The sequence below is a fragment of the Phyllobates terribilis genome, unplaced genomic scaffold (genome assembly GCF_046119375.1).
Source record: "Phyllobates terribilis strain yellow unplaced genomic scaffold, ASM4611937v1 Scaffold_3__8_contigs__length_932513732, whole genome shotgun sequence".
NCBI classification, from domain to species: domain Eukaryota; kingdom Metazoa; phylum Chordata; class Amphibia; order Anura; family Dendrobatidae; genus Phyllobates; species Phyllobates terribilis.
Genome location: NW_027362763.1, coordinates 208,559,882 through 208,631,970, shown reverse-complemented (window position 1 = coordinate 208,631,970; position 72,089 = coordinate 208,559,882).

Below are 72,089 nucleotides of genomic sequence, written 5' to 3'. Positions count from 1 at the left end.
GTTCCACGGGTCAAATCGCTGTACTATCCAGTTTTGGGCCTTTGGTATCTAAAAAAAAAAGCAGTTTGAGTGTGTCGCTCACTGTTCAGCCGCAAATATCTCTATTTAAAAAAGTGTGGTATACCCCAGTAAACAATAACTGTGGTTTTGCCATCCTACGGTAAAAAATCTCTATTATTCAGCTTTTGGTAGTTTTTTCCGTAAAGAAAAACAGTAGTGTCTCCTGACTGTTGTGACACAAAAATATATCTGTTAAAAATAGTCTTGTGTAGGCCCGACATCCCAGTGTGGTTTCGCAGTTCCACGGGTCAAATCGCTGTACTATCCAGTTTTGGGCCTTTGGTATCTAAAAAAAAATCAGTTTGAGTGTGTTGCTCACTGTTCAGCCGCAAATATCTCTATTTAAAAAAGTATGGTATACCCCAGTAAACAATAACTGTGGTTTTGCCATCCCACGGTAAAAAATCTCTATTATTCAGCTTTTGGTAGTTTTTTCCGTAAAGAAAAACAGTAGTGTCTCCTGACTGTTGTGACACAACAATATATCTGTTGAAAATAGTCTTGTGTAGGCCCGACATCCCAGTGTGGTTTCGCAGTTCCACGGGTCAAATCGCTGTACTATCCAGTTTTGGGCCTTTGGTATCTAAAAAAAAAGCAGTTTGAGTGTGTCACTCACTGTTCAGCCGCAAATATCTCTATTTAAAAAAGTGTGGTTTAGCCCAGTAAACAATAACTGTGGTTTTGCCATCCCACGGTAAAAAATCTCTATTATTCAGCTTTTGGTAGTTTTTTCCGCAAAGAAAAACGGTAGTGTCTCCTGACTGTTGTGACACAACAATATATCTGTTGAAAATAGTCTTGTGTAGGCCCGACATCCCTGTGTGGTTTCGCAGTTCCACGGGTCAAATCGCTGTACTATCCAGTTTTGGGCCTTTGGTATCTAAAAAAAAATCAGTTTGAGTGTGTCGCTCACTGTTCAGCCGCAAATATCTCTATTTAAAAAAGCGTGGTATACCCCAGTAAACAATAACTGTGGTTTTGCCATCCCACGGTAAAGAATCTCTATTATTCAGGTTTTGGTAGTTTTTTCCGTAAAGAAAAACAGTAGTGTCTCCTGACTGCTGTGACACAAAAATATATCTGTTGAAAATAGTCTTGTGTAGGCGCGACATCCCAGTGTGGTTTCGCAGTTCCACGGGTCAAATCGCTGTACTATCCAGTTTTGGGCCTTTGGTATCTAAAAAAAAAGCAGTTTGAGTGTGTCGCTCACTGTTCAGCCGCAAATATCTCTATTTAAAAAAGTGTGGTATACCCCAGTAAACAATAACTGTGGTTTTGCCATCCTACGGTAAAAAATCTCTATTATTCAGCTTTTGGTAGTTTTTTCTGTAAAGAAAAACAGTAGTGTCTCCTGACTGTTGTGACACAAAAATATATCTGTTAAAAATAGTCTTGTGTAGGCCCGACATCCCAGTGTGGTTTCGCAGTTCCACGGGTCAAATCGCTGTACTATTCAGTTTTGGGCCTTTGGTATCTAAAATAAAAGCAGTTTGAGTGTGTCGCTCACTGTTCAGCCGCAAATATCTCTATTTAAAAAAGTGTGGTATACCCCAGTAAACAATAACTGTGGTTTTGCCATCCTACGGTAAAAAATCTCTATTATTCAGCTTTTGGTAGTTTTTTCCGTAAAGAAAAACAGTAGTGTCTTCTGACTGCTGTGACACAAAAATATATCTGTTGAAAATAGTCTTGTGTAGGCCCGACATCCCAGTGTAGTTTCGCAGTTCCACGGGTCAAATCGCTGTACTATCCAGTTTTGGGCCTTTGGTATCTAAAAAAAAAAGCAGTTTGAGTGTGGCGCTCACTGTTCAGCCGCAAATATCTCTATTTAAAAAAGTGTGGTATACCCCAGTAAACAATAACTGTGGTTTTGCCATCCTACGGTAAAAAATCTCTATTATTCAGCTTTTGGTAGTTTTTTCTGTAAAGAAAAACAGTAGTGTCTCCTGACTGTTGTGACACAACAATATATCTGTTGAAAATAGTCTTGTGTAGGCCCGACATCCCTGTGTGGTTTCGCAGTTCCACGGGTCAAATCGCTGTACTATCCAGTTTTGGGCCTTTGGTATCTAAAAAAAAATCAGTTTGAGTGTGTCGCTCACTGTTCAGCCGCAAATATCTCTATTTAAAAAAGCGTGGTATACCCCAGTAAACAATAACTGTGGTTTTGCCATCCCACGGTAAAGAATCTCTATTATTCAGGTTTTGGTAGTTTTTTCCGTAAAGAAAAACAGTAGTGTCTCCTGACTGCTGTGACACAAAAATATATCTGTTGAAAATAGTCTTGTGTAGGCGCGACATCCCAGTGTGGTTTCGCAGTTCCACGGGTCAAATCGCTGTACTATCCAGTTTTGGGCCTTTGGTATCTAAAAAAAAAGCAGTTTGAGTGTGTCGCTCACTGTTCAGCCGCAAATATCTCTATTTAAAAAAGTGTGGTATACCCCAGTAAACAATAACTGTGGTTTTGCCATCCTACGGTAAAAAATCTCTATTATTCAGCTTTTGGTAGTTTTTTCTGTAAAGAAAAACAGTAGTGTCTCCTGACTGTTGTGACACAAAAATATATCTGTTAAAAATAGTCTTGTGTAGGCCCGACATCCCAGTGTGGTTTCGCAGTTCCACGGGTCAAATCGCTGTACTATTCAGTTTTGGGCCTTTGGTATCTAAAATAAAAGCAGTTTGAGTGTGTCGCTCACTGTTCAGCCGCAAATATCTCTATTTAAAAAAGTGTGGTATACCCCAGTAAACAATAACTGTGGTTTTGCCATCCTACGGTAAAAAATCTCTATTATTCAGCTTTTGGTAGTTTTTTCCGTAAAGAAAAACAGTAGTGTCTTCTGACTGCTGTGACACAAAAATATATCTGTTGAAAATAGTCTTGTGTAGGCCCGACATCCCAGTGTAGTTTCGCAGTTCCACCGGTCAAATCGCTGTACTATCCAGTTTTGGGCCTTTGGTATCTAAAAAAAAAAGCAGTTTGAGTGTGGCGCTCACTGTTCAGCCGCAAATATCTCGATTTAAAAAAGTGTGGTATACCCCAGTAAACAATAACTGTGGTTTTGCCATCCTACGGTAAAAAATCTCTATTATTCAGCTTTTGGTAGTTTTTTCTGTAAAGAAAAACAGTAGTGTCTCCTGACTGTTGTGACACAAAAATATATCTGTTAAAAATAGTCTTGTGTAGGCCCGACATCCCAGTGTGGTTTCGCAGTTCCACGGGTCAAATCGCTGTACTATCCAGTTTTGGGCCTTTGGTATCTAAAAAAAAAGCAGTTTGAGTGTGTTGCTCACTGTTCAGCCGCAAATATCTCTATTTAAAAAAGTGTGGTATACCCCAGTAAACAATAACTGTGGTTTTGCCATCCCACGGTAAAAAATCTCTATTATTCAGCTTTTGGTAGTTTTTTCCGTAAAGAAAAACAGTAGTGTCTCCTGACTGTTGTGACACAACAATATATCTGTTGAAAATAGTCTTGTGTAGGCCCGACATCCCAGTGTGGTTTCGCAGTTCCACGGGTCAAATCGCTATACTATCCAGTTTTGGGCCTTTGGTATCTAAAAAAAAAGCAGTTTGAGTGTGTCGTTCACTGTTCAGCCGCAAATATCTCTATTTAAAAAAGTGTGGTTTACCCCAGTAAACAATAACTGTGGTTTTGCCATCCCACGGTAAAAAATCTCTATTATTCAGCTTTTGGTAGTTTTTTCCGCAAAGAAAAACAGTAGTGTCTCCTGACTGTTGTGACACAACAATATATCTGTTGAAAATAGTCTTGTGTAGGCCCGACATCCCAGTGTGGTTTCGCAGTTCCACGGGTCAAATCGCTGTACTATCTAGTTTTGGGCCTTTGGTATCTAAAAAAAAAGCAGTTTGAGTGTGTCGCTCACTGTTCAGCCGCAAATATCTCTATTTAAAAAAGTGTGGTATACCCCAGTAAACAATAACTGTGGTTTTGCCATCCCACGGTAAAGAATCTCTATTATTCAGGTTTTGGTAGTTTTTTCCGTAAAGAAAAACAGTAGTGTCTCCTGACTGCTGTGACACAAAAATATATCTGTTGAAAATAGTCTTGTGTAGGCCCGACATCCCAGTGTGGTTTCGCAGTTCCACGGGTCAAATCGCTGTACTATCCAGTTTTAGGCCTTTGGTATCTAAAAAAAAAGCAGTTTGAGTGTGTTGCTCACTGTTCAGCCGCAAATATCTCTATTTAAAAAAGTGTGGTATACCCCAGTAAACAATAACTGTGGTTTTGCCATCCCATGGTAAAAATCTCTATTATTCAGCTTTTGGTAGTTTTTTCCGTAAAGAAAAACAGTAGTGTCTCCTGACTGTTGTGACACAAAAATATATCTGTTAAAAATAGTCTTGTGTAGGCCCGACATCCCAGTGTGGTTTCTCAGTTCCACGGGTCAAATCGCTGTACTATTCAGTTTTGGGCCTTTCGTATCTAAAATAAAAGCAGTTTGAGTGTGTCGCTCACTGTTCAGCCGAAAATATCTCTATTTAAAAAAGTGTGGTATACCCCAGTAAACAATAACTGTGGTTTTGCCATCCCACGGTAAAAAATCTCTATTATTCAGCTTTTGGTAGTTTTTTCCGTAAAGAAAAACAGTAGTGTCTCCTGACTGTTGTGACACAACAATATATCTGTTGAAAATAGTCTTGTGTAGGCCCGACATCCCAGTGTGGTTTCGCAGTTCCACGGGTCAAATCGCTGTACTATCCAGTTTTGGGCCTTTGGTATCTAAAAAAAAAGCAGTTTGAGTGTGTTGCTCACTGTTCAGCCGCAAATATCTCTATTTAAAAAAGTGTGGTATACCCCAGTAAACAATAACTGTGGTTTTCCTCTTCCACGGTTCTAATCTACTCTTTATTACCCTTTTTCCATTGATAGTGCAAGTGTAAGCTATTTTACTTCATTTACAATGGGCAAGGCGCGTGGCAAGGGACGTGGAAGTTGACGTTCTGGTGATGGTTCGTGCAGAGGACGGGGCCGTGGCCAAGGTGAAAATGTGCCACAACCAACAGCCACATCTTGTCGCTCCCACTTCTTGACTGAATTACTAGGGAAGCACAGAACAACACCAGTATTGAGAACTGATCAGTGTGAACAGGTTATTAATTGGATAGCAGATAATACTTCCAGTTACCTGGGCACCACCACCTACGGTCTGTCTTCCACACGGTCAACTGTTAGTAGCCGTGAGTCTCGACCGCATACTCCTCCTCACCCTGATGCTCCTTCCTCCCACCATGCCGAGTGTCGTCAGACAGCAAGTGATCCCACACTTGGACACTCTGAAGAACTGTTCACTGGTCCATTTCCATATTTGGGCCCCTCGCCTGATACGCTTGAAGTGGTGGAAGAGGAGATCCCATGTTGCGATGCCCAAATATTTGAACAGCCACGGCCACAGGAAGTCGACGTTGGCAATCTGTCACAAGAGGTGGACGATGACGAGACACAATTGCCAGGAAGTGAGGAGGAGGATCGTGGTGCGCAAGTTGAAGAGGAGGAGGTGGTGGATGATCTAGTAACTGACCCAACGTGGAAGGAGGACATTCAGAGTGAGGCCAGCAGCACACAGGGGGAGGGAGGCAGAGTACCCCAACAGGCAGGAAGAAGCAGTGTGGTGGCCGCAGACAGAAGGCAGGCAACCGTTCCCCGTAACACCAACACGAGGGACGTTGCCAGTACAAGCGGTAGGTCTTCCAGAGTCTGGAATTTTTTTAAAGACTCTGCTGATAACCCCAAAAAGGCCATATGTTCCACCTGCCATGCCAGCATCAGCAGGGTTGACAAAACTACCAGCCTGACCACCACCAGCATGATCAGGCACATGGCAGCAAAGCATCCGACTTTGTGGGGTGAAACCCAGGGTCCACGACCAGTGTCAGCGGGTGTCACCACTGCTTCTTCCACTGTTGTGCGTGCAATAGAACCCCCTGTTGTGTGTGCAAGGCAATCCCCTGTCTATACTGCATGTAAAGATGCCCCCTCCTCTCAGTCTTCACTTGTTATGGCAGTTTCTCAAGAAACAACATCAACGTCCACGTCCACGTCCCACCGCAGCGGTCAATTGTCCATATCCCAGACCTTTGAACGAAAGCGGAAATTCGCAGCTAACGCCCCTCAGGCCACAGTCCTAAATTCGCACATTTCACGACTGCTTGCATTGGAAATGCTGCCCTTTAGGCTGGTGGAGACGGAATCCTTCCGCAATCTTATGGCGGTGGCCGTCCCTTGGTACTCGGTCCCCAGCCAACACTATTTTGCCCGGTGTGCCATCCCCGCACTACACAAGCACGTGTCCCAAAGCATCTGCCGTGCCCTCAACAACGCAGTTACTGGGAGAGTCCACCTGACAACGGACACCTGGACAAGTGCTTGTGGCCAGGGACGGTACATCTCTCTGACGGCACACTGGGTAAACATAGTGGAAGCCGGGACCCAGTCGGACCTTGGGACGGAGCACATCCTCCCCACACCGAGGATTGCGGGCCCTATGTCAGTCAGAGTTGCCCCCACAGTGTACAGCTCCTGCGCATCCTCCTCCTCCTCCTCATGTTCAGCCTCCATCTCAGATATCACCACATCAGTTACAAGCTGGAAGCATTGCAGTACTGCCTCCGCCAAGCGGCAACAGGCTGTGCTGAAACTCATAAGCTTAGGTGATAAACCTCACACTGCTTGTGAGTTGTGGACTGCTGTGAAAGAGCAGGCAGATCTGTGGCTGAGACCGCTGAACCTACATCCCGGCATGGTCATGTGTGACAATGGCCGTAACCTGGTGGCGGGTCTGAGGCGAGGTGAGATCACACACGTACCATGCCTGGCTCATGTGCTTAAACTCGTGGTTCAGCGGTTTCTTAAATCGTACCCCGAGTTGCCAGATCTGCTCGTGAAAGTACGCCGCCTGTCAGCTCATTTTCGCAAGTCGGCTACAGCTTCCGCCGCCCTTGCTGTGTTGCAGCAGCGTTTGCAGCTTCCGGCACACCGACTGGTGTGTGGTGTCCCTACACATTGGAACTCTACCCTCCACATGTTGCAAAGGATTTGTGAGCAGAAGAGAGCAGTTGTGGAGTACCAGCTGCAACAAGGCCGTCGATATTCAGGTCAGACTCCACACATAAGACCTCAGGAGTGGACCTGGATGTCTGACATATGTACCATCCTGACAAACTTTGAGGAGGCCACCAAGATGGTGAGTGGCGATGACGCCATCAATAGTGTCAGCATCCCACTTGTCTGTCTTTTGCAACGCTCTCTGCAGAGAATTAAAGAGGAGGCATTGCAGCCAGAGTATGATGAGATGGATCAAGAAGCCGTAGCGGGCGATTACACACTGCCCAGCCTCATCTCATCCCAACGTGCATTGGGGGACAATGAGGGAGAGGAGGAGGAGGAGGAGAAGGAGGATGAACAGGAGCTGCTATCATGCGTTGTAGACGGTAGTACCTGTACAAGTGTCATACCATCGGTTCAGCGTGGGTGGCCTGAGGACAGGAGAGGAGGAAGAGGAGGAGGAGGAGGAGAGCATGGTCAGTCGTCATCTTGGTGAGGACAAGGAAATCTTGCCCGTTACCAGTCTGGCATGCATGGCTGACTTTATGTTACGCTGCCTTAACCGTGACCCTCGCGTTGTCAAAATGTTGGGTGACAGTCATTACTGGTTGGTGACACTTGTAGACCCCCGCTACAAGGAGAACTTTCACTCTCTTATTCCTGAGGTGGAGAGGTCTACAAAAATGGGGCAATACCAGAAGGCCCTTGCTGCAGAACTCTTAAAAAAATTCCCATCTGAACACGCTTGCGGCAGAGGTCACAGTTCGTTGCCCAAACAAGGCGTACAGGCGAGAGAGATGCAACTCCAATCCAGCAGAGGCAGGGGAACACTGTCAACGTTCTGGGACAGTTTTCTGACACCCGCCCAGCTTACAGGCGCTGAGGCGCGGGGTACTCTCACAAGGAGTGGAAAGTTTCAAAAGATGGTGAGGGAGTACCTTGCCAACCGTACCAGCGTCCTCCGTGATTCCTCTGTGCCTTTTAATTATTGGGTATCCAAGCTGGACACTTGGAATGAACTCGCTCTGTACGCCTTGGAGGTCCTGGCCTGCCCTGCCGCTAGCGTGTTATCGGAGCGTGTTTTTAGTGCCGCTGGGGGAATTATAACTGATAAGCGCACTCGCCTGTCAACTGACAATGCTGACATGCTGACCCTTATCAAAATGAACAAGGGCTGGATTGGGCCAGACTTCTCATCACCACCAAATGACAGCAGAGTAACATAAAATCAAATCCACTGTGTTATTTCGGGAGGTGTATTCACATGCACCGCTTCACACCCACACATGGGTATACGCTTCCTCGTTTCGGCTGTTTAATCTTCTTCTCCTTATCCTCAGCCTCCACCACCACTATACCACCAGGGTGCCAGCATTGCAAGTTCCTCCGTCCTTATTTTTGGCAGCTTTTGCTTGCAAGGCATAAGCAAATACTATGGGACACCCACTCCCCAATAATGGGACTTATGTTTGTAATATGCTGTACTGCATGGCTCTTGTAAGGGGCATTGCAAGTTGCTCCGTCCTAATTTTTGGCAGCTTTTGCTGGGAAAGCATAAGCAAATACCATGGGACACCCACTCCCCAATAATGGGACTTATGTTTGTAATATGCTGTACTGCATGGCTCTTGTAAGGGGCATTGCAAGTTGCTCCGTCCTAATTTTTGGCAGCTTTTGCTGGGAAAGCATAAGCAAATACCATGGGACACCCACTCCCCAATAATGGGACTTATGTTTGTAATATGCTGTTCTGCATGGCTCTTGTAAGGGGCATTGCAAGTTGCTCCGTCCTAATTTTTGGCAGCTTTTGCTGGGAAAGCATAAGCAAATACCATGGGACACCCATTCCCCAATAATGGGACTTATGTTTGTAATATGCTGTACTGCATGGCTCTTGTAAGGGGCATTGCAAGTTGCTCCGTCCTAATTTTTGGCAGCTTTTGCTGGGAAAGCATAAGCAAATACTATGGGACACCCACTCCCCAATAATGGGACTTATGTTTGTAATATGCTGTACTGCATGGCTCTTGTAAGGGGCATTGCAAGTTGCTCCGTCCTAATTTTTGGCAGCTTTTGCTGGGAAAGCATAAGCAAATACTATGGGACACCCACTCCCCAATAATGGGACTTATGTTTGTAATATGCTGTACTGCATGTGACGCTCCCCCTGGGCCGTGTGTACACGTGTGTGGGATACCCGGTGCGGGGTCTCTGGGGTCTGTAGTCTCCGTGGCGGTGACCCGGTCCCGTGGCTCAGGCTGGTCAAACCAGTGGCAGTCTTTCTTAGGTTTTGAGGTTAATTGTCCGACTGCGCCACCCGTGGATTGCGGTCAGAGAGTACCACCGCTGCGAGGCAGACCGCTGAGGCTGGTGTTGTGTGCACAGCATAGAATGGGATAACTCCCCTCGGGAGGAGTATAGCCTCAGGGCAGTGAGTGTGGATGATGGGGGTGATGGTGCACGAGCGCAGCAGGAATGACTCAGAGTCTTTGCAGTGCAGTTCAGGGTCTTTACTGATGATTATAAGGTAGACCCTCCCGGGAGTACTGGCTAGCATAAGAGGCCTGGTCAGTCTGTGAGCAAGCAGGAGTTCCCCTGGCCAGGTGGAGTTGTAGGCCTCCCCATCTGTCTGCACTCTTCCTGGCTACCTTGCTGTAAGCGGGTAGAAGTAGCCCACATCCCTGAGTGTACCGTGTAGTGCTCACCCGTATGGCTGGTGACTTGGGGCCTTCTGTTAGCCTCCGCTCCACGACGGCGGTGCTGGTCCCTTGCTTGTGACTGAGCCTCCAGGCTTCTATGGCCAGAGGACCTGAAATCCCCTGCCGGCTGGTTTCTGCTGCTGGATATATAAGTCCTCACAGCTTCGGACTCCTGTGTCCGGTTCCTATTGTCTTCTGCCAGGTCGAGCTCTGCTCAGCTTCCAGCCCCTGGTCTTTAGCTCCTAGCTCCTACAGAGCTCCTTGCTGTTACTTTTCCTTGCTCTCACTCTGACTCTGACTGTTCTCTGACTCACTCAACCCCGCCCCAGATCCAGTTTATAAGGGCAGAATTCTCCCCTCCCAGGATTGGGGCAGGAGGATGTTGCATGTTTAAGGGATCCTGACCAGGAAACCTCCCACTTGCTCTCCGACGTAATATCTCTATTATGTGGTGACCAGACCCCTGGGGTGCCACACATGGCTCTTGTAAGGGGCATTGCAGTTCCTTATAATTTTTGGAAAGCCTTCCATTCACTGCTTAGACCAACAGTGCACGGGAGACCCAGTTGCTATAAATGGAAAAAAAGGTTTAGTTAACGCCATCTGACCTCCATGTCATTTCCAAGGGGCAATGGAGTGGCTCGAAATTTTTGGTAGGCATTGCACTCACTGTATGCCCTATAACTGTGTAGCCGAACCGCTCCTTTTGTTACAGAAACATATCCTACAAGACATATCTGGTTGACTGGCCTGATATTGATGTGAATGGTCCCTGTTCCTCCTGCTCTTTCTCCTTTGCCACTACCTCATCCATCATTTATCACCTGAAGCTTTGTTTTAACGGGAGTCATAGAACTTGGATAGTAGCAGGAAAACATCCAGCAATCCTCGGAGGAGGTAGGATATGCGCCAAAACGCTGACCACCTCAGGCCTAGCCGCTACTAGATACATGCGCTTGCATTACAACAAAACAAAGCAGATGCTAACTTCTATCATCCTCATCATGCTCCTCACCTTGGCTCTCTCAACTCCCCTGATGGAGAAGCCAGGGCCCACCGGAGGAGTCTGATAGTCCGGTGGGCTCGGCCAATGCTGCCCTAAAGCAGGCCAGGCTAAGAAAAGTGTGGGAAAGGTTACCGGGACAAATAGGGGTGGCTGGGGACCGAGTATGGACACCCGGCCACCCCCTGGAGGCTGGGGAGCAAGCGGGGACACCTGGCCACCAGGCGGCTGGGGACTGAGTATGGATACCAGGCCGCCGACACAGCTATGGCGTGGTGGCCAGATTCCGCCTCCACATGCCTAAAAGGCCCAATTTAAAGTGCAAGCAAGCAAGCAGTATGGTATTGCAGCCTGGGGGTGGGTGGGTGGCAGGCTGCATACTTGCGCTTGCATTGCAAGGAATGGGAGAGGTACAATTGAACACTGCCCTGGGACAAGGACTTGAATGGGGATAGTTGCAAGTCTGCAACGACAGGTGCAAGGTGGGAGGCATCTTCGCATGTACCATGAACAGGGGTTTGGCATGCACACACTACAGCGGAATAGGCTCTCCTTCCCACTAAATGCACTGGGGAGGGCACAGGTAATGTTTTGGTATACGCGCTTAATCTTATATATAAGGCACACCAGGACAAATATGGGCGGGTGGGAACTGAGTATGGATACCTCGCTGCCGAAGCAGCCATGAGGTAGTGGCCAGCTTCGGCCTCCTCCAAACTAAAAGGCCCCATTTCAAGTGCAAGCTAGCAGTATGGAATTGCAGTCTGGGGGTGGGTGGGTGGCAGGCTGCATACTTGAGCTTGTATTGCAAGGAATGGGGGAGGTACAATTGAACACTGCCCTGGGACTAGAACTTGCATAGGGATAGTTGCAAGTCTGCATCTTCTGATGCGGTAAGGATCACTTATGATGGGCACACTTTTAGACAGTGACCTGGGAGTCAGAGATGCTTCCAGGGGTCTTCCTCATGCTGTTCCCTTGTCTTTTCAGCACTTTATGCATGTGTCACACAGCACATGGCCAGATAAGGTTGTAAAATGTTAAAATGACATTTCACGGTGAATGCATTTGTCATAGTTGAAAGCAATACAAAAGTGCAAAAACACATAAAAAATGCTACTTGTGAACATAGCCGAAGGTGTGGAGGAGTATTTTTGTTTTTGGTCATTTATTTTAACTTATACACAAGTCTTTACCCTGTAACGGATGTTCCTTAACATATTTCACAGGAAAAAAGTTTCTCTTTCGTTTTTGAACGTTTTATTGTGAGCCTGTAAAAGTGGCTTAATACCTCTGACCACGTTGTTGACAGCAGTGACCTGGGGGTCAGAAATGCTTCCTGGGGTGATCCCCATGCTGTTCCCATGTCATTTGAGCACTGTCACTATCGTTTTGGCCACTTGTTAGGCTTTTAAAAGACTGCCGGGTGTGCCACCGCAAAAATGCTCGAGTCTCCCATAGACTAACATTGGGCTCGTTGCTCGGGTCGAGCACCCGAGTATCACGGCGAGCTCGGCCCGAGCTTCGAGCACCCGAGCATTTTAGTGCTCGCTCAACACTAGTAATAACTGTTGGACACAGTAATGTTTCTGCCTTGAAATGAGGTTTATTGTACTAACAGAAAATGTGCAATCTGCATTCAAACAAAATTTGTCAGGTGCATAAGTATAGGCACCCTTATCATTTTCTTGTTTTAAATACTCCTACCTACTTTTTACTGACTTACTAAAGCACTTTTTTTGGTTTTGTAACCTCATTGAGCTTTGAACTTCATAGACAGGTGTATGCAATCATGAGAAAAGCTACTTAAAATGGCGACTTGCAAGTTGTTCTCCTGTTTGAATCTCCTCTGAAGAGTGGCATCATGGGCTCCTCAAAACAACTGTCAAATGATCTGAAAACAAAGATTATTCAACATAGTTGTTCAGGGGAAGGATACAAAAAGCTGTCTCAGAGATTTAACCTGTCAGTTTCCACTGTGAGGAACATAGTAATGAAATGGAAGAACACAGGGACAGTTCTTGTTAAGGCCAGAAGTGGCAGGCCAAAAAAAACATCAGAAAGGCAGAGAAGAAGAATGGTGAGATCAGTCAAGGACAGTCCTCAGACCACCTCTAGAGAGCTGCAGCATCAACTTGCTGCAGATGGTGTCACTGTGCATCGGTCAACTATACAACGCACTTTGCACAAGGAGAAGCTGTATGGGAGAGTGATGCGAAAGAAGTCCTGTGGACTGATGAAACCAAGACTGAGTTGTTTGGTCATACAAAAAGGCGTTATGCATGGCGGCAAAAAAACACAGCATTCCATGAAAAACACTTGCTACCCACAGTAAAATTTGGTGGAGGTTCCATCATGCTTTGGGGCTGTGTGGCCAATGCCGGCACCGGGAATCTTGTTAAAGTTGAGGGACGCATGGATTCCACTCAGTATCAGCAGATTCTTGACAATAATGTTCAAGAATCAGTGATAAAGTTGAAGTTACGCAGGGGATGGATCTTTCAGCAAGACAATGATCCAAAACACCGCTCCAAATCTACTCAGGCATTCACGCAGAGGAACAATTACAATGTTCTGGAATGGTCATCCCAGTCCCCAGACCTGAATATCATTGAACATCTGTGGGATCATTTGAAGAGGGCTGTCCATGCTCGGCGACCATCAAACTTAACTGAACTGGAATTGTTTTGTAAAGAGGAATGGTCAAAAATACCTTCATCCAGGATCCAGGAACTCATTAAAAGCTACAGGAAGCGACTAGAGGCTGTTATTTTTGCAAAAGGAGGATCTACTAAATATTAATGTCACTTTTCTGGTGAGGTGCCCATACTTATGCACCTGTCAAATTTTGTTTGAATGCAGATTGCACATTTTCTGTTAGTACAATAAACCTCATTTCAAGGCAGAAACATTACTGTGTCCAACAGTTATTACATATATCAAACTGAAATAGCTGTTGCAAAAACACCAATTTTTATAAAACATTAAGCTTAAGATTAATAGGGGTGCCCAAACTTTTTCATATAACTGTATGTGGCTGTACAGCATTGCTCAGCCGCACAACGAGACTCGGGAGGGAAGAAACGCTATTTGACTCTTGGAGAACATATACAACCCCTGACAAAAATTATGGAATCACCGGGCTCGTAGGATGTTCATTCAGTTGTTTAATGCTGTTGAAAAAAAGCAGATCACAGACATGGCACAAAACTAAAGTCATTTCAAATGGCAACTTTATTGCTTTAAGAAACACTAAAAGAAATCAAGATAAAAAATGTGGTACTCAGTAAGGGTAATTTTTTTCAGACCAAGCAGAGGGAAAAAATTGTGGAATCACTCAATTCTGAGGAAAACATTATGGAATCATGAAAAACAAACACACAAAAGAACACTCCAATATATCACTAGTATTTTGTTGCACCACCTCTGGCTTTAATAACAGCTTGCAGTCTCTGAGGCATGGACTTAATGAGTGACAAACAGTACTCTTCATCAATCTGGCTCCAACTTTCTCTGATTGCTGTTGCCTGATCAGCTTTGCAGGTTGGAGCCTTGTCATGGACCATTTTCTTCAACTTCCACCAAAGATTTTCAATTGAATTGAGATCCGGACTATTTGCAGGCCATGACATTGACCTTATGTGTCTTCATTCAAGGAATGTTTTCACAGTTTTTGCTCTATGGCAGGATGCATTATTACCTTGAAAAATGATGTCATCATCCCCAAGCATCCTTTCAATTGATGTGATAAGAAAACTGTCCAAAATATCAATGTAAACTTGGCTGTCATTACATCTTCAATAAATGCCAATTTCCCCAGTGCCTTTACCTGACATGCAGCCCCATATCATCAATGACTGTGGAAATTTGCATGTTCTCTTCATGCAGTCATCTTTATAAATCTCATTGGAACGGCACCAAACAAAAGTTCCAGCATCATCACCTTGCCCAATGCAGATTTGCGATTCATCACTGAATATGACTTTCATCCAGTCATCCACAGTCCACGATTGCTTTTCCTTAGCCCATTGTAACCTTGTTTTTTTCTGTTTAGGTGTTAATGATGGCTTATGTTTATCTTTTCTGTATGTAAATCCCATTTCCTTTAGGCAGTTTCTTACAGTTCGGTCACAGACATTGACTCCAGTTTCCTCCCATTCGTTCCTCATTTGTTTTGTTGTGCATTTCCTGTTTTGGAGACATATTGCTTTAAGTTTCCGGTCTTGACGCTTTGATGTCTTCCTTGGTCTACCAGTATGTTTGCCTTTAACAACCTTCCCATGTTGTTTGTATTTGGTCCAGATTTTAGACACAGCTGACTGTGAACAACCAACATCTTTTGCAACATTGCGTGATGATTTACCTTCTTTTAAGAGTTTGATAATCCTCTCCTTTGTTTCAATTGACATCTCTCGTGTTGGAGCCATGATTCATGTCAGTCCACTTGGTGCAACAGTTCTGCAAGGTGTGATCACTCTTTTTTAGATGCAGACTAACGAGCAGATCTAATTTGATGCAGGTGTTAGTTTTGGAAATGAAAATTTACAGAGTGATTCCTTAATTTTTTCCTCAGAATTGAGTGATTCCATTATTTTTTCCCTCCGCTTCGTCTGAAAATAATTACCCTTACTGAGTACCACATTTTTAATCTTGATTTCTTTTAGTGTTTCTTAAAGCCCTAAAGTTGCCATTTGAAATGACTTTAGTATTGTGCCATGTCTGTGATCTGCTTTTTTTCAACAACATTAAACAAATGAAAGAACATCCTACGAGCCCGGTGATTCCATAATTTTTGCTAGGGGTTTTACAAAGCCCATAAGTGCCAGAGGAGCAGAACATCCCCTCATGTGACCACATTTTGAAAATTACACCCCTCTGGGAATGTATCTACAGGCGTTTTCCAGAAACAAGTAGCCGTGGATGTTGCCGAGTGAAAATGGCAAATCTGCCATTGTAGTGGCCATACATTTGCAGTGCCCAGTACATTGTAGTGCCCTTACATTATTCCCAGCTCATGCTTCTGGAGACAGGCACCTGTAAATCAAGTGGGCTCTAATCGAAATACAAAAATGCCAAATATGTGCATGCTAAATGTGGTTTAGACACACTGTGGGGCTCAGACGATAGAGGTGCACTTGGGTTTGGGAGCACAGAATTTGCTGGATTTATTTGGGGGGGAGCAGTCATAGCACTTTTCCAGAGCCTTTGGGCTACCAGTAACATGGAAGCCCCCTATATTTCCTTTGACAGATAATGGACCTGAGTGGGGACTTGCTTTAGTGGATTGAGTTGAAGCTTTTATTGAGAACATTTTACATAACACTTTGGATCACATTCATCCTACATTCTACACTGAGCACTTACTTCAGGGTTCCATTTAATCTACGAATGATGTGATTCAGCTGAAACCCCTGAAAGATCCATTCACTATAATGAGGCAGCAGAATTACTCTGGACTCCATCTAGCCTTTGTTCAGCGGTGTCCTTCTTTTCTAATATGCACAAAACTGTGGCTAACCGCGCTTTTATGCACGCTTAAAAAAACGGACACTAGTGGATCGCAGGCCGAACCCTGTCGACAGTGCCTCCATCTGCCTCATTACAGGGAATCTTCCACCGGGGGTTCCGTCTAAATCACGTATTTCAGAGATTTACACGGAAAACCCGGTGTAAGCACTCAGCGTTAAGTAAAGGATATATGTGAGCCCAGCCATACTGAGATCTTTGGGAGGCAGAATGAAGAAACCAACAGCTGGTCGACAATTGCTTTTATTTATTTTTTACGCCGCTCCTCATGCGGTATAAGTGATTACATGACTTTATTTTTTGGGTCGGTGCGATTACAGCGATACCAGATTTATATTGTTTTTTATGTTTGGCTACTAACACACACTAAAAAACTTTTTTGTTTTGCAAAAACAAAGTTTTTGCGTCGTCATATTTTGAGAGCTAGAATTTTCTTATATTTCTGCTGACAGAGTCATGTGAGGGCTTGTTTTCTGAGGGACGAGTTGACGTTTTTATTGGTACCATTTTTGGGCGCATAACATTTTTTGATCCCTTTTTATTCCCATATTTGGGAAGCAGAATGAACAAAAACCAGCAATTCACGAATTGTTTTTTTTACGCTGTTCCGCGTGCGGTAAAAGTGATAAGGCAGCTTTATTCTTCGCATCAGTACAATTACTGCGATAACACATTTTTATCATTTTTTATGTTTTGACGCTTTAACACAATAAAAACTATTTTAACGGGAAAATAATTGTTTTTGCATTGCTATATTTTGAGAGCTATAACTTTTTCATTTGTCAGTTGATGGAGTTGTATGGTAACTATTTTCAGAGGTACCATTTTTATTTACATTTGACTTTTTGATCGGATTGTATTCCACTTTTTTAGGGCAGTATGATGAAAAAGCATAGTTTTTTTGGCCATGTTTTGTATTTTTTTTTCTGCTCCTGGCAAGGTCTAAACAGGCCACCATAGTTGGTAGACTCGGAGGTCATCATGAAGATGTCAGGTTGCCATGGCAAACATCGGCAGCCCAAGATGACATCGCTGTGTGCCAATCGCTTGGGAGAGGAAGCCCCTCCTTCCCCCAGCCTCCCAAATTCTGTGATCACTATCGATTGTGGCATTTAGTGGGTTAAATGGCCCTGGGAGGTGCGGGCCCACTCCAGGCTGAGACAGCTGGGACTCGGCTATGACTTAAGCTGAGCTCCCGGTGGCGATCGTGCAGGCACTGCTCCTGTGCCCTCATGATCTCCATGACGTAAGTTTACATAATTTTGTGGGAAGGTAAAAACAAGCAGCAAATGATTTACCTCACAGAAAGAACTGTGACCCCATGGTGTAATTTCTCTGTACTCTTTTGCTTCTTCCCCTGGCCAGGAGATGTGGTATGATCAGACCATGTTCCTGTACGGTCAGACACAGCCATTACACAGTACACAGCAGGGGCACATTTATACGATTAAGATTTAACACACCTAATTGTGGAACTTATTTTTATTCCAAGATTTATTAATTAAAATGTACCATACTTTGTTCATAGCACAACCCCTTTACGTTCAGACAATTACATCACACCCCTCAAATGCCTGAGATTTTAAAAACTATAAAACAGATAACAGAAAGATTAATTAGTTATATACAGTGGCATGTAAAAGTTTGGGCACCCCTGGTCAAAATTACTGTCACTGTAAACAGTTAAAGTTGAAATGATCTCTAAAAGGCCTAAAGCTAAAGATGACACATTTCCTTTGTATTTTAGGCAAAAAAATCTATATATTTTCATCTTTAACTTTTTAAAAATTACCAAAAGGAAAATGGGCACATGCAAAAGTATGGTCACACTGCATGGTTAGTACCTAGTAGCACCCCCTTTTAAAAGTATCACAGCTTGTAAACTCTTTTTGTAGCCAGCCAAGAGTCTTTCCATTCTTGTTTGAGGGATTTTCATCCATTCTTTCTTTGAAAATTCTTCCAGTTCTGTGAGATTCCTGGATCATCTTGCATGCACTGCGATTTTGAGGTCTAGCCACAGATTTTCAATCATGTTCAGACAGGGGACTGTGAGGGCCATTGTAAAACCTTCAGCTTGCGCCCTTTGAGGTAGTCTAGGTAGTCTATTGTGGATTTTGATGTGGATTTAAGATCATTATCCATTTGTAGAAGCAATCCTCTTTTCAACTTCAGCTTTTTTACAGATGTTATGTTTGCATCAAGAATCTGTTGAAATTTTATTGAATCCATTCTTCCCTCTACCCGTGAAATGTTCCCTGTGCCATTGGCTGCAACACAACCCCAAAACATGATTGATCCACCAACATGCTTAATGGTCGGCGAGATGTTCTTTTCCTGAAATTCTGTGCCCTTTTTTTCTCCACACATACCTTTAATTACTGCGGCCAAAGAGTTCTATTTTAACCTCATCAGTCCACAGAACTTGATTCCAAAATGCATCAGGCTTGTTTAGATGTTCTTTTCCTTTTGCATACTTCTGATGCTGAATTTTATGGTGAGGATGCAGGAGAGGTTTTCTTCTGATGACTCTTCCATGAAGGCCATATTTGTGCAGGTGTCTCTGAACAGTAGAACAATGTACCACAACTCCAGAGTCGGCTAAATCTTTCTGAAGGTCTTTTGCAGTCAAGTGGGGGTCCTGATTTGCCTCTCTAGCAATCCTACGAGCAGCTCTCATTGAAATTTTGCTTGATCTTCCAGATCTTATCTTGACCTCCACTGTTCCTGTTAACTGCCATTTCTTAATTACATTTTGAACTGAGGAAAGGGCAACTTGAAAATGTTTTGCTATCTTCTTATGACCTTCTTCTGTTTTGTGGGCCTCCACCTTTTCATTTTCCGAGAGCTAGGCAGCTGCTTAGAAGAACCCATGGCTGCAGTTTTTGACACAAGGTTAGAGGAGGCTGGGTTTGTATAAATCTGGGAAATTTGCATCACCTGGCCTTTCTTAATGATGATTATGAATAAGACATAGCCCTAACAGGCTAATTAAGGTCTTAAACTTTGGTAAAAGTTATCTGAGCAAGAAATCTCCAAGGGTGCCCAAACTTTTGCAGTGGCTCAGTTTCCTTTTTGTAATTTTTAAAATGTAAAAAATGACTATTTTTTTGCCTAAAATACAAAGGAAATATGTCATCTTTAACTTTAGGCCTTTTAGAAACTATTTAATCTTCAACTTGCTTAACTGTTCACAATAACAGTCATTTTGATCAGGGATGCCCAAACTTTTACATGCTACTTTATATACCTACTGCATGTTTCTAAAAAAGCTTAATTTATGTTTTAGAGTTACACATACCATAAAGGAAACCATGTAGCTTCTATGAGTTGCTTGGAGAGAGGGCCCAGGTAATACACTGCAATATTACAAAATTGAAGTGTATTGCACAAGCGATAAAGTGATCGCAGGTTCAAGTACCCTAGAAGACCAATAAAATAAAAATGAAAAATGGTTAAAGAAATTAAAAAAATCAAGCTGAATCCCCTCACCTTTCAAAAACATCACCACATGTAGGTTAAGCATGGCAAAATTGCTGTTTGTTCATTCATTTTGCTTCTAAAAAGGAGTATAAAGAGATCAAAAAGTTGTGTCGACCCCAAAATTGTAATAGTAAAAACTACAGCTCATACTGCAAAAAACAAGCCCTGACACAACGCTCTCCACAGAAAAATGTAAAAGTTATACACGTCTTGGAAAGCGAGGAGGAAAAATGGAAAGCAAAGAGGGGTCCTCACTAGTAGAGATGAGCGTTGTTCGACTCGAACTGTTCTCCAATCTGAAATTCGAGCTGTTTTGGGCGGTGTTCAAGCCGTTCGGCGAACACGAACGATTTGAAAAAAATTCGGCTGTTCGAGGTTATGTTCGATAACTGTTCGTGCACCAAAATCATAACTGGATTTTTTCTCAGTAATGATGAAAATTAATGTTAATACGCAGTTTGAGTGTACAGCGGGGCGGGGGGAGGGGCAGGGGATGGATCTCTGCAGGAATAATGAAGATCTCCATTTTTTTTTCTCTTTCCCGCATTTACAGTGGGGAGGTGCAATCTGTCAGCCTATCAGCAGCGCACACACGGATCGAACTGCGATTTTTCACACAAGCAAGGGCATGTGTCATTGGCAGTGTATGTCACATGTCCTTGCCCTATAAGACCCAACCATTTTCCCCGTCGCCACAATTTTCTCACTGCTGCAGCTGCGTGTTAGACGGCACCGCTGTTGCTGTGTGTGCTATACCTTGTTAATTTCAAGCCAATTTTTGCACAAATCTACAGATAGCTTGGGAGTAGGTAATAGTTGTGATTGCAGTCCTTTTAAGGACTATGTTACAGCATTTCCTACGACTTTTATCAGGCAGGTCTGTGCTCTTAAATAGATAGGTTGGGAGTAAAGACTAATTGTAATTGCAGTCCTTTTCAGGACTAAGTTACATCAGTTCCTATCAGTTTTTGCCAGGCAGGTCTGTGCCAGGGCTGTGCAAGTTTTTTTCACAGCATTTGTCTAAATCTAGCAAAGCTAATCCTTTTTGGCCTATTGCAGAGTGTGTTAGTCTATCTGTGTTGCAAGCTACACCACCTGTGTATAGAATACCAATTTTTTTTACTGCACCTAGTGAAGTAAAACCTTTTGTGCATAGCATCATTTTATTAGTCCATCTATACTGACCTCCATCAGGTTGCAAATTCAATATAATTTTTTTCTGCATCTAGCTCTGAAAAAATATTTGGGCTTCTAGCAGTGTGTGGGACTTGGTCTATTAGTCCATCTATACTGACCTCCATCAGGTTGCAAATTGAATATAATTTTTTACTGCATCTAGCTCTGAAAAAATATTTGGGCTTCTAGCAGTGTGTGGGACTTGGTCTATTAGTCGATCTATACTGACCTCCATCAGGTTGCCAATTAAAAATATTTTTTTTCTGCATCTAGCTCTGAAAAAATATTTGGGCTTCTAGCAGTGTGTGGGACTTGTTCTATTAATCCATCTATACTGACCTCCATCAGGTTGCAAGTTAAAAATATTTTTTTCTTCATCTAGCTCTGAAAAAATATTTGGGCTTCTAGCAGTGTGTGGGACTTGTTCCATTAGTCCATCTAAATTGACCTCCATCAGGTTGCAAATTGAATATAATTTTTTTCTGCATCTAGCTCTGAAAAAATATTTGGGCTTCTAGCAGTGTGTGGGACTTGTTCTATTAATCCATCTATACTGACCTCCATCAGGTTGCCAATTAAAAATATTTTTTTTCTGCATCTAGCTCTGAAAAAATATTTGGGCTTCTAGCAGTGTGTGGGACTTGGTCTATTAGTCCATCTATACTGACCTCCATCAGGCTGCAAATTAAAAATAATTTTTTTCTGAATCTAGCTCTGAAAAAATATTTTGGCTTCTAGCAGTGTGTGGGACTAGTTCTATTAGTCCATCTATACTGACCTCCATCAGGTTGCAAATTGAAGATAATTTTTTTCTGCATCTAGCTCTGAAAAAATATTTGGGCTTCTAGCAGTGTGTGGGACTTGGTCTATTAGTCCATCTATACTGACCTCCATCAGGTTGCAAATTCAATATAATTTTTTTCTGCATCTAGCTCTGAAAAAATATTTGGGCTTCTAGCAGTGTCTGGGACTTGGTCTATTAGTCCATCTATACTGACCTCCATCAGGTTGCAAATTGAATATAATTTTTTTCTGCATCTAGCTCTGAAAAAATATTTGGGCTTCTAGCAGTGTGTGGGACTTGGTCTATTAGTCCATCTATACTGACCTCCATCAGGTTGCAAATTAAAAATAATTTTTTTCTGCATCTAGCTCTGAAAAAATATTTGGGCTTCTAGCAGTGTGTGGGACTTGTTCTATTAATCCATCTATACTGACCTCCATCAGGTTGCAAGTTAAAAATATTTTTTTCTTCATCTAGCTCTGAAAAAATATTTGGGCTTCTAGCAGTGTGTGGGACTTGTTCCATTAGTCCATCTAAATTGACCTCCATCAGGTTGCAAATTGAATATAATTTTTTTCTGCATCTAGCTCTGAAAAAATATTTGGGCTTCTAGCAGTGTGTGGGACTTGGTCTATTAGTCCATCTATACTGACCTCCATCAGGCTGCAAATTAAAAATAATTTTTTTCTGAATCTAGCTCTGAAAAAATATTTTGGCTTCTAGCAGTGTGTGGGACTAGTTCTATTAGTCCATCTATACTGACCTCCATCAGGTTGCAAATTGAAGATAATTTTTTTCTGCATCTAGCTCTGAAAAAATATTTGGGCTTCTAGCAGTGTGTGGGACTTGGTCTATTAGTCCATCTATACTGACCTCCATCAGGTTGCAAATTAAAAATAATTTTTTTCTTCATCTAGCTCTGAAAAAATATTTGGGCTTCTAGCAGTGTGTGGGACTTGGTCTATTAGTCCATCTATACTGACCTCCATCAGGTTGCAAATTCAATATAATTTTTTTCTGCATCTAGCTCTGAAAAAATATTTGGGCTTCTAGCAGTGTGTGGGACTTGGTCTATTAGTCCATCTATACTGAGCTCCATCAGATTGCATATTAAAAATATTTTTTTTCTGCTTCTAGCTCTGAAAAAATATTTAGGCTTCTAGCAGTGTGTGGGACTTGGTCTATTAGTATATCTATACTGACCTCCATCAGGTTGCAAATTAAAATATTTTTTTTCTGCATCTAGCTCTGAAAAAATATTTGGGCTTCTACCAGTGTGTGGGACTTGGTCTATTAGTCCATCTATACTGACCTCCATCAGGTTGCAAATTCAATATAATTTTTTTCTGCATCTTAGCTCTGAAAAAATATTTGGGCTTCTAGCAGTGTGTGGGACTTGGTCTATTAGTCCATCTATACTGACCTCCATCAGGTTGCAAATTGAATATAATTTTTTTCTGCATTTAGCTCTGAAAAAATATTTGGGCTTCTAGCAGTGTGTGGGACTTGTTCTATTAGTCCATCTATACTGACCTCCATCAGGTTGCAAATTGAATATAATTTTTTTCTGCATCTAGCTCTGAAAAAATATTTGGGCTTCTAGCAGTGTGTGGGACTTGGTCTATTAGTCCATCTATACTGACCTCCATCAGGTTGCAAATTAAAAATAATTTTTTTCTGCATCTAGCTCTGAAAAATTATTTGGGCTTCTAGCAGTGCTTGCGAATTGTTCTATTAGTCCATCTATACTGACCTCCATCAGGTTGCAAATTGAATATAATTTATTTCTGCATCTAGCTCTGAAAAAATATTTGGGCTTCTAGCAGTGTGTGGGACTTGGTCTATTAGTCCATCTATACTGACCTCCATCAGGTTGCAAATTCAATATAATTTTTTCTGCATCTAGCTCTGAAAAAATATTTGGGCTTCTAGCAGTGTGTGGGACTTGGTCTATTAGTCCATCTATACTGACCTCCATCAGGTTGCAAACTGAATATAATTTTTTTCTGCATCTAGCTCTGAAAAAATATTTGGGATTCTAGCAGTGTGTGGGACTTGTTCTATTAGTCCATCTATACTGACCTCCATCAGGTTGCAAATTGAATATAATTTTTTTCTGCATCTAGCTCTGAAAAAATATTTGGGCTTCTAGCAGTGTGTGGGACTTGGTCTATTAGTCCATCTATACTGACCTCCATCAGGTTGCAAATTAAAAATAATTTTTTCTGCATCTAGCTCTGAAAAAATATTTGGGCTTCTAGCAGTGTGTGGGACTTGTTCTATTAGTCCATCTATACTGACCTCCATCAGGTTGCAAATTAAAAATAATTTTTTTCATCATCTAGCTCTGAAAAAATACTTGGGCTTCTAGCAGTGTGTGGGACTTGTTCTATTAGTCCATCTATACTGACCTCCATCAGGTTGCAAATTGAATATAATTTTTTTCTGCATCTAGCTCTGAAGAATTATTTGGGCTTCTAGCAGTGTGTGGGACTTGTTCTATTAGTCCATCTATGCTGACCTCCATCAAGTTGCAAATTGAATATAATTTTTTTCTGCATCTAGCTCTGAAAAAATATTTGCGCTTCTAGCAGTGTGTGGGACTTGGTCTATTAGTCCATCTATACTGACCTCCATCAGGTTGCAAATTCAATATAATTTTTTTCTGCATCTAGCTCTGAAAAAATATTTGGGCTTCTAGCAGTGTGTGGGACTTGGTCTATTAGTCCATCTATACTGACCTCCATCAGGTTGCAAATTGAATATAATTTTTTTCTGCATCTAGCTCTGAAAAAATATTTGGGCTTCAAGCAGTGTGTGGGACTTGGTCTATTAGTCCATCTATACTGACCTCCATCAGGTTGCAAATTAAAAATATTTTTTTTCTGCATCTAGCTCTGAAAAAATATTTGGGCTTCTAGCAGTGTGTGGGACTTGTTCTATTAGTCCATCTATACTGACCTCCATCAGGTTGCAAATTAAAAATATTTTTTTCTTCATCTAGCTCTGAAAAAATATTTGGGCTTCTAGCAGTGTGTGGGACTTGTTCCATTAGTCCATCTAAATTGACCTCCATCAGGTTGCAAATTGAATATAATTTTTTTCTGCATCTAGCTCTGAAAAAATATTTGGGCTTCTAGCAGTGTGTGGGACTTGGTCTATTAGTCCATCTATACTGACCTCCATCAGGCTGCAAATTAAAAATAATTTTTTTCTGAATCTAGCTCTGAAAAAATATTTTGGCTTCTAGCAGTGTGTGGGACTAGTTCTATTAGTCCATCTATACTGACCTCCATCAGGTTGCAAATTGAAGATAATTTTTTTCTGCATCTAGCTCTGAAAAAATATTTGGGCTTCTAGCAGTGTGTGGGACTTGGTCTATTAGTCCATCTATACTGACCTCCATCAGGTTGCAAATTCAATATAATTTTTTTCTGCATCTAGCTCTGAAAAAATATTTGGGCTTCTAGCAGTGTGTGGGACTTGGTCTATTAGTCCATCTATACTGACCTCCATCAGGTTGCAAATTGAATATAATTTTTTTCTGCATTTAGCTCTGAAAAAATATTTGGGCTTCTAGCAGTGTGTGGGACTTGTTCTATTAGTCCATCTATACTGACCTCCATCAGGTTGCAAATTGAATATAATTTTTTTCTGCATCTAGCTCTGAAAAAATATTTGGGCTTCTAGCAGTGTGTGGGACTTGGTCTATTAGTCCATCTATACTGACCTCCATCAGGTTGCAAATTAAAAATAATTTTTTTCTGCATCTAGCTCTGAAAAAATATTTGGGCTTCTAGCAGTGTGTGGGACTTGTTCTATTAATCCATCTATACTGACCTCCATCAGGTTGCAAGTTAAAAATATTTTTTTCTTCATCTAGCTCTGAAAAAATATTTGGGCTTCTAGCAGTGTGTGGGACTTGTTCCATTAGTCCATCTAAATTGACCTCCATCAGGTTGCAAATTGAATATAATTTTTTTCTGCATCTAGCTCTGAAAAAATATTTGGGCTTCTAGCAGTGTGTGGGACTTGGTCTATTAGTCCATCTATACTGACCTCCATCAGGCTGCAAATTAAAAATAATTTTTTTCTGAATCTAGCTCTGAAAAAATATTTTGGCTTCTAGCAGTGTGTGGGACTAGTTCTATTAGTCCATCTATACTGACCTCCATCAGGTTGCAAATTGAAGATAATTTTTTTCTGCATCTAGCTCTGAAAAAATATTTGGGCTTCTAGCAGTGTGTGGGACTTGGTCTATTAGTCCATCTATACTGACCTCCATCAGGTTGCAAATTAAAAATAATTTTTTTCTTCATCTAGCTCTGAAAAAATATTTGGGCTTCTAGCAGTGTGTGGGACTTGGTCTATTAGTCCATCTATACTGACCTCCATCAGGTTGCAAATTCAATATAATTTTTTTCTGCATCTAGCTCTGAAAAAATATTTGGGCTTCTAGCAGTGTGTGGGACTTGGTCTATTAGTCCATCTATACTGAGCTCCATCAGATTGCATATTAAAAATATTTTTTTTCTGCTTCTAGCTCTGAAAAAATATTTAGGCTTCTAGCAGTGTGTGGGACTTGGTCTATTAGTATATCTATACTGACCTCCATCAGGTTGCAAATTAAAATATTTTTTTTCTGCATCTAGCTCTGAAAAAATATTTGGGCTTCTACCAGTGTGTGGGACTTGGTCTATTAGTCCATCTATACTGACCTCCATCAGGTTGCAAATTCAATATAATTTTTTTCTGCATCTAGCTCTGAAAAAATATTTGGGCTTCTAGCAGTGTGTGGGACTTGGTCTATTAGTCCATCTATACTGACCTCCATCAGGTTGCAAATTGAATATAATTTTTTTCTGCATTTAGCTCTGAAAAAATATTTGGGCTTCTAGCAGTGTGTGGGACTTGTTCTATTAGTCCATCTATACTGACCTCCATCAGGTTGCAAATTGAATATAATTTTTTTCTGCATCTAGCTCTGAAAAAATATTTGGGCTTCTAGCAGTGTGTGGGACTTGGTCTATTAGTCCATCTATACTGACCTCCATCAGGTTGCAAATTAAAAATAATTTTTTTCTGCATCTAGCTCTGAAAAATTATTTGGGCTTCTAGCAGTGCTTGCGAATTGTTCTATTAGTCCATCTATACTGACCTCCATCAGGTTGCAAATTGAATATAATTTATTTCTGCATCTAGCTCTGAAAAAATATTTGGGCTTCTAGCAGTGTGTGGGACTTGGTCTATTAGTCCATCTATACTGACCTCCATCAGGTTGCAAATTCAATATAATTTTTTTCTGCATCTAGCTCTGAAAAAATATTTGGGCTTCTAGCAGTGTGTGGGACTTGGTCTATTAGTCCATCTATACTGACCTCCATCAGGTTGCAAACTGAATATAATTTTTTTCTGCATCTAGCTCTGAAAAAATATTTGGGATTCTAGCAGTGTGTGGGACTTGTTCTATTAGTCCATCTATACTGACCTCCATCAGGTTGCAAATTGAATATAATTTTTTTCTGCATCTAGCTCTGAAAAAATATTTGGGCTTCTAGCAGTGTGTGGGACTTGGTCTATTAGTCCATCTATACTGACCTCCATCAGGTTGCAAATTAAAAATAATTTTTTCTGCATCTAGCTCTGAAAAAATATTTGGGCTTCTAGCAGTGTGTGGGACTTGTTCTATTAGTCCATCTATACTGACCTCCATCAGGTTGCAAATTAAAAATAATTTTTTTCATCATCTAGCTCTGAAAAAATACTTGGGCTTTTAGCAGTGTGTGGGACTTGTTCTATTAGTCCATCTATACTGACCTCCATCAGGTTGCAAATTGAATATAATTTTTTTCTGCATCTAGCTCTGAAGAATTATTTGGGCTTCTAGCAGTGTGTGGGACTTGTTCTATTAGTCCATCTATGCTGACCTCCATCAAGTTGCAAATTGAATATAATTTTTTTCTGCATCTAGCTCTGAAAAAATATTTGCGCTTCTAGCAGTGTGTGGGACTTGGTCTATTAGTCCATCTATACTGACCTCCATCAGGTTGCAAATTCAATATAATTTTTTTCTGCATCTAGCTCTGAAAAAATATTTGGGCTTCTAGCAGTGTGTGGGACTTGGTCTATTAGTCCATCTATACTGACCTCCATCAGGTTGCAAATTGAATATAATTTTTTTCTGCATCTAGCTCTGAAAAAATATTTGGGCTTCAAGCAGTGTGTGGGACTTGGTCTATTAGTCCATCTATACTGACCTCCATCAGGTTGCAAATTAAAAATATTTTTTTTCTGCATCTAGCTCTGAAAAAATATTTGGGCTTCTAGCAGTGTGTGGGACTTGTTCTATTAGTCCATCTATACTGACCTCCATCAGGTTGCAAATTAAAAATATTTTTTTCTTCATCTAGCTCTGAAAAAATATTTGGGCTTCTAGCAGTGTGTGGGACTTGTTCCATTAGTCCATCTAAATTGACCTCCATCAGGTTGCAAATTGAATATAATTTTTTTCTGCATCTAGCTCTGAAAAAATATTTGGGCTTCTAGCAGTGTGTGGGACTTGGTCTATTATTCTATCTATACTGACCTCCATCAGGCTGCAAATTAAAAATAATTTTTTTTTGAATCTAGCTCTGAAAAAATATTTTGGCTTCTAGCAGTGTGTGGGACTTGTTCTATTAGTCCATCTATACTGACCTCCATCAGGTTGCAAATTGATCATAAGTTTTTTCTGCATCTAGCTCTGAAAAAATATTTGGGCTTCTAGCAGTGTGTGGGACTTGGTCTATTAGTCCATCTATACTGACCTCCATCAGGTTGCAAATTAAAAATAATTTTTTTCCGCATCTAGCTCTGAAGAAATATTTGGGCTTCTAGCAGTGTGTGGGACTTGTTCTATTAGTCCATCTATACTGACCTCCATCAGGTTGCAAATTGAATATAATTTTTTTCTGCATCTAGCTCTGAAAAAATATTTGGGCTTCTAGCAGTGTGTGTGACTTGGTCTATTAGTCCATCTATACTGACCTCCATCAGGTTGCATATTAAATATAATTTTTTTCTGCTTCTAGCTCTGAAAAAATATTTAGGCTTCTAGCAGTGTGTGGGACTTGGTCTATTAGTCCATCTATACTGACCTCCATCAGGTTGCAAATTAAAAATATTTTTTTTCTGCATCTAGCTCTGAAAAAATATTTGGGCTTCTAGCAGTGTGTGGGACTTGGTCTATTAGTCCATCTATACTGAGCTCCATCAGGTTGCAAATTCAATATAATTTTTTTCTGCATCTAGCACTAGAGATGAGCGTTGTTCTACTCGAACTGTTCGCCAATCTCAAATTCGAGCTGTTTTGGGCGGTGTTCGAGCCGTTCGGCGAACACGAACAATTTGATAAAAATTCGGCTGTTCGAGGTTATGTTCGATAACTGTTCGTGCACCAAAATCATAACTGGATTTTTTCTCAGTAATGATGAAAATTAATGTTAATACGCAGTTTGAGTGTACAGCGGGGTGGGGGGAGGGGCAGGGGATGGATCTCTGCAGGAACAATGAAGATCTCCATTTTTTTTTCTCTTTCCCGCATTTGCAGTGGGGAGGTGCAATCTGTCAGCCTATCAGCAGCGCACACACGGAGCGAAGTGCTTTTTTTCACACAAGCAAGGGCATGTGTCATTGGCAGTGTATGTCACATGTCCTTGCCCTATAAGACCAAGCCATTTTCCCCGTCGCCACCATTTTCTCACTGCTGCAGCTGCGTGTTACACGGCACCGCTGTTGCTGTGTGCGCTATACCTTGTTAATTTCAAGCCAATTTTCGCACAAATATACAGATAGCTTGGGAGTAGGGAATAGTTGTGATTGCAGTCCTTTTAAGGACTAGGTTACAGCATTTCCTACGACTTTTATCAGGGAGGTCTGTGCTCTTAAATAGATAGGTTGTGGGAGTAAAGACTAATTGTAATTGGAGTCCTTTTCAGGACTAGGTTACATCAGTTCCTATCAGTTTTTGCCAGGCAGGTCTGTGCCAGTGCTGTGCAAGTTTTTTTCACAGCATTTGGCTGAATCTAGCAAAGCTAATCCTTTTTGGCCTATTGCAGAGTGTGTTAGTCAGTAGAGTAGCCTATCTGTGCTGCAAGATATACCACCTGTGTATAGAATACCAATTTTTTTACTGCACCTAGTGAAGTAAAATCTTTTGGGCATAGCATCATTCTATTAGTCCATCTATACTGACCTCCATCAGGTTGCAAATTAAAACTAATTTTTATCTGCATCTACAGTACCTCTGAAAAAATATTTGGGCTTCTAGCTGTGTGTGAGACTTGTTGTATTAGTCCATCTATACTGACCTCCATCAGGTTGCAAACTGAATATATTTTTTTCTGCATCTACCTCTGAAAAAATATTTGGGCTTCTAGCTGTGTGTGGGTCTTGTTCTATTAATCCATCTATACTGACCTCCATCAGGTTGCAAACTGAATATAATTTTTTTCTGCATCTAGCTCTGAAAAAATATTTGGCCTTCTAGCAGTGTGTCGGACTTTCTCTATTAGTCCATCTATACTGACCTCCATCAGGTTGCAAATTAAAAATAATTTTTATCTGCATCTACAGTACCTCTGAAAAAATATTTGGGCTTCTAGCTGTGTGTGGGACTTGTTGTATTAGTCCATCTATACTGACCTCCATCAGGTTGCAAATTAAAAATAATTTGTATCTGCATCTACAGTACCTCTGAAAAAATATTTGGGCTTCTAGCTGTGTGTGGGACTTGTTGTATTAGTTCATCTATACTGACCTCCATCAGGTTGCAAACTGAATATATTTTTTTCTGCATCTACCTCTGAAAAAATATTTGGGCTTCTAGCTGTGTGTGGGACTTGTTGTATTAGTCCATCTATACTGACCTCCATCAGGTTGCAAATTAAAAATAATTTGTATCTGCATCTAAAGTACCTCTGAAAAAATATTTGGGCTTCTAGCTGTGTGTGGGACTTGTTGTATTAGTCCATCTATACTGACCTCCATCAGGTTGCAAACTGAATATATTTTTTTCTGCATTTACCTCTGAAAAAATATTTGGGCTTCTAGCTGTGTGTGGGTCTTGTTCTATTAATCCATCTATACTGACCTCCATCAGGTTGCAAACTGAATATAATTTTTTTCTGCATCTAACTCTGAAAAAATATTTGGCCTTCTAGCAGTGTGTCGGACTTTCTCTATTAGTCCATCTATACTGACCTCCATCAGGTTGCAAACTGAATATATTTTTTTCTGCATTTACCTCTGAAAAAATATTTGGGCTTCTAGCTGTGTGTGGGACTTGTTGTATTAGTCCATCTATACTGACCTCCATCAGGTTGCAAATTAAAAATAATTTGTATCTGGATCTACAGTACCTCTGAAAAAATATTTGGGCTTCTAGCTGTGTGTGGGACTTGTTGTATTAGTCTATCTATACTGACCTCCATCAGGTTGCAAATTAAAAATAATTTTTATCTGCATCTACAGTACCTCTGAAAAAATATTTGGGCTTCTAGCTGTGTGTGGGACTTGTTGTATTAGTCCATCTATACTGACCTCCATCAGGTTGCAAACTGAATATATTTTTTTCTGCATCTACCTCTGAAAAAATATTTGGGCTTCTAGCTGTGTGTGGGTCTTGTTCTATTAATCCATCTATACTGACCTCCATCAGGTTGCAAACTGAATATAATTTTTTTCTGCATCTAGCTCTGAAAAAATATTTGGCCTTCTAGCAGTGTGTCGGACTTTCTCTATTAGTCCATCTATACTGACCTCCATCAGGTTGCAAATTAAAAATAATTTTTATCTGCATCTACAGTACCTCTGAAAAAATATTTGGGCTTCTAGCTGTGTGTGGGACTTGTTGTATTAGTCCATCTATACTGACCTCCATCAGGTTGCAAATTAAAAATAATTTGTATCTGCATCTACAGTACCTCTGAAAAAATATTTGGGCTTCTAGCTGTGTGTGGGACTTGTTGTATTAGTCCATCTATACTGACCTCCATCAGGTTGCAAACTGAATATATTTTTTTCTGCATCTAACCCAGCCAATAGTTTTGGCCTAATACCACAGTTTGGCCACTCAGCTCTGCTCGGTTACCATCCATTGTTTTTTTGTGCAAACAACTCCAGAGTTGTGAATTAGTTAACCACCAAAATGAGTGGAAAAAGGCCTGCTGCTGGTGGAAAGGGGAATAGGCGTGTTGGGAAGGGGAAAAAAGGTTGTGTCCGTGGGGTAGGTGTTAAAGCAACAGTAACATCTGCAGAAGAAAGACCATCTTCCAGCCAAACTAAAATGTCTACTTCTTTTAGCGGACAATGTGATAAGATCCCTTTCTTACGGCCACGCCAATCGCTACAAATTCCAGATGAGGCACAAAAACAGCAGGTGCTTCAACGGATATCAAGTGCTCCTTTAAGTGGGCTCTCCTCCACATCAACTTCAACATCACAAATACTCCAGTCCTCAAAGGTGTCACCCAAATCGCACTTGCTTCCTCACAGCTCCCAAATCTCCAGCTGCCCGTCTGAGTATGAGGTAGAACAGATGGTTGAGTCTGCAGAGCTGTTTACTCATACTATAGCCTGGGCATCAGAGGTCGACTCCAGCGCTTCTGTGAATCCAGACGAGGAAATGATCTGCACTGATGCCCAGAATCTTTATGAGTCGGATCCAGGACCAGACGCAGAAGGTTCTGACCATAATGTAGACCCTCATTCCCAAACTGTAACTCCTGTTGGTGGAGACAATGAGGAAGACGATGATAAGACTCAAATACCTGATTGGAGCGACAACTTTAGTTTTTTGTCAGGGCAGGAACAGGTTGGCTCTGAGGACGACGGGTGTGATAACACACAGGGTGATGATGATGAGGTTGGAGATCCCACTTACTGTCAACCCACAGTCAGCCAAGAGATGAGGTCAGCAGAGGAGGTGGAGGAAGATGCTAGTGACGACGAGGTCAGGTTGCGCCTTCCTGGACAGAGATGTAGTACTGGAAGCACGTCAACAACTGCATCCTCAAACACAACTCTGCCTCTCACCACAAGTCGTGGTGGCTCTTCAGGTCGCATGGGTGCTAAGCCTTGCATAGCCTGGGCATTTTTTCAGATCGATAAAGATGACCCAACTCGTGTTATCTGTAACATTTGTCAGCAAAAGCTAAGTAGAGGCCAAAAAATACATAGTTTGAGTACTTCATGCATGAACCGGCACATGGACATGAAGCATAAGTTGCAGTGGGAAGCTCAGTGTGCTACAATGCGGCCTAGCCGGCCGGGCCAACCACCGTCTGCCATATCTTGTGCATCCGCGGCCTCTTCATCCTCTGTGACTGGGGGGACAGCAGTCACACCTGTTTTGGGGCGCAGACCTGCCACCTCTTTACCCGCAACAGCCAGCGTGATTGGCAGGTCATCATTTTCTTTGGAGGTGGTAACTGCAGCTGGTGTTGAGCGCTGTCCGACATCGATAGCACCACCTTTGGATCAAGGCAACCTAACATGTCCGCCTGCATCTTCCTCACAGACCGGCAGTTTGCCGGGGACACCCTTATCAACCCCGTCTAAGCACAATAGCCAGCCCTCGGTCCCTCAGATGTGGACAAGTAAAAGACCATTTCCTCCTAGCCATGAGAAAGCTAAGAGGTTGAATTTCACCATCTGCAAGCTCTTGGCTACAGAAATGCTGCCTTTCCGCCTGGTGGACACAGAGGATTTTCGAGACCTTATGTCCGTCGCAGTGCCCCAGTACCAGATGCCCAGTCGGCACTACTTCTCAAAGAAAGGTGTGCCTGCGCTCCACCAGCATGTCGCACACAACATCACCGCTTCTTTGAGAAACTCTGTGTGTGACAGAGTGCATTTCACCACAGACACTTGGACGAGTAGGCATGGACAGGGGCGTTACATGTCGCTGACTGGGCACTGGGTAACTATGGTGACAGCAGGACAAGGGGCTGCTGTCCAAGTCTTGCCGTCCCCACGAGTTGTGCGTCAATCCTCTTTATGTCAAAGTTCCTCCACTGCTTCTGCCTTCTCAACCTCCTCTCGGTCTTCCACCTGCACCCAAAGCCTGTCTGGTCATGCCACAAGCTTTCTAACTGCGCAGAAGGGATCCTGCACACCTCCTTACTATGCTGGCAGTAGGGCTCAACGTCATCAGGCGATTTTTACATTGAAATGTCTGGGAAATGTGAGTCACACAGCTGAGGAGTTGTGGTCAGCTCTGGAGAACCAATTTCATGAATGGTTGTCTCCACTGGACCTGAAACCAGGGAAGGCCGTGTGCGACAATGCTGCAAACCTGGGTGCGGCCCTTCGCCGGGGCAATGTCACACACGTGCCTTGTATGGCTCACGTGTTGAACCTGGTTGTCCAGCAATTTTTAGCCCACTATCCCAGACTAGATGGCCTTCTGCAGAGGGCACGGTCGCTGTGTGCTCACTTCCGCCGTTCGCATCCCGCAGCTCAGCGACTTACATCTCTACAGAAATCGTTGGGCCTGCCACTTCACCGGCTAAAATGCGATGTGCCTACCCGGTGGAATTCAACTCTGCACATGTTGCAGCGACTGTGGCAGCACCGACAAGCCCTGGTGCAATACGTTCTGATGTATAGCCTGGGCCAACGAGATTCAGAGGTGGGGCAAATCACGCTGGAGGAGTGGTCTCAGATCAGGGACCTATGCACCCTTCTGCACAGTTTTGAAATGGCGTCGAAGATGTTTAGTGCTGACGATGCCATTATCAGCATGACTATTCCGGTGATTTACATGCTGGAGCACATGTTAAACAGAATTCGGAGTCAGGTGGTGGCACAAGAGGAGGTGGAGGAAGTAGAGGAGGAGGAGTTGTATGCGGAAGGGCTAACATCTGCAAGGTCCAGACGGTCGGCAGCACCAAGGCGGCAGGCATGTGAGGGTGGGGGAGATGGTTTTACCAGGGTGCATGGTAGCAGCCAAACTAGTGAGGAAGGTGCAGGAGCCCAGGAAGAAGTGGAGGACGAACTGATGGAAGACTCATCAGATGAGGGAGACCTTGATCACATTTCTGTTGTGCGAGGTTGGGGGGAGAGGACAGAGGAAGGAAGCATGATTGTTACCTCGCCACCAACACAACAGGGACTTGGTGCTCCTGGATGCGCAACACACATGAGTGCCTTCTTGCTGCACTACCTGCAACATGACCCTCGAATTGTGAGAATTAGAAATAATCCTGACTACTGGGTTGCCACACTGTTAGATCCCCGGTACAAAAGTAAATTTGCAGAAATTATTCCTGCCATAGAAAGGGATGCACGCATGCAGGAGTATCAGCAGAGACTGTTGCAGAATCTTACATGTGCTTTTCCACAAAATACCAGTGGTGCACGTAGTGAATCTCACAGTTCCAACTTGCCAACCGTGGGACCGTCAAGTGTTCAGCACTCAAACCGTAACAGAACCACAGTATCTGGTGGTAACATCAATTTTGCGGAATCATTTCACCACTTTTTTAGCCCATCCTTTGCAAGGCCACAGGAGACAAGAAGTCTGACACATAGTCAACGCCTAGAGACGATGGTACAGGAGTATCTCCAAGTAAACATTGAAGCCACGACTGTGTCACTGGACCCTTGCTCTTTTTGGGCTTCCAATCTGGATAAATGGCCGGAGCTAGCCACTTACGCCTTGGAGATCTTGTCATGCCCCGCAGCCAGCGTTCTGTCTGAACGTGTGTTCAGCGCTGCTGGTGGTGTGCTGACAGATAAGCGCACGCGGCTCTCCACTGATAATGTAGACAGACTCACGTTCATAAAGATGAACAAATCATGGATCCGAAACGACTTTTCTACCCCTGTGTCATCCTGGGGAGAGTAAAAGCTTGATGATTGTTTAAAATCACCCTACCAACCGTTTTAAGCTTTCAAATTACTAATCATGTTTATCTGTATCTTGACTGGAAAATAATTTGGGCTTTGTAGCAGTGTGCAGCACTGATCCTATTAGGCCATCTATAATAAGCTCCACCAGATTTAAAATTAAAAATAATTTTTAGCTGCATCTAGCCCGGAAAATAATTTTGGGGCTCCGAGATGCGCAAGACACATAAGTGCCTTCTTGCTGCACTACCTGCAGCATGACCCTCATATTGTCAGAATTCGAAGTAATCATGACTACTGGGTTGCCACACTCTTAGATCCCCCAAACTTTTCGATCAACCTTTTCATTTTAATAAAGACCAAAAAAATGGTCATTTTTGAAATTATAAGCATTAGCAGGTTGTTAGAAACTGAAATCAAACAGTTTTCAACTCAAAACTTTATTCTAGGTGATGTTACATTTTCACATAGGACCCCTTGTTCGAAAGGAGCTTCTGAACTCTCTCGTCCATTGAATTTGTCAGGTTTTGGATGGTTTCTGCTTCAATTGTTTTGCATGAGGACAGAATACCCTACCAGAGCTGTTGCTTAGATGTGAACTGCCTCCCGCCATCATAGACACTCCTTTTAATGATGCTCCAAAGGTTCTGAATGGGGTAGAGGTCAGGGGAGCATGGGGGTCACACCATAAGTTTGTCCCCTTTTATGCCCATATCAGCCAGAGATGCAGATGTTTTATGTGCAGCATGAGATGGTGCATTATCATGCAGAAAAATGATCTTGCTGTGAAATACACGGTTCTTCTTCTTGAACCATGGCAGGAAGTGCTGTTTGAGAAAATCCACATACATTATGGAGTTCATCTTTAGCGCCTTCAGGGATCCTAAAGGGGCCGACAATCTCTCTCCCCATGATTCCAGCCCAAAACATTACTCCACCTCCTCCTTGTTGGCGCTGTAGCCGTGTTTGCGTGGGGTGTCCATCAACCAGCCATCCTCCACTCCATCCATCTGGACCATCGAGCGCTGCACGGCACTCATCCGTGAACAAAACAGTTTTGAAATCAGTCTTCATGTAATGTTTGGCCCACTGGAGCCATTTCTGCTTGTGTGAAGTGGATAGAGGAGGTCGACAGGATGGCGTATGCACAGCTGCAAACCTCTGAAGGACCCTGCATCTTGTTGTTCGGGGGACGTTGGAGGCACAAGCAGCTTCAAAAACTTGTCTGCTGCTATGACAAGGCTTTTTTGCCGCTGCTCTTTCAACCTGACGTAATTGCCTGTAGGAAAGAGTCCTCAATTTGCCCTTATCAGCACGCACACGTGTGTACTGTGAATCAGCTACATACTTCTTGATTGCCAAGACACTTCATCCTGATCATCGCACAATGTTGATTGTAGTCATGCCTTGACCTAAACACTCCACAATTTGTTGCTTCTCAGCAGCCGACACATCCTTTTTCTTTCCCATTTTGGCAGAAAATGTAGGCTGCTGAATAATGTGAGAGAGCCTTCTTAAGTAGTCTTGCCTTTCATTGGACACACCTGACAAACTAATTAGCACTGGTGTCTGCAATTGCTTACAGTGATATAAAGAGCCCTGACACACATCACCATCAATGAGTTTAACTGACAAACAAACAAATTCTTCCCTTATCACTCCTAAACACTTTTTGCATAATAATTTGGAACACAGTGTACATGTGCTTTTCCACAAAACACCAGTGGTTCACGTAGTGAATCTTACAGTTCTAACTTGCCAACCGTGGTCTGTATGGAGTTGTTCAATAAAGGGCCCAAAATTAAGATAACATAGATGGGAGAGGTCTCTATGAATAGGAATTCCTAAGTATTTGATACCCTGTGAGGGCCAGGCAAAGGGAAAGTTGGACTGGATGGAATCCTATATGGATTTGGGGAGGGAGACATCGAGGGCCTCAGACTTCGCTGCATTGATTTTAAAATTTGACCATGTAACAAAGTGATCTATTTCAGCCATAACAGCATGGATGGATATATGTGATTGAGTGATATATACTAGGACATCATCAGCAAATAGAGAGCACTTGTACTCGGTGCCTCCCACCTCAATCTACCTAATATTGGGGTTATGGCGAATTGATGAGAGCAGGTGCTCCGTCACTAGGATGTATAAGAGAGGGGACAGAGAACATCCCTGCCTTGTCCCATTGGTGATTGTGAAAGGTGATGAAAATGTTCTGACGCGCCCCCTGGGCCTTGGGACACCCGGAGCCGGACCCTTTTTGGTGGATGCTGGTGGTTGTAGTCTCCGTGGCGGCAACCCGGTTCCGTGGCTCAGGGCAGTCAAACCAGTGGCGGAACTATTTATGTGGTTTTGATGTTTAAATGTCCGACTACGCCACCCGTGGATTGCGGTCAGAGTGAACCGCCGCTCCAGGGCAGACCGCTGAGGCTGGTGTTGTGGGTGCAGCAGAGCGTAGCATAACTCCCCACAGGAGGAGTATAGCCTCAGGGCAGTGTATGCGGAGGATGGGGGTGATGGTGCAGGGCAGCAGCAGTAATGACACGGAGTCAGTGATGCAGTCCAGGGCCTTTACTCACAGTTCTTATTATCCAGACCACGTCTGCAGGTAACGGCTGCCCACGTCGTACTGTGCTCACCAGGTGAGGGGCTCAGACAACTCCCAGATAACTTTGGAGCGCTTCACAGGACCCCCTCTGTGTGTCCTTTGTCTGGCCTTTCTTACCAACCCTTCTGTCCGGCTGCCTCGGGCCTCCTCTTGGTAAACTTGGCGCCAGTTTCCCTGACCCTATGTGGTGCCTTCCTAGCGGGTGTAGCGAGGGGCTGCGCCACATAAAATGTCACAGCCTTCTGTTTCTAGCTGAGGGTCGTTTCCTGCCTCCACTAGTTTCGGGGACCGGTCTCCCCCTTTGGCCTCACCCCTCCACGCAGGTGGATTCTGGCGTGCGGTGGCGACTCGCCCGTCCGCACCCCTGAGATCCCTTCGTTCCTCGAGCCTTCTCCGCTCCTCTTCCTTCCTTCTCCCTCTTCCAGGCCTGGGCCTCTGTTACTAGGCCCGCCTCCGGAGCAGAGCTCATTCAGAGCCCCTGCTCCCTGCCACTTCTGCTCAGACTTCTCTGCACTGAACTAAGATGGTGCCCACCTTTTATACTCCCTTCTCAATGCACCCAGGAACTGCTTCCTCCCTGCTCCTGCACTACAGGGTTCCCCTTCCTCAGTGTTCCCTCCCCCCACTTCAGCCAGGGACAGGGACTGTCGTGCCCATCTCAGGGGCATATTGGTCGCCCTGCCCCACGGCAATGTGGTGTAATGCATGCAGGTGTCGGGTCCTGATCCACACTACATCCTTACCTGAGAGTGAGATATCACACCTCTGGGTGAGGTGCAATACCTCTGTAGCAACCGAGCCCTCAGGGTGCTACAGTTCCATTTATCTTCAGCCTAGGTGACGTATTGCGATACAGAGCCGTGATTTTGGCTATAAAAGGGTCCCCTAGACCCCTACCCCAAGCTTTTTAAGAGAATCATATATGGCGTGCCAGGAGACTCTATGGAATGCTTTCTCAGCATCCAACGAGAGTATCTAATTACAAATTTTTAACTGCATCTAGCCCAGGAAATACTTTGTGCCTAGTAGCAGGGTCTGCTAGTCAGCGGATTATCCCAGCTGTTAAGCAAGCTACACCACCTGTAGTTTGGACACTTCATTTTTTCAAAGGAAATGCTTCGGGACCACGGGATACTCAGTGAAGAGCATCAGGAGGCACCCCAAGGCATAGGGGCTGGGACTGGCAGTAGGATGCCTTGCGGTGGACAGCCGAGCTCGATCCTTATAAAAGCTTTTTAACTGCAGCAGCTTTAGTGGACGCTACTGGAGCTGGAATTACGCGGCTGCTGGCATGAGACTTGCCCTCCAATAGATCCTTGTAAATGGATTTAAAGTGTATTCGTTCAAATTAGAGAGACAATTTAAATTAAAAAGCTTAGAGCTGCCTCCACCACAGGGGGGCTCGCTCGACCCACCAGCGGACAGGCACCAGTATTGGGAGAGGGGGGCTGGCCATCAGGGTTCACCGCGGCTCTGGCACAAACCCGGCGACACGGAGGTGGCACGGGCAGGAGCGGACTGGCCGTGTCGGCTTCTCACTTTTTGGATTTTAGAAGGGCATGACATGCCTATATCTGTGTCTCCCCCTCCTTTTACTCCTCCACCTCTTTTATTTTCGCATGACTATATGTACTTGTCACTTTTCCATGTGTTAGTTATGTCTTCTGAGCAGTTTGTCAGCTTTTGGACACCTTTGAAGGTGTTTTCTATGTGTTTCTATGTGTTTTTGTTTGCCTGCCATTGGTTTTAACGGTGTTCGAAGGTGTTCGACGAACAGTTCGACGAACAGTTTGGCGAACACACGGGTGTTCGACGAACCGAATCGAACTCGAACACTACGGGGGTGGCTCAACAATATCTAGCACTGAAAAAATATTTGGGCTTCTAGCAGTGTGTGGGACTTGGTCTATTAGTCCATCTATACTGACCTCCATCAGGTTGCAAATTGAATAAAACATTTTTCTGCATCTAGCTCTGAAAAAATATTTGGGCTTCTAGCAGTGTGTGGGACTTGTTCTATTAGACCATCTATACTGACCTCAAACAGGTTGCAAATTGAATATAATTTTTTTCTGCATCTAGCCCTGAAAAAATATTTGGGCTTCTAGCAGTGTGTGGGACTTGGTCTATTAGTCCATCTATACTGACCTCCATCAGCTTGCAAATTAAAAATAATTTTTTTCTGCATCTAGCTCTGAAAAAATATTTTGGCTTCTAGCAGTGTGTGGGACTTGTTCTATTAGTCCATCTATACTGACCTCCATCAGGTTGCAAATTGAATATAATTTTTTTCTGCATCTAGCTCTGAAAAAATATTTGGGCTTCTAGCAGTGTGTGGGACTTGGTCTATTAGTCCATCTATACTGACCTCCATCAGGTTGCAAATTAAAAATATTTTTTTTCTTCATCTAGCTCTGAAAAAATATTTGGGCTTCTAGCAGTGTGTGGGACTAGGTCTATTAGGCCATCTATACTGACCTCCATCAGGTTGCAAATTGAATATAATTTTTTTCTGCATCTAGCTCTGAAAAAATATTTGGGCTTCTAGCTGTGTGTGGGACTTGGTCTATTAGTCCATCTATACTGACCTCCATCAGGTTGCAAATTGAATATAATTTTTTTCTGCATCTAGCTCTGAAAAAATATTTGGGCTTCTAGCAGTGTGTGGGACATGTTCTATTAGTCCATCTATACTGACCTCCATCATTTTGCAAATTGAATATAATTTTTTTCTGCATCTAGCTCTGAAAAAATATTTGGGCTTCTAGCAGTGTGTGGGACTTGGTCTATTAGTCCATCTATACTGACCTCCATCAGGTTGCAAATTCAATATAATTTTTTTCTGCATCTAGCACTGAAAAAATATTTGGGCTTCTAGCAGTGTGTGGGACTTGGTCTATTAGTCCATCTATACTGACCTCCATCAGGTTGCAAATTGAATAAAACATTTTTCTGCATCTAGCTCTGAAAAAATATTTGGGCTTCTAGCAGTGTGTGGGACTTGTTCTATTAGTCCATCTATACTGACCTCCATCAGGTTGCAAATTGAATATAATTTTTTTCTGCATCTAGCTCTGAAAAAATATTTGGGCTTCTAGCAGTGTGTGGGACTTGGTCTATTAGTCCATCTATACTGACCTCCATCAGGTTGCAAATTAAAAATAATTTTTTTCTGCATCTAGCTCTGAAAAAATATTTTGGCTTCTAGCAGTGTGTGGGACTTGTTCTATTTGTCCATCTATTCTGACCTCCATCAGGTTGCAAATTGAATATAATTTTTTTCTGCATCTAGCTCTGAAAAAATATTTGGGCTTCTAGCAGTGTGTGGGACTTGGTCTATTAGTCCATCTATACTGACCTCCATCAGGTTGCAAATTAAAAATAATTTTTTTCTTCATCTAGCTCTGAAAAAATATTTGGGCTTCTAGCAGTGTGTGGGACTTGGTCTATTAGTCCATCTATACTGACCTCCATCAGGTTGCAAATTGAATATAATTTTTTTCTGCATCTAGCTCTGAAAAAATATTTGGGCTTCTAGCAGTGTGTGGGACTTGGTCTATTAGTCCATCTATACTGACCTCCATCAGGTTGCAAATTGAATATAATTTTTTTCTGCATCTAGCTCTGAAAAAATATTTGGGCTTCTAGCAGTGTGTGGGACTTGTTCTATTAGTCCATCTATACTGACGTCCATCAGGTTGCAAATTGAATATAATTTTTTTCTGCATCTGGCTCTGAAAAAATATTTGGGCTTCTAGCAGTGTGTGGAACTTGGTCTACTAGTCCATCTATACTGACTTCCATGAGGTTGCAAATTAAAAATATTTTTTTTCTTCATCTAGCTCTGAAAAAATATTTGGGCTTCTAGCAGTGTGTGGGACTTGGTCTATTAGTCCATCTATACTGACCTCCATCAGGTTGCAAATTGAATATAATTTTTTTCTGCATCTAGCTCTGAAAAAATATTTGGGCTTCTAGCAGTGTGTGGGACTTGGTCTATTAGTCCATCTATACTGACCTCCATCAGGTTGCAAATTGAATATAATTTTTTTCTGCATCTAGCTCTGAAAAAATATTTGGGCTTCTAGCAGTGTGTGGGACTTGGTCTACTAGTCCATCTATACTGACCTCCATCAGGTTGCAAATTAAAAATATTTTTTTTCTGCTTCTTAGTCTGAAAAAATATTTGGGCTTCTAGCAGTGTGTGGGACTTGGTCTATTAGTCCATCTATACTGACCTCCATCAGGTTGCAAACTGAATATATTTTTTTCTGCATCTACCTCTGAAAAAATATTTGGGCTTCTAGCTGTGTGTGGGACTTGTTGTATTAGTCCATCTATACTGACCTCCATCAGGTTGCAAATTAAAAATAATTTGTATCTGCATCTACAGTACCTCTGAAAAAATATTTGGGCTTCTAGCTGTGTGTGGGACTTGTTGTATTAGTCCATCTATACTGACCTCCATCAGGTTGCAAATTAAAAATAATTTTTATCTGCATCTACAGTACCTCTGAAAAAATATTTGGGCTTCTAGCTGTGTGTGGGACTTGTTGTATTAGTCCATCTATACTGACCTCCATCAGGTTGCAAACTGAATATATTTTTTTATGCATTTACCTCTGAAAAAATATTTGGGCTTCTAGCTGTGTGTGGGTCTTGTTCTATTAATCCATCTATACTGACCTCCATCAGGTTGCAAACTGAATATAATTTTTTTCTGCATCTAACTCTGAAAAAATATTTGGCCTTCTAGCAGTGTGTCGGACTTTCTCTATTAGTCCATCTATACTGACCTCCATCAGGTTGCAAATTAAAAATAATTTTTATCTGCATCTACAGTACCTCTGAAAAAATATTTGGGCTTCTAGCTGTGTGTGGGACTTGTTGTATTAGTCCATCTATACTGACCTCCATCAGGTTGCAAATTAAAAATAATTTGTATCTGCATCTACAGTACCTCTGAAAAAATATTTGGGCTTCTAGCTGTGTGTGGGACTTGTTGTATTAGTCCATCTATACTGACCTCCATCAGGTTGCAAACTGAATATATTTTTTTCTGCATTTACCTCTGAAAAAATATTTGGGCTTCTAGCTGTGTGTGGGACTTGTTGTATTAGTCCATCTATACTGACCTCCATCAGGTTGCAAATTAAAAATAATTTGTATCTGGATCTACAGTACCTCTGAAAAAATATTTGGGCTTCTAGCTGTGTGTGGGACTTGTTGTATTAGTCCATCTATACTGACCTCCATCAGGTTGCAAATTAAAAATAATTTTTATCTGCATCTACAGTACCTCTGAAAAAATATTTGGGCTTCTAGCTGTGTGTGGGACTTGTTGTATTAGTCCATCTATACTGACCTCCATCAGGTTGCAAACTGAATATATTTTTTTCTGCATCTACCTCTGAAAAAATATTTGGGCTTCTAGCTGTGTGTGGGTCTTGTTCTATTAATCCATCTATACTGACCTCCATCAGGTTGCAAACTGAATATAATTTTTTTCTGCATCTAGCTCTGAAAAAATATTTGGGCTTCTAGCAGTGTTTGGGACTTGGTCTACTAGTCCATCTATACTGACCTCCATCAGGTTGCAAATTAAAAATAATTTTTTTCTGCTTCTTAGTCTGAAAAAATATTTGGGCTTCTAGCAGTGTGTGGGACTTGGTCTATTAGTCCATCTATACTGACCTCCATCAGGTTGCAAACTGAATATATTTTTTTCTGCATCTACCTCTGAAAAAATATTTGGGCTTCTAGCTGTGTGTGGGACTTGTTGTATTAGTCCATCTATACTGACCTCCATCAGGTTGCAAATTAAAAATAATTTGTATCTGCATCTACAGTACCTCTGAAAAAATATTTGGGCTTCTAGCTGTGTGTGGGACTTGTTGTATTAGTCCATCTATACTGACCTCCATCAGGTTGCAAATTAAAAATAATTTTTATCTGCATCTACAGTACCTCTGAAAAAATATTTGGGCTTCTAGCTGTGTGTGGGACTTGTTGTATTAGTCCATCTATACTGACCTCCATCAGGTTGCAAACTGAATATATTTTTTTCTGCATTTACCTCTGAAAAAATATTTGGGCTTCTAGCTGTGTGTGGGTCTTGTTCTATTAATCCATCTATACTGACCTCCATCAGGTTGCAAACTGAATATAATTTTTTTCTGCATCTAACGCTGAAAAAATATTTGGCCTTCTAGCAGTGTGTCGGACTTTCTCTATTAGTCCATCTATACTGACCTCCATCAGGTTGCAAATTAAAAATAATTTTTATCTGCATCTACAGTACCTCTGAAAAAATATTTGGGCTTCTAGCTGTGTGTGGGACTTGTTGTATTAGTCCATCTATACTGACCTCCATCAGGTTGCAAATTAAAAATAATTTGTATCTGCATCTACAGTACCTCTGAAAAAATATTTGGGCTTCTAGCTGTGTGTGGGACTTGTTGTATTAGTCCATCTATACTGACCTCCATCAGGTTGCAAACTGAATATATTTTTTTCTGCATTTACCTCTGAAAAAATATTTGGGCTTCTAGCTGTGTGTGGGACTTGTTGTATTAGTCCATCTATACTGACCTCCATCAGGTTGCAAATTAAAAATAATTTGTATCTGGATCTACAGTACCTCTGAAAAAATATTTGGGCTTCTAGCTGTGTGTGGGACTTGTTGTATTAGTCCATCTATACTGACCTCCATCAGGTTGCAAATTAAAAATAATTTTTATCTGCATCTACAGTACCTCTGAAAAAATATTTGGGCTTCTAGCTGTGTGTGGGACTTGTTGTATTAGTCCATCTATACTGACCTCCATCAGGTTGCAAACTGAATATATTTTTTTCTGCATCTACCTCTGAAAAAATATTTGGGCTTCTAGCTGTGTGTGGGTCTTGTTCTATTAATCCATCTATACTGACCTCCATCAGGTTGCAAACTGAATATAATTTTTTTCTGCATCTAGCTCTGAAAAAATATTTGGCCTTCTAGCAGTGTGTCGGACTTTCTCTATTAGTCCATCTATACTGACCTCCATCAGGTTGCAAATTAAAAATAATTTTTATCTGCATCTACAGTACCTCTGAAAAAATATTTGGGCTTCTAGCTGTGTGTGGGACTTGTTGTATTAGTCCATCTATACTGACCTCCATCAGGTTGCAAATTAAAAATAATTTGTATCTGCATCTACAGTACCTCTGAAAAAATATTTGGGCTTCTAGCTGTGTGTGGGACTTGTTGTATTAGTCCATCTATACTGACCTCCATCAGGTTGCAAACTGAATATATTTTTTTCTGCATCTAACCCAGCCAATAGTTTTGGCCTAATACCACAGTTTGGCCACTCAGCTCTGCTCGGTTACCATCCATTGTTTTTTTGTGCAAACAACTCCAGAGTTGTGAATTAGTTAACCACCAAAATGAGTGGAAAAAGGCCTGCTGCTGGTGGGAAGGGGAATAGGCGTGTTGGGAAGGGGAAAAAAGGTTGTGTCCGTGGGGTAGGTGTTAAAGCAACAGTAACATCTGCAGAAGAAAGACCATCTTCCAGCCAAACTAAAATGTCTACTTCTTTTAGCGGACAATGTGATAAGATCCCTTTCTTACGGCCACGCCAATCGCTACAAATTCCAGATGAGGCACAAAAACAGCAGGTGCTTCAACGGATATCAAGTGCTCCTTTAAGTGGGCTCTCCTCCACATCAACTTCAACATCACAAATACTCCAGTCCTCAAAGGTGTCACCCAAATCGCACTTGCTTCCTCACAGCTCCCAAATCTCCAGCTGCCCGTCTGAGTATGAGGTAGAACAGATGGTTGAGTCTGCAGAGCTGTTTACTCATACTATAGCCTGGGAATCAGAGGTCGACTCCAGCGCTTCTGTGAATCCAGACGAGGAAATGATCTGCACTGATGCCCAGAATCTTTATGAGTCGGATCCAGGACCAGACGCAGAAGGTTCTGACCATAATGTAGACCCTCATTCCCAAACTGTAACTCCTGTTGGTGGAGACAATGAGGAAGACGATGATAAGACTCAAATACCTGATTGGAGCGACAACTTTAGTTTTTTGTCAGGGCAGGAACAGGTTGGCTCTGAGGACGACGGGTGTGATAACACACAGGGTGATGATGATGAGGTTGGAGATCCCACTTACTGTCAACCCACAGTCAGCCAAGAGATGAGGTCAGCAGAGGAGGTGGAGGAAGATGCTAGTGACGACGAGGTCAGGTTGCGCCTTCCTGGACAGAGACGTAGTACTGGAAGCACGTCAACAACTGCATCCTCAAACACAACTCTGCCTCTCACCACAAGTCGTGGTGGCTCTTCAGGTCGCATGGGTGCTAAGCCTTGCATAGCCTGGGCATTTTTTCAGATCGATAAAGATGACCCAACTCGTGTTATCTGTAACATTTGTCAGCAAAAGCTAAGTAGAGGCCAAAAAATACATAGTTTGAGTACTTCATGCATGAACCGGCACATGGACATGAAGCATAAGTTGCAGTGGGAAGCTCAGTGTGCTACAATGCGGCCTAGCCGGCCGGGCCAACCACCGTCTGCCATATCTTGTGCATCCGCGGCCTCTTCATCCTCTGTGACTGGGGGGACAGCAGTCACACCTGTTTTGGGGCGCAGACCTGCCACCTCTTTACCCGCAACAGCCAGCGTGATTGGCAGGTCATCATTTTCTTTGGAGGTGGTAACTGCAGCTGGTGTTGAGCGCTGTCCGACATCGATAGCACCACCTTTGGATCAAGGCAACCTAACATGTCCGCCTGCATCTTCCTCACAGACCGGCAGTTTGCCGGGGACACCCTTATCTACCCCGTCTAAGCACAATAGCCAGCCCTCGGTCCCTCAGATGTGGACAAGTAAAAGACCATTTTCTCCTAGCCATGAGAAAGCTAAGAGGTTGAATTTCACCATCTGCAAGCTCTTGGCTACAGAAATGCTGCCTTTCCACCTGGTGGACACAGAGGATTTTCGAGACCTTATGTCCGTCGCAGTGCCCCAGTACCAGATGCCCAGTCGGCACTACTTCTCAAAGAAAGGTGTGCCTGCGCTCCACCAGCATGTCGCACACAACATCACCGCTTCTTTGAGAAACTCTGTGTGTGACAGAGTGCATTTCACCACAGACACTTGGACGAGTAGGCATGGACAGGGGCGTTACATGTCGCTGACTGGGCACTGGGTAACTATGGTGACAGCAGGACAAGGGGCTGCTGTCCAAGTCTTGCCGTCCCCACGAGTTGTGCGTCAATCCTCTTTATGTCAAAGTTCCTCCACTGCTTCTGCCTCCTCAACCTCCTCTCGGTCTTCCACCTGCACCCAAAGCCTGTCTGGTCATGCCACAAGCTTTCTAACTGCGCAGAAGGGATCCTGCACACCTCCTTACTATGCTGGCAGTAGGGCTCAACGTCATCAGGCGGTTTTTACATTGAAATGTCTGGGAAATGTGAGTCACACAGCTGAGGAGTTGTGGTCAGCTCTGGAGAACCAATTTCATGAATGGTTGTCTCCACTGGACCTGAAACCAGGGAAGGCCGTGTGCGACAATGCTGCAAACCTGGGTGCGGCCCTTCGCCGGGGCAATGTCACACACGTGCCTTGTATGGCTCACGTGTTGAACCTGGTTGTCCAGCAATTTTTAGCCCACTATCCCAGACTAGATGGCCTTCTGCAGAGGGCACGGTCGCTGTGTGCTCACTTCCGCTGTTCGCATCCCGCAGCTCAGCGACTTACATCTCTACAGAAATCGTTGGGCCTGCCACTTCACCGGCTAAAATGCGATGTGCCTACCCGGTGGAATTCAACTCTGCACATGTTGCAGCGACTGTGGCAGCACCGACAAGCCCTGGTGCAATACGTTCTGACGTATAGCCTGGGCCAACGAGATTCAGAGGTGGGGCAAATCACGCTGGAGGAGTGGTCTCAGATCAGGGACCTATGCACCCTTCTGCACAGTTTTGAAATGGCGTCGAAGATGTTTAGTGCTGACGATGCCATTATCAGCATGACTATTCTGGTGATTTACATGCTGGAGCACATGTTAAACAGAATTCGGAGTCAGGTGGTGGCACAAGAGGAGGTGGAGGAAGTAGAGGAGGAGGAGTTGTATGCGGAAGGGCTAACATCTGCAAGGTCCAGACGGTCGGCAGCACCAAGGCGGCAGGCATGTGAGGGTGGGGGAGATGGTTTTACCAGGGTGCATGGTAGCAGCCAAACTAGTGAGGAAGGTGCAGGAGCCCAGGAAGAAGTGGAGGACGAACTGATGGAAGACTCATTAGATGAGGGAGACCTTGATCACATTTCTGTTGTGCGAGGTTGGGGGGAGAGGACAGAGGAAGGAAGCATGATTGTTACCTCGCCACCAACACAACAGGGACTTGGTGCTCCTGGATGCGCAACACACATGAGTGCCTTCTTGCTGCACTACCTGCAACATGACCCTCGAATTGTGAGAATTAGAAATAATCCTGACTACTGGGTTGCCACACTGTTAGATCCCCGGTACAAAAGTAAATTTGCAGAAATTATTCCTGCCATAGAAAGGGATGCACGCATGCAGGAGTATCAGCAGAGACTGTTGCAGAATCTTACATGTGCTTTTCCACAAAATACCAGTGGTGCACGTAGTGAATCTCACAGTTCCAACTTGCCAACCGTGGGACCGTCAAGTGTTCAGCACTCAAACCGTAACAGAACCACAGTATCTGGTGGTAACATCAATTTTGCGGAATCATTTCACCACTTTTTTAGCCCATCCTTTGCAAGGCCACAGGAGACAAGAAGTCTGACACATAGTCAACGCCTAGAGACGATGGTACAGGAGTATCTCCAAGTAAACATTGAAGCCACGACTGTGTCACTGGACCCTTGCTCTTTTTGGGCTTCCAATCTGGATAAATGGCCGGAGCTAGCCACTTACGCCTTGGAGATCTTGTCATGCCCCGCAGCCAGCGTTCTGTCTGAACGTGTGTTCAGCGCTGCTGGTGGTGTGCTGACAGATAAGCGCACGCGGCTCTCCACTGATAATGTAGACAGACTCACGTTCATAAAGATGAACAAATCATGGATCCGAAACGACTTTTCTACCCCTGTGTCATCCTGGGGAGAGTAAAAGCTTGATGATTGTTTAAAATCACCCTACCAACCGTTTTAAGCTTTCAAATTACTAATCATGTTTATCTGTATCTTGACTGGAAAATAATTTGGGCTTTGTAGCAGTGTGCAGCACTGATCCTATTAGGCCATCTATAATAAGCTCCACCAGATTTAAAATTAAAAATAATTTTTAGCTGCATCTAGCCCGGAAAATAATTTTGGGGCTCCGAGATGCGCAAGACACATAAGTGCCTTCTTGCTGCACTACCTGCAGCATGACCCTCATATTGTCAGAATTCGAAGTAATCATGACTACTGGGTTGCCACACTCTTAGATCCCCCAAACTTTTCGATCAACCTTTTCATTTTAATAAAGACCAAAAAAATGGTCATTTTTGAAATTATAAGCATTAGCAGGTTGTTAGAAACTGAAATCAAACAGTTTTCAACTCAAAACTTTATTCTAGGTGATGTTACATTTTCACATAGGACCCCTTGTTCGAAAGGAGCTTCTGAACTCTCTCGTCCATTGAATTTGTCAGGTTTTGGATGGTTTCTGCTTCAATTGTTTTGCATGAGGACAGAATACCCTCCCAGAGCTGTTGCTTAGATGTGAACTGCCTCCCGCCATCATAGACACTCCTTTTAATGATGCTCCAAAGGTTCTGAATGGAGTAGAGGTCAGGGGAGCATGGGGGTCACACCATAAGTTTGTCCCCTTTTATGCCCATATCAGCCAGAGATGCAGATGTTTTATGTGCAGCATGAGATGGTGCATTATCATGCAGAAAAATGATCTTGCTGTGAAATACACGGTTCTTCTTCTTGAACCATGGCAGGAAGTGCTGTTTGAGAAAATCCACATACATTATGGAGTTCATCTTTAGCGCCTTCAGGGATCCTAAAGGGGCCGACAATCTCTCTCCCCATGATTCCAGCCCAAAACATTACTCCACCTCCTCCTTGTTGGCGCTGTAGCCGTGTTTGCGTGGGGTGTCCATCAACCAGCCATCCTCCACTCCATCCATCTGGACCATCGAGCGCTGCACGGCACTCATCCGTGAACAAAACAGTTTTGAAATCAGTCTTCATGTAATGTTTGGCCCACTGGAGCCGTTTCTGCTTGTGTGAAGTGGATAGAGGAGGTCGACAGGATGGCGTATGCACAGCTGCAAACCTCTGAAGGACCCTGCATCTTGTTGTTCGGGGGACGTTGGAGGCACAAGCAGCTTCAAAAACTTGTCTGCTGCTATGACAAGGCTTTTTTGCCGCTGCTCTTTCAACCTGACGTAATTGCCTGTAGGAAAGAGTCCTCAATTTGCCCTTATCAGCACGCACACGTGTGTACTGTGAATCAGCTACATACTTCTTGATTGCCAAGACACTTCATCCTGATCATCGCACAATGTTGATTGTAGTCATGCCTTGACCTAAACACTCCACAATTTGTTGCTTCTCAGCAGCCGACACATCCTTTTTCTTTCCCATTTTGGCAGAAAATGTAGGCTGCTGAATAATGTGAGAGAGCCTTCTTAAGTAGTCTTGCCTTTCATTGGACACACCTGACAAACTAATTAGCACTGGTGTCTGCAATTGCTTACAGTGATATAAAGAGCCCTGACACACATCACCATCAATGAGTTTAACTGACAAACAAACAAATTCTTCCCTTATCACTCCTAAACACTTTTTGCATAATAATTTGGAACACAGTGTACATGTGCTTTTCCACAAAACACCAGTGGTTCACGTAGTGAATCTTACAGTTCTAACTTGCCAACCGTGGTCTGTATGGAGTTGTTCAATAAAGGGCCCAAAATTAAGATAACATAGATGGGAGAGGTCTCTATGAATAGGAATTCCTAAGTATTTGATACCCTGTGAGGGCCAGGCAAAGGGAAAGTTGGATATGGGGAGGGAGACATCGAGGGCCTCAGACTTCGCTGCATTGATTTTAAAATTTGACCATGTAACAAAGTGATCTATTTCAGCCATAACAGCATGGATGGATATATGTGATTGAGTGATATATACTAGGACATCATCAGCAAATAGAGAGCACTTGTACTCGGTGCCTCCCACCTCAATCCACCTAATATTGGGGTTATGGCGAATTGATGAGAGCAGGTGCTCCGTCACTAGGATGTATAAGAGAGGGGACAGAGAACATCCCTGCCTTGTCCCATTGGTGATTGTGAAAGGTGATGAAAATGTTCTGACGCGCCCCCTGGGCCTTGGGACACCCGGAGCCGGACCCTTTTTGGCGGATGCTGGTGGTTGTATTCTCCGTGGCGGCAACCCGGTTCCATGGCTCAGGGCGGTCAAACCAGTGGCGGAACTATTTATGTGGTTTTGATGTTTAAATGTCCGACTACGCCACCCGTGGATTGCGGTCAGAGTGAACCGCCGCTCCAGGGCAGACCGCTGAGGCTGGTGTTGTGGGTGCAGCAGAGCGTAGCATAACTCCCCACGGGAGGAGTATAGCCTCAGGGCAGTGTATGCGGAGGATGGGGGCAGCAGCAGTAATGACACGGAGTCAGTGATGCAGTCCAGGGCCTTTACTCACAGTTCTTATTATCCAGACCACGTCTGCAGGTAACGGCTGCCCACGTCGTACTGTGCTCACCAGGTGAGGGGCTCAGACAACTCCCAGATAACTTTGGAGCGCTTCACAGGACCCCCTCTGTGTGTCCTTTGTCTGGCCTTTCTTACCAACCCTTCTGTCCGGCTGCCTCGGGCCTCCTCTTGGTAAACTTGGCGCCAGTTTCCCTGACCCTATGTGGTGCCTTCCTAGCGGGTGTAGCGAGGGGCTGCGCCACATAAAATGTCACAGCCTCCTGTTTCTAGCTGAGGGTCGTTTCCTGCCTCCACTAGTTTCGGGGACCGGTCTCCCCCATTGGCCTGACCCCTCCACGCAGGTGGATTCTGGCGTGCGGTGGCGACTCGCCCGTCCGCACCCCTGAGATCCCTTCGTTCCTCGTTCCTGGAGCCTTCTCCGCTCCTCTTCCTTCCTTCTCCCTCTTCCAGGCCTGGGCCTCTGTTACTAGGCCCGCCTCCGGAGCAGAGCTCATGCAGAGCCCCTGCTCCCTGCCACTTCTGCTCAGACTTCTCTGCACTGAACTAAGATGGTGCCCACCTTTTATACTCCCTTCTCAATGCACCCAGGAACTGCTTCCTCCCTGCTCCTGCACTACAGGGTTCCCCTTCCTCAGTGTTCCCTCCCCCCACTTCAGCCAGGGACAGGGACTGTCGTGCCCATCTCAGGGGCATATTGGTCGCCCTGCCCCACGGCAATGTGGTGTAATGCATGCAGGTGTCGGGTCCTGATCCACACTACATCCTTACCTGAGAGTGAGATATCACACCTCTGGGTGAGGTGCAATACCTCTGTAGCAACCGAGCCCTCAGGGTGCTACAGTTCCATTTATCTTCAGCCTAGGTGACGTATTGCGATACAGAGCCGTGATTTTGGCTATAAAAGGGTCCCCTAGACCCCTACCCCAAGCTTTTTAAGAGAATCATATATGGCGTGCCAGGAGACTCTATGGAATGCTTTCTCAGCATCCAACGAGAGTATCTAATTACAAATTTTTAACTGCATCTAGCCCAGGAAATACTTTGTGCCTAGTAGCAGGGTCTGCTAGTCAGCGGATTATCCCAGCTGTTAAGCAAGCTACACCACCTGTAGTTTGGACACTTCATTTTTTCAAAGGAAATGCTTCGGGACCACGGGATACTCAGTGAAGAGCATCAGGAGGCACCCCAAGGCATAGGGGCTGGGACTGGCAGTAGGATGCCTTGCAGTGGACAGCCGAGCTCGATCCTTATAAAAGCTTTTTAACTGCAGCAGCTTTAGTGGACGCTACTGGAGCTGGAATTACGCGGCTGCTGGCATGAGACTTGCCCTCCAATAGATCCTTGTAAATGGATTTAAAGTGTATTCGTTCAAATTAGAGAGACAATTTAAATTAAAAAGCTTAGAGCTGCCTCCACCACAGGGGGGCTCGCTCGACCCACCAGCGGACAGGCACCAGTATTGGGAGAGGGGGGCTGGCCATCAGGGTTCACCGCGGCTCTGGCACAAACCCGGCGACACGGAGGTGGCACGGGCAGGAGCGGACTGGCCGTGTCGGCTTCTCACTTTTTGGATTTTAGAAGGGCATGACATGCCTATATCTGTGTCTCCCCCTCCTTTTACTCCTCCACCTCTTTTATTTTCGCATGACTATATGTACTTGTCACTTTTCCATGTGTTAGTTATGTCTTCTGAGCAGTTTGTCAGCTTTTGGACACCTTTGAAGGTGTTTTCTATGTGTTTCTATGTGTTTTTGTTTGCCTGCCATTGGTTTTAACGGTGTTCGAAGGTGTTCGACGAACAGTTCGACGAACAGTTCGGCGAACACACGGGTGTTCGACGAACCGAACCGAACTCGAACACTACGGGGGTGGCTCAACAATATCTAGCACTGAAAAAATATTTGGACTTCTAGCAGTGTGTGGGACTTGGTCTATTAGTCCATCTATACTGACCTCCATCAGGTTGCAAATTGAATAAAACATTTTTCTGCATCTAGCTCTGAAAAAATATTTGGGCTTCTAGCAGTGTGTGGGACTTGTTCTATTAGACCATCTATACTGACCTCAAACAGGTTGCAAATTGAATATAATTTTTTTCTGCATCTAGCCGTGAAAAAATATTTGGGCTTCTAGCAGTGTGTGGGACTTGGTCTATTAGTCCATCTATACTGACCTCCATCAGCTTGCAAATTAAAAATAATTTTTTTCTGCATCTAGCTCTGAAAAAATATTTTGGCTTCTAGCAGTGTGTGGGACTTGTTCTATTAGTCCATCTATACTGACCTCCATCAGGTTGCAAATTGAATATAATTTTTTTCTGCATCTAGCTCTGAAAAAATATTTGGGCTTCTAGCAGTGTGTGGGACTTGGTCTATTAGTCCATCTATACTGACCTCCATCAGGTTGCAAATTAAAAAAATTTTTTTTCTTCATCTAGCTCTGAAAAAATATTTGGGCTTCTAGCAGTGTGTGGGACTAGGTCTATTAGGCCATCTATACTGACCTCCATCAGGTTGCAAATTGAATATAATTTTTTTCTGCATCTAGCTCTGAAAAAATATTTGGGCTTCTAGCTGTGTGTGGGACTTGGTCTATTAGTCCATCTATACTGACCTCCATCAGGTTGCAAATTGAATATAATTTTTTTCTGCATCTAGCTCTGAAAAAATATTTGGGCTTCTAGCAGTGTGTGGGACATGTTCTATTAGTCCATCTATACTGACCTCCATCAGGTTGCAAATTGAATATAATTTTTTTCTGCATCTAGCTCTGAAAAAATATTTGGGCTTCTAGCAGTGTGTGGGACTTGGTCTATTAGTCCATCTATACTGACCTCCATCAGGTTGCAAATTCAATATAATTTTTTTCTGCATCTAGCACTGAAAAAATATTTGGGCTTCTAGCAGTGTGTGGGACTTGGTATATTAGTCCATCTATACTGACCTCCATCAGGTTGCAAATTGAATAAAACATTTTTCTGCATCTAGCTCTGAAAAAATATTTGGGCTTCTAGCAGTGTGTGGGACTTGTTCTATTAGTCCATCTATACTGACCTCCATCAGGTTGCAAATTGAATATAATATTTTTCTGCATCTAGCTCTGAAAAAATATTTGGGCTTCTAGCAGTGTGTGGGACTTGGTCTATTAGTCCATCTATACTGACCTCCATCAGGTTGCAAATTAAAAATAATTTTTTTCTGCATCTAGCTCTGAAAAAATATTTTGGCTTCTAGCAGTGTGTGGGACTTGTTCTATTTGTCCATCTATTCTGACCTCCATCAGGTTGCAAATTGAATATAATTTTTTTCTGCATCTAGCTCTGAAAAAATATTTGGGCTTCTAGCAGTGTGTGGGACTTGGTCTATTAGTCCATCTATACTGACCTCCATCAGGTTGCAAATTAAAAATAATTTTTTTCTTCATCTAGCTCTGAAAAAATATTTGGGCTTCTAGCAGTGTGTGGGACTTGGTCTATTAGTCCATCTATACTGACCTCCATCAGGTTGCAAATTGAATATAATTTTTTTCTGCATCTAGCTCTGAAAAAATATTTGGGCTTCTAGCAGTGTGTGGGACTTGGTCTATTAGTCCATCTATACTGACCTCCATCAGGTTGCAAATTGAATATAATTTTTTTCTGCATCTAGCTCTGAAAAAATATTTGGGCTTCTAGCAGTGTGTGGGACTTGTTCTATTAGTCCATCTATACTGACGTCCATCAGGTTGCAAATTGAATATAATTTTTTTCTGCATCTAGCTCTGAAAAAATATTTGGGCTTCTAGCAGTGTGTGGAACTTGGTCTACTAGTCCATCTATACTGACCTCCATGAGGTTGCAAATTAAAAATATTTTTTTTCTGCATCTAGCTCTGAAAAAATATTTGGGCTTCTAGCAGTGTGTGGGACTTGGTCTATTAGTCCATCTATACTGACCTCCATGAGGTTGCAAATTGAATATAATTTTTTTCTGCATCTAGCTCTGAAAAAATATTTGGGCTTCTAGCAGTGTGTGGGACTTGGTCTATTAGTCCATCTATACTGACCTCCATCAGGTTGCAAATTGAATATAATTTTTTTCTGCATCTAGCTCTGAAAAAATATTTGGGCTTCTAGCAGTGTGTGGGACTTGGTCTACTAGTCCATCTATACTGACCTCCATCAGGTTGCAAATTAAAAATAATTTTTTTCTGCTTCTAACTCTGAAAAAATATTTGGGCTTCTAGCAGTGTGTGGGACTTGGTCTATTAGTCCATCTATACTGACCTCCATCAGGTTGCAAATTAAAAATATTTGTTTTCAGCATCTAGCTCTGAAAAAATATTTGGGCTTCTAGCAGTGTGTGCGAATTGTTCTATTAGTCCATCTATACTGACCTCCATCAGGTTGCAAATTGAGTATAATTTTTTTCTGCATCTAGCTCTGAAAAAATATTTGGGCTTCTAGCAGTGTGTGGGACTTGGTCTATTAGTCCATCTATACTGACCTCCATCAGGTTGCAAATTAAAAATAATTTTTTTCCACATCTAGCTCTGAAAAAATATTTGGGCTTCTAGCAGTGTGTGGGACTTGTTCTATTAGTCCATCTATACTGACCTCCATCAGGTTGCAAATTAAAAATAATTTTTTTCTTCATTTAGCTCTGAAAAAATATTTGGGCTTCTAGCAGTGTGTGGGACTTGTTCTATTAGTCCATCTATACTGACCTCCATCAGGTTGCAAATTGAATATAATTTTTTTCTGCATCTAGCTCTGAAAAAATATTTGGGTTTCTAGCAGAGTGTGGGACTTGGTCTATTAGTCCATCTATACTGACCTCCATCAGGTTGCAAATTAAAAATAATTTTTTTCTGCATCTAGCTCTGAAAAAATATTTTGGCTTCTAGCAGTGTGTGGGACTTGTTCTATTAGTCCATCTATACTGACCTCCATCAGGTTGCAAATTGAATATAATTTTTTCTGCATCTAGCTCTGAAAAAATATTTGGGCTTCTAGCAGTGTGTGGGACTTGGTCTATTAGTCCATCTATACTGACCTCCATCACGTTGCAAATTAAAAATAATTTTTTTCTTCATCTAGCTCTGAAAAAATATTTGGGCTTCTAGCAGTGTGTAGGACTTGGTCTATTAGTCCATCTATACTGACCTCCATCAGGTTGCAAATTGAATATAATTTTTTTCTGCATCTAGCTCGGAAAAAATATTTGGGCTTCTAACAGTGTGTGGGACTTGGTCTATTAGTCCATCTATACTGACCTCCATCAGGTTGTAAATTAAAAATAATTTTTTTCTGCATCTAGCTCTGAAAAAATATTTTGGCTTCTAGCAGTGTGTGGGACTTGTTCTATTAGTCCATCTATACTGACCTCCATCAGGTTGCAAATTGAATATAATTTTTTTCTGCATCTAGCTCTGAAAAAATATTTGGGCTTCTAGCAGTGTGTGGGACTTGGTCTATTAGTCCATCTATACTGACCTCCATCAGGTTGCAAATTAAAAATAATTTTTTTCTTCATCTAGCTCTGAAAAAATATTTGGGCTTCTAGCAGTGTGTGGGACTTGGTCTATTAGGCCATCTTTACTGACCTCCATCAGGTTGCAAATTGAATATAATTTTTTTCTACATCTAGCTCTGAAAAAATATTTGGGCTTCTAGCAGGGTGTGGGACTTGGTCTATTAGTCCATCTATACTGACCTCCATCAGGTTGCAAATTAAAAATAATTTTTTTCTGCATCTAGCTCTGAAAAATTATTTGGGCTTCTAGCAGTGTGTGGGACTTGGTCTGTTAGTCCATCTATACTGACCTCCATCAGGTTGCAAATTGAATATAATTTTTTTCTGCATCTAACTCTGAAAAAATATTTTGGCTTCTAGCAGTGTGTGGGACTTGGTCTATTAGTCCATCTATACTGACCTCCATCAGGTTGCATATTAAAAATAATTTTTTTCTGCTTCTAGCTCTGAAAAAATATTTAGGCTTCTAGCAGTGTGTGGGACTTGGTCTATTAGTCCATCTATACTGACCTCCATCAGGTTGCAAATTAAAAATATTTTTTTTCTGCATCTAGCTCTGAAAAAATATTTGGGCTTCTAGCAGTGTGTTGGACTTGGTCTATTAGTCCATCTATACTGACCTCCATCAGGTTGCAAATTCAATATAATTTTTTTCTGCATCTAACTCTGAAAAAATATTTGGGCTTCTAGCAGTGTGTGGGACTTGGTCTATTAGTCCATCTATACTGACCTCCATCAGGTTGCAAATTGAATATAATTTTTTTCTGCATTTAGCTCTGAAAAAATATTTGGGCTTCTAGCAGTGTGTGGGACTTGTTCTATTAGTCCATCTACACTGACCTCCATCAGGTTGCAAATTGAATATAATTGTTTCCTGCATCTAGCTCTGAAAAAATATTTGGGCTTCTAGCAGTGTGTGGGACTTTGTCTATTAGTCCATCTATACTGACCTCCATCAGGTTGCAAATTAAAAATAATTTTTTTCTGCATCTAGCTCTGAAAAAATATTTGGGCTTCTAGCAGTGTGTGCGAATTGTTCTATTAGTCCATCTATACTGACCTCCATCAGGTTGCAAATTGAATATAATTTTTTTCTGCATCTAGCTCTGAAAAAATATTTGGGCTTCTAGCAGTGTGTGGGACGTGGTCTATTAGTCCATCTATACTGACCTCCATCAGGTTGCAAATTAAAAATAATTTTTTTCCGCATCTAGCTCTGAAAAAATATTTGTGCTTCTAGCAGTGTGTGGGACTTGTTCTATTAGTCCATCTATACTGACCTCCATCAGGTTGCAAATTAAAAATATTTTTTTTCTTCATCTAGCTCTGAAAAAATATTTGGGCTTGTAGCAGTGTGTGGGACTTGTTCTATTAGTCCACCTATACTGACCTCCATCAGGTTGCAAATTGAATATAATTTTTTTCTGCATCTAGCTCTGAAAAAATATTTGGGCTTCTAGCAGTGTGTGGGACTTGGTCTATTAGTCCATCTATACTGACCTCCATCAGGTTGCAAATTGAATATAATTTTTTTCTGCATCTAGCTCTGAAAAAATATTTGGGCTTCTAGCAGTGTGTGGGACTTGGTCTATTAGTCCATCTATACTGACCTCCATCAGGTTGCAAATTGAATATAATTTTTTTCTGCATCTAGCTCTGAAAAAATATTTGGGCTTCTAGCAGTGTGTGGGACTTGGTCTATTAGTCCATCTATACTGACCTCCATCAGGTTGCAAATTGAATATAATTTTTTTCAGCATTTAGCTCTGAAAAAATATTTGGGCTTCTAGCAGTGTGTGGGACTTGTTCTATTAGTCCATCTACACTGACCTCCATCAGGTTGCAAATTGAATATAATTGTTTCCTGCATCTAGCTCTGAAAAAATATTTGGGCTTCTAGCAGTGTGTGGGACTTGGTCTATTAGTCCATCTATACTGACCTCCATCAGGTTGCAAATTAAAAATAATTTTTTTCTGCATCTAGCTCTGAAAAAATATTTGGGCTTCTAGCAGTGTGTGCGAATTGTTCTATTAGTCCATCTATACTGACCTCCATCAGGTTGCAAATTGAATATAATTTTTTTCTGCATCTAGCTCTGAAAAAATATTTGGGCTTCTAGCAGTGTGTGGGACGTGGTCTATTAGTCCATCTATACTGACCTCCATCAGGTTGCAAATTAAAAATAATTTTTTTCCGCATCTAGCTCTGAAAAAATATTTGTGCTTCTAGCAGTGTGTGGGACTTGTTCTATTAGTCCATCTATACTGACCTCCATCAGGTTGCAAATTAAAAATATTTTTTTTCTTCATCTAGCTCTGAAAAAATATTTGGGCTTGTAGCAGTGTGTGGGACTTGTTCTATTAGTCCACCTATACTGACCTCCATCAGGTTGCAAATTGAATATAATTTTTTTCTGCATCTAGCTCTGAAAAAATATTTGGGCTTCTAGCAGTGTGTGGGACTTGGTCTATTAGTCCATCTATACTGACCTCCATCAGGTTGCAAATTGAATATAATTTTTTTCTGCATCTAGCTCTGAAAAAATATTTGGGCTTCTAGCAGTGTGTGGGACTTGGTCTATTAGTCCATCTATACTGACCTCCATCAGGTGGCAAATTGAATATAATTTTTTTCTGCATCTATCTCTGAAAAAATATTTGGGCTTCTAGCAGTGTGTGGGACTTGGTCTATTAGTCCTTCTATACTGACCTCCAACAGGTTGCAAATTAAAAATATTTTTTTTCTTCATCTAGCTCTGAAAAAATATTTGGGCTTCTAGCAGTGTGTGGGACTTGGTCTATTAGGCCATCTATACTGACCTCCATCAGGTTGCAAATTGAATATAATTTTTTTCTGCATCTAGCTCTGAAAAAATATTTGGGCTTCTAGCTGTGTGTGGGACTTGGTCTATTAGTCCATCTATACTGACCTCCATCAGGTTGCAAATTGAATATAATTTTTTTCTGCATCTAGCTCTGAAAAAATATTTGGGCTTCTAGCAGTGTGTGGGACTTGTTCTATTTGTCCATCTATACTGACCTCCATCAGGTTGCAAATTGAATATAATTTTTTTCTGCATCTAGCTCTGAAAAAATATTTGGGCTTCTAGCAGTGTGTGGGACTTGGTCTATTAGTCCATCTATACTGACCTCCATCAGGTTGCAAATTCAATATAATTATTTTCTGCATCTAGCACTGAAAAAATATTTGGGCTTCTAGCAGTGTGTGGGACTTGGTCTATTAGTCCATCTATACTGACCTCCATCAGGTTACAAATTGAATAAAACATTTTTCTGCATCTAGCTCTGAAAAAATATTTGGGCTTCTAGCAGTGTGTGGGACTTGTTCTATTAGTCCATCTATACTGACCTCCATCAGGTTGCAAATTGAATATAATTTTTTTCTGCATCTAGCTCTGAAAAAATATTTGGGCTTCAAGCAGTGTGTGGGACTTGGTCTATTATTCCATCTATACTGACCTCCATCAGGTTGCAAATTAAAAATAATTTTTTTCTTCATCTAGCTCTGAAAAAATATTTTGGCTTCTAGCAGGGTGTGGGACTTGTTCTATTTGTCCATCTATACTGACCTCCATCAGGTTGCAAATTGAATATAATTTTATTCTGCATCTAGCTCTGAAAAAATATTTGGGCTTCTAGCAGTGTGTGGGACTTGTTTTATTAGTCCATCTATACTGACCTCCATCAGGTTGCAAATTAAAAATAATTTTTTTCTTCATCTAGCTCTGAAAAACTATTTGGGCTTCTAGCAGTGTGTGGGACTTGGTCTATTAGTCCATCTATACTGACCTCCATCAGGTTGCAAATTGAATATAATTTTTTTCTGCATCTAGCTCTGAAAAAATATTTGGGCTTCTAGCAGTGTGTGGGACTTGGTCTATTAGTCCATCTATACTGACCTCCATCAGGTTGCAAATTGAATATAATTTTTTTGTGCATCTAGCTCTGAAAAAATATTTGGGCTTCTAGCAGTGTGTGGGACTTGGTCTATTAGTCCATCTATACTGACCTCCATGAGGTTGCAAATTAAAAATATTTTTTTTCTGCATCTAGCTCTGAAAAAATATTTGGGCTTCTAGCAGTGTGTGGGACTTGGTCTATTAGTCCATCTATACTGACCTCCATCAGGTTGCAAATTGAATATAATTTTTTTGTGCATCTAGCTCTGAAAAAATATTTGGGCTTCTAGCAGTGTGTGGGACTTGGTCTATTAGTCCATCTATACTGACCTCCATCAGGTTGCAAATTAAAAATAATTTTTTTCTGCTTCTAACTCTGAAAAAATATTTGGGCTTCTAGCAGTGTGTGGGACTTGGTCTATTAGTCCATCTATACTGACCTCCATCAGGTTGCAAATTGAATATAATTTTTTTCTGCATCTAGCTCTGAAAAAATATTTGGGCTTCTAGCAGTGTGTGGGACTTGGTCTTTTAGTCCATCTATACTGACCTCCATCAGGTTGCAAATTAAAAATAATTTTTTTCAGCATCTAGCTCTGAAAAAATATTTGGGCTTCTAGCAGTGTGTGCGAATTGTTCTATTAGTCCATCTATACTGACCTCCATCAGGTTGCAAATTGAATATAATTTTTTTCTGCATCTAGCTCTGAAAAAATATTTGGGCTTCTAGCAGTGTGTGGGACTTGGTCTATTAGTCCATCTATACTGACCTCCATGAGGTTGCAAATTAAAAATATTTTTTTTCTGCATCTAGCTCTGAAAAAATATTTGGGCTTCTAGCAGTGTGTGGGACTTGGTCTATTAGTCCATCTATACTGACCTCCATCAGGTTGCAAATTGAATATAATTTTTTTCTGCATCTAGCTCTGAAAAAATATTTGGGCTTCTAGCAGTGTGTGGGACTTGGTCTACTAGTCCATCTATACTGACCTCCATCAGGTTGCAAATTAAAAATAATTTTTTTCTGCTTCTAACTCTGAATAAATATTTGGGCTTCTAGCAGTGTGTGGGACTTGGTCTATTAGTCCATCTATACTGACCTCCATCAGGTTGCAAATTGAATATAATTTTTTTCTGCATCTAGCTCTGAAAAAATATTTGGGCTTCTAGCAGTGTGTGGGACTTGGTCTATTAGTCCATCTATACTGACCTCCATCAGGTTGCAAATTAAAAATATTTTTTTTCAGCATCTAGCTCTGAAAAAATATTTGGGCTTCTAGCAGTGTGTGCGAATTGTTCTATTATTCCATCTATACTGACCTCCATGAGGTTGCAAATTAAAAATATTTTTTTTCTGCATCTAGCTCTGAAAAAATATTTGGGCTTCTAGCAGTGTGTGGGACTTGGTCTATTAGTCCATCTATACTGACCTCCATCAGGTTGCAAATTGAATATAATTTTTATGTGCATCTAGCTCTGAAAAAATATTTGGGCTTCTAGCAGTGTGTGGGACTTGGTCTATTAGTCCATCTATACTGACCTCCATCAGGTTGCAAATTAAAAATAATTTTTTTCTGCTTCTAACTCTGAAAAAATATTTGGGCTTCTAGCAGTGTGTGGGACTTGGTCTATTAGTCCATCTATACTGACCATCATCAGGTTGCAAATTGAATATAATTTTTTTCTGCATCTAGCTCTGAAAAAATATTTGGGCTTCTAGCAGTGTGTGGGACTTGGTCTATTAGTCCATCTATACTGACCTCCATCAGGTTGCAAATTAAAAATATTTTTTTTCTTCATCTAGCTCTGAAAAAATATTTGGGCTTCTAGCAGTGTGTGGGACTTGGTCTATTAGTCCATCTATACTGACCTCCATCAGGTTGCAAATTAAAAATAATTTTTTTCTGCATCTAGCTCTGAAAAAATATTTGGGCTTCTAGCAGTGTGTGGGACTTGGTCTATTAGTCCATCTATACTGACCTCCATCAGATTGCAAATTGAATATAATTTTTTTCTGCATCTAGCTCTGAAAAAATATTTGGGCTTCTAGCAGTGTGTGGGACTTGGTCTATTAGTCCATCTATACTGACCTCCATGAGGTTGCAAATTAAAAATATTTTTTTTCTGCATCTAGCTCTGAAAAAATATTTGGGCTTCTAGCAGTGTGTGGGACTTGGTCTATTAGTCCATCTATACTGACCTCCATCAGGTTGCAAATTGAATATAATTTTTTTCTGCATCTAGCTCTGAAAAAATATTTGGGCTTCTAGCAGTGTGTGGGACTTGGTCTACTAGTCCATCTATACTGACCTCCATCAGGTTGCAAATTAAAAATAATTTTTTTCTGCTTCTAACTCTGAATAAATATTTGGGCTTCTAGCAGTGTGTGGGACTTGGTCTATTAGTCCATCTATACTGACCTCCATCAGGTTGCAAATTGAATATAATTTTTTTCTGCATCTAGCTCTGAAAAAATATTTGGGCTTCTAGCAGTGTGTGGGACTTGGTCTATTAGTCCATCTATACTGACCTCCATCAGGTTGCAAATTAAAAATAATTTTTTTCAGCATCTAGCTCTGAAAAAATATTTGGGCTTCTAGCAGTGTGTGCGAATTGTTCTATTAGTCCATCTATACTGACCTCCATGAGGTTGCAAATTAAAAATATTTTTTTTCTGCATCTAGCTCTGAAAAAATATTTGGGCTTCTAGCAGTGTGTGGGACTTGGTCTATTAGTCCATCTATACTGACCTCCATCAGGTTGCAAATTGAATATAATTTTTTTGTGCATCTAGCTCTGAAAAAATATTTGGGCTTCTAGCAGTGTGTGGGACTTGGTCTATTAGTCCATCTATACTGACCTCCATCAGGTTGCAAATTAAAAATAATTTTTTTCTGCTTCTAACTCTGAAAAAATATTTGGGCTTCTAGCAGTGTCTGGGACTTGGTCTATTAGTCCATCTATACTGACCTCCATCAGGTTGCAAATTGAATATAATTTTTTTCTGCATCTAGCTCTGAAAAAATATTTGGGCTTCTAGCAGTGTGTGGGACTTGGTCTATTAGTCCATCTATACTGACCTCCATCAGGTTGCAAATTAAAAATATTTTTTTTCTTCATCTAGCTCTGAAAAAATATTTGGGCTTCTAGCAGTGTGTGGGACTTGGTCTATTAGGCCATCTATACTGACCTCCATCAGGTTGCAAATTGAATATAATTTTTTTCTGCATCTAGCTCTGAAAAAATATTTGGGCTTCTAGCTGTGTGTGGGACTTGGTCTATTAGTCCATCTATACTGACCTCCATCAGGTTGCAAATTGAATATAATTTTTTTCTGCATCTAGCTCTGAAAAAATATTTGGGCTTCTTGCAGTGTGTGGGACTTGGTCTATTAGTCCATCTATACTGACCTCCATCAGGTTGCAAATTGAATATAATTTTTTTCTGCATCTAGCTCTGAAAAAATATTTGGGCTTCTAGCAGTGTGTGGGACTTGTTCTATTAGTCCATCTATACTGACGTCCATCAGGTTGCAAATTGAATATAATTTTTTTCTGCATCTAGCTCTGAAAAAATATTTGGGCTTCTAGCAGTGTGTGGGACTTGGTCTATTAGTCCATCTATACTGACCTCCATGAGGTTGCAAATTAAAAATATTTTTTTTCTGCATCTAGCTCTGAAAAAATATTTGGGCTTCTAGCAGTGTGTGGGACTTGGTCTATTAGTCCATCTATACTGACCTCCATCAGGTTGCAAATTGAATATAATTTTTTTGTGCATCTAGCTCTGAAAAAATATTTGGGCTTCTAGCAGTGTGTGGGACTTGGTCTATTAGTCCATCTATACTGACCTCCATCAGGTTGCAAATTAAAAATAATTTTTTTCTGCTTCTAACTCTGAAAAATATTTGGGCTTCTAGCAGTGTGTGGGACTTGGTCTATTAGTCCATCTATACTGACCTCCATCAGGTTGCAAATTGAATATAATTTTTTTCTGCATCTAGCTCTGAAAAAATATTTGGGCTTCTAGCAGTGTGTGGGACTTGGTCTATTAGTCCATCTATACTGACCTCCATCAGGTTGCAAATTAAAAATATTTTTTTTCTTCATCTAGCTCTGAAAAAATATTTGGGCCTCTAGCAGTGTGTGGGACTTGGTCTATTAGGCCATCTATACTGACCTCCATCAGGTTGCAAATTGAATATAATTTTTTTCTGCATCTAGCTCTGAAAAAATATTTGGGCTTCTAGCTGTGTGTGGGACTTGGTCTATTAGTCCATCTATACTGACCTCCATCAGTTTGCAAATTGAATATAATTTTTTTCTGCATCTAGCTCTGAAAAAATATTTGGGCTTCTAGCAGTGTGTGGGACTTGTTCTATTTGTCCATCTATACTGACCTCCATCAGGTTGCAAATTGAATATAATTTTTTTCTGCATCTAGCTCTGAAAAAATATTTGGGCTTCTAGCAGTGTGTGGGACTTGTTCTATTAGTCCATCTATACTGACCTCCATCAGGTTGCAAATTGAATATAATTTTTTTCTGCATCTAGCTCTGAAAAAATATTTGGGCTTCTAGCAGTGTGTGGGACTTGGTCTATTATTCCATCTATACTGACCTCCATCAGGTTGCAAATTAAAAATAATTTTTTTCTTCATCTAGCTCTGAAAAAATATTTTGGCTTCTAGCAGGGTGTGGGACTTGTTCTATTTGTCCATCTATACTGACCTCCATCAGGTTGCAAATTGAATATAATTTTTTTCTGCATCTAGCTCTGAAAAAATATTTGGGCTTCTTGCATGGTGTGGGACTTGGTCTATTAGTCCATCTATACTGACCTCCATCAGGTTGCAAATTAAAAATAATTTTTTTCTTCATCTAGCTCTGAAAAAATATTTGGGCTTCTAGCAGTGTGTGGGGCTTGGTCTATTAGTCCATCTATACTGACCTCCATCAGGTTGCAAATTGAATATAATTTTTTTCTGCATCTAGCTCTGAAAAAATATTTGGGCTTCTAGCAGTGTGTGGGACTTGGTCTATTAGTCCATCTATACTGACCTCCATCAGGTTGCAAATTGAATATAATTTTTTTCTGCATCTAGCTCTGAAAAAATATTTGGGCTTCTAGCAGAGTGTGGGACTTGTTCTATTAGTCCATCTATACTGACGTCCATCAGGTTGCAAATTGAATATAATTTTTTTCTGCATCTAGCTCTGAAAAAATATTTGGGCTTCTAGCAGTGTGTGGGACTTGGTCTATTAGTCCATCTATACTGACCTCCATAAGGTTGCAAATTAAAAATATTTTTTTTCTGCATCTAGCTCTGAAAAAATATTTGGGCTTCTAGCAGTGTGTGGGACTTGGTCTATTAGTCCATCTATACTGACCTCCATCAGGTTGCAAATTGAATATAATTTTTTTGTGCATCTAGCTCTGAAAAAATATTTGGGCTTCTAGCAGTGTGTGGGACTTCGTCTATTAGTCCATCTATACTGACCTCCATCAGGTTGCAAATTAAAAATAATTTTTTTCTGCTTCTAACTCTGAAAAAATATTTGGGCTTCTAGCAGTGTGTGGGATTTGGTCTATTAGTCCATCTATACTGACCTCCATCAGGTTGCAAATTGAATATAATTTTTTTCTGCATCTAGCTCTGAAAAAATATTTGGGCTTCTAGCAGTGTGTGGGACTTGGTCTTTTAGTCCAACTATACTGACCTCCATCAGGTTGCAAATTAAAAATAATTTTTTTCAGCATCTAGCTCTGAAAAAATATTTGGGCTTCTAGCAGTGTGTGCGAATTGTTCTATTAGTCCATCTATACTGACCTCCATCAGGTTGCAAATTAAAAATAATTTTTTTCTGCTTCTAACTCTGAATAAATATTTGGGCTTCTAGCAGTGTGTGGGACTTGGTCTATTAGTCCATCTATACTGACCTCCATCAGGTTGCAAATTGAATATAATTTTTTTCTGCATCTAGCTCTGAAAAAATATTTGGGCTTCTAGCAGTGTGTGGGACTTGGTCTATTAGTCCATCTATACTGACCTCCATCAGGTTGCAAATTAAAAATAATTTTTTTCAGCATCTAGCTCTGAAAAAATATTTGGGCTTCTAGCAGTGTGTGCGAATTGTTCTATTAGTCCATCTATACTGACCTCCATGAGGTTGCAAATTAAAAATATTTTTTTTCTGCATCTAGCTCTGAAAAAATATTTGGGCTTCTAGCAGTGTGTGGGACTTGGTCTATTAGTCCATCTATACTGACCTCCATCAGGTTGCAAATTGAATATAATTTTTTTGTGCATCTAGCTCTGAAAAAATATTTGGGCTTCTAGCAGTGTGTGGGACTTGGTCTATTAGTCCATCTATACTGACCTCCATCAGGTTGCAAATTAAAAATAATTTTTTTCTGCTTCTAACTCTGAAAAAATATTTGGGCTTCTAGCAGTGTCTGGGACTTGGTCTATTAGTCCATCTATACTGACCTCCATCAGGTTGCAAATTGAATATAATTTTTTTCTGCATCTAGCTCTGAAAAAATATTTGGGCTTCTAGCAGTGTGTGGGACTTGGTCTATTAGTCCATCTATACTGACCTCCATCAGGTTGCAAATTAAAAATATTTTTTTTCTTCATCTAGCTCTGAAAAAATATTTGGGCTTCTAGCAGTGTGTGGGACTTGGTCTATTAGGCCATCTATACTGACCTCCATCAGGTTGCAAATTGAATATAATTTTTTTCTGCATCTAGCTCTGAAAAAATATTTGGGCTTCTAGCTGTGTGTGGGACTTGGTCTATTAGTCCATCTATACTGACCTCCATCAGGTTGCAAATTGAATATAATTTTTTTCTGCATCTAGCTCTGAAAAAATATTTGGGCTTCTTGCAGTGTGTGGGACTTGGTCTATTAGTCCATCTATACTGACCTCCATCAGGTTGCAAATTGAATATAATTTTTTTCTGCATCTAGCTCTGAAAAAATATTTGGGCTTCTAGCAGTGTGTGGGACTTGTTCTATTAGTCCATCTATACTGACGTCCATCAGGTTGCAAATTGAATATAATTTTTTTCTGCATCTAGCTCTGAAAAAATATTTGGGCTTCTAGCAGTGTGTGGGACTTGGTCTATTAGTCCATCTATACTGACCTCCATGAGGTTGCAAATTAAAAATATTTTTTTTCTGCATCTAGCTCTGAAAAAATATTTGGGCTTCTAGCAGTGTGTGGGACTTGGTCTATTAGTCCATCTATACTGACCTCCATCAGGTTGCAAATTGAATATAATTTTTTTGTGCATCTAGCTCTGAAAAAATATTTGGGCTTCTAGCAGTGTGTGGGACTTGGTCTATTAGTCCATCTATACTGACCTCCATCAGGTTGCAAATTAAAAATAATTTTTTTCTGCTTCTAACTCTGAAAAATATTTGGGCTTCTAGCAGTGTGTGGGACTTGGTCTATTAGTCCATCTATACTGACCTCCATCAGGTTGCAAATTGAATATAATTTTTTTCTGCATCTAGCTCTGAAAAAATATTTGGGCTTCTAGCAGTGTGTGGGACTTGGTCTATTAGTCCATCTATACTGACCTCCATCAGGTTGCAAATTAAAAATATTTTTTTTCTTCATCTAGCTCTGAAAAAATATTTGGGCCTCTAGCAGTGTGTGGGACTTGGTCTATTAGGCCATCTATACTGACCTCCATCAGGTTGCAAATTGAATATAATTTTTTTCTGCATCTAGCTCTGAAAAAATATTTGGGCTTCTAGCTGTGTGTGGGACTTGGTCTATTAGTCCATCTATACTGACCTCCATCAGTTTGCAAATTGAATATAATTTTTTTCTGCATCTAGCTCTGAAAAAATATTTGGGCTTCTAGCAGTGTGTGGGACTTGTTCTATTTGTCCATCTATACTGACCTCCATCAGGTTGCAAATTGAATATAATTTTTTTCTGCATCTAGCTCTGAAAAAATATTTGGGCTTCTAGCAGTGTGTGGGACTTGTTCTATTAGTCCATCTATACTGACCTCCATCAGGTTGCAAATTGAATATAATTTTTTTCTGCATCTAGCTCTGAAAAAATATTTGGGCTTCTAGCAGTGTGTGGGACTTGGTCTATTATTCCATCTATACTGACCTCCATCAGGTTGCAAATTAAAAATAATTTTTTTCTTCATCTAGCTCTGAAAAAATATTTTGGCTTCTAGCAGGGTGTGGGACTTGTTCTATTTGTCCATCTATACTGACCTCCATCAGGTTGCAAATTGAATATAATTTTTTTCTGCATCTAGCTCTGAAAAAATATTTGGGCTTCTTGCATGGTGTGGGACTTGGTCTATTAGTCCATCTATACTGACCTCCATCAGGTTGCAAATTAAAAATAATTTTTTTCTTCATCTAGCTCTGAAAAAATATTTGGGCTTCTAGCAGTGTGTGGGGCTTGGTCTATTAGTCCATCTATACTGACCTCCATCAGGTTGCAAATTGAATATAATTTTTTTCTGCATCTAGCTCTGAAAAAATATTTGGGCTTCTAGCAGTGTGTGGGACTTGGTCTATTAGTCCATCTATACTGACCTCCATCAGGTTGCAAATTGAATATAATTTTTTTCTGCATCTAGCTCTGAAAAAATATTTGGGCTTCTAGCAGAGTGTGGGACTTGTTCTATTAGTCCATCTATACTGACGTCCATCAGGTTGCAAATTGAATATAATTTTTTTCTGCATCTAGCTCTGAAAAAATATTTGGGCTTCTAGCAGTGTGTGGGACTTGGTCTATTAGTCCATCTATACTGACCTCCATAAGGTTGCAAATTAAAAATATTTTTTTTCTGCATCTAGCTCTGAAAAAATATTTGGGCTTCTAGCAGTGTGTGGGACTTGGTCTATTAGTCCATCTATACTGACCTCCATCAGGTTGCAAATTGAATATAATTTTTTTGTGCATCTAGCTCTGAAAAAATATTTGGGCTTCTAGCAGTGTGTGGGACTTCGTCTATTAGTCCATCTATACTGACCTCCATCAGGTTGCAAATTAAAAATAATTTTTTTCTGCTTCTAACTCTGAAAAAATATTTGGGCTTCTAGCAGTGTGTGGGATTTGGTCTATTAGTCCATCTATACTGACCTCCATCAGGTTGCAAATTGAATATAATTTTTTTCTGCATCTAGCTCTGAAAAAATATTTGGGCTTCTAGCAGTGTGTGGGACTTGGTCTTTTAGTCCAACTATACTGACCTCCATCAGGTTGCAAATTAAAAATAATTTTTTTCAGCATCTAGCTCTGAAAAAATATTTGGGCTTCTAGCAGTGTGTGCGAATTGTTCTATTAGTCCATCTATACTGACCTCCATCAGGTTGCAAATTGAATATAATTTTTTTCTGCATCTAGCTCTGAAAAAATATTTGGGCTTCTAGCAGTGTGTGGGACTTGGTCTATTAGTCCATCTATACTGACCTCCATGAGGTTGCAAATTAAAAATATTTTTTTTCTGCATCTAGCTCTGAAAAAATATTTGGGCTTCTAGCAGTGTGTGGGACTTGGTCTATTAGTCCATCTATACTGACCTCCATCAGGTTGCAAATTGAATATAATTTTTTTCTGCATCTAGCTCTGAAAAAATATTTGGGCTTCTAGCAGTGTGTGGGACTTGGTCTACTAGTCCATCTATACTGACCTCCATCAGGTTGCAAATTAAAAATATTTTTTTTCTGCTTCTAACTCTGAAAAAATATTTGGGCTTCTAGCAGTGTGTGGGACTTGGTCTATTAGTCCATCTATACTGACCTCCATCAGGTTGCAAATTGAATATAATTTTTTTCTGCATCTAGCTCTGAAAAAATATTTGGGCTTCTAGCAGTGTGTGGGACTTGGTCTATTAGTCCATCTATACTGACCTCCATCAGGTTGCAAATTAAAAATAATTTTTTTCAGCATCTAGCTCTGAAAAAATATTTGGGCTTCTAGCAGTGTGTGGGACTTGTTCTATTAGTACATCTATACTGACGTCCATCAGGTTGCAAATTGAATATAATTTTTTTCTGCATCTAGCTCTGAAAAAATATTTGGGCTTCTAGCAGTGTGTGGGACTTGGTCTATTAGTCCATCTATACTGACCTCCATGAGGTTGCAAATTAAAAATATTTTTTTTCTGCATCTAGCTCTGAAAAAATATTTGGGCTTCTAGCAGTGTGTGGGACTTGGTCTATTAGTCCATCTATACTGACCTCCATCAGGTTGCAAATTGAATATAATTTTTTTGTGCATCTAGCTCTGAAAATTATTTGGGCTTCTAGCAGTGTGTGGGACTTGTTCTATTAGTCCATCTATACTGACCTCCATCAGGTTGCAAATTAAAAATAATTTTTTTCTGCTTCTAACTCTGAAAAAATATTTGGGCTTCTAGCAGTGTGTGGGACTTGGTCTATTAGTCCATCTATACTGACCTCCATCAGGTTGCAAATTGAATATAATTTTTTTCCGCATCTAGCTCTGAAAAAATATTTGGGCTTCTAGCAGTGTGTGGGACTTGGTCTTTTAGTCCATCTATACTGACCTCCATCAGGTTGCAAATTAAAAATAATTTTTTTCAGCATCTAGCTCTGAAAAAATATTTGGGCTTCTAGCAGTGTGTGCGAATTGTTCTATTAGTCCATCTATACTGACCTCCAT